We start from the raw sequence: 72,089 nt of genomic DNA, 5'->3' as shown, positions 1-72,089 counted from the left end.
GGCCGTTATTGGGCTGGCCCACTAGTACCTGATTAAGTACTACGGGCCTTTGACTGGGTCGGCCTTTTTAACCTATATTGGCCTCTGTTGGGCCCCGCCACGTGTCGATGTATCATAGGCATGTCTCCTCTAATGGACGGGCGACATCTGGCCCACTAACGAGCTGACAGGTGTTCCCTTCGGCCAATCAGAATTTTACACGTGGAAAATCCCCATTGGTCGGGGCTGTTAACGGGTTATCGGATCCAAAACCCGACCCGATAGCTTAACGGCGTTCCGTTACGGTGGATGCCACGTGTCGGTCACCCTTGACGAAAGCACTTGTGTGACGCACGATTTATCGTCATGGAAGTGGACACTTCCATGGTGATAATTTTGGTAATGTCATGGAACACTTCTCCAACAGCACAGGTATGACTATCTTGATTCTGTCATAAATTTGTCATGGATGTACATGCATGACAAAAAACACGACCTACTATGACAAACACGTATCATCACGGAAGTGTATTTTTTTGTAGTGACCGTCTCTTCTCAGTAACATGTTAAGCAGCCTCTTGGTTTTACTAGCCCAGATTGAAGAAAACAAGCGGTCTGCTGCTAGAGCCAGTGCCCTTACGGCTTTAAGCCGGGCTAAGGCGTGGCAGTCGGAATTAGACTCAGCCGAGCTAGCCACTGGCTGCCCCAGTTTCAAAGAGGTCGGTTCTCCTTTTGCTAAGAAAGATTTTGTTGCCTGTGTAAAAGCCTTGCATCCTCTGGCGAGTCTACTTGTGGAAGAAACCGATCTGTCCAAGTACTCAGCGGCTTACACCGCAAAAAATCAGAAGATGCCCACGCCGGCTTATAAAGTTGCAGATCTGATTCCTCCAATCCGTAAGCATACTTTTGCCCCAGACATTGATCGGTCTAAGATTATCGATGACGATGCTGAATTTCAAGCCTTGACTGGTATCAATTGGTCATCACCTAACTTCCAGACGGTGGAGGAAGAAGAAGAACCAGCACAGGATGATCCGGAAGCTTCAAACCGCCAAGGCCGGGAGAACTGATCCACTAGGCGGTTCTTGATTTCCACCACCAGGAACTGTTCGAAAACAATTTATCCATTTGGGCTCGCGGAGCCATGTAATAGGCTCGTTAAGTACTAATCTATCGTGCCATCGTGCACGTTTTGTTTGCATAGCATTGCTTGATCCTTCATTGGGAAACTCGTCCCTTATGCTTTGTGGTATGATCAATTATGCAGATCTGATTTGTTGTTTTTTCCCTGTATATAAACAGACAACAAGTGCCCTGGCGGTTTACCCCAGGGCGGGTCATGATACCCCATATATAAAAAACCACTGAGGACTGATCAGCCCTAATCAGGGCCGGTTTATAAAAACCTTATACAATGAAATAAATATCATACCTGTGATATTTGTTCATCCTACCGACTTATCATAAGTCGTGTGTATAGGCAATAGCCCATAGACAGAAGCATAATGCTCTGTTCAATATATTTACACTGCCGGTTTATAACACTGCACGCAGCAAGGGGTAACATCCCAAAACTTGAGCGGAAAGCTCTAAGCATATGATCATTGTATCATGGCGACTTATAGTCCAAAGCCAAGCCGGTTTGATAATACCCCGAATAAGGATATACATGAACCATAAGGCAACATGGCCCTAATTGGTTCTATAACCATGTATTGATATGTTACAAAACAAAACTCCAAGAAATGTTCAAACGAAAGACAAACCAGAAAATGAGGCTTTCATAGGCCGCCAAGCCTAAAACCCAAGTGCTTTCATGGGCCGCACAGCCGCTGAGTTAAACCTTAATTGAAAACCTTGTAAGCCAGGCCACACATGACCAATCATCGTTTTAACTTTGACAAGTTCAGTTTCTTTATAAGAATAACTGTCAAGAGTACAGCGGGTCATTCTAGGATTACCTGGGCGGAGTGGCCAACTTACAAAGGTAGGATAACCCAGATTTTTTGGTGAATACACCTAGGCTCCAAGCCTAAAGGGTCATAGCTATGCTAGTGAGCCCCCAAGTTTTACTTCGGGTCTATAAACCGGAATCAGAGCTATGCTCCATGAGGAAGCCCCCAAGTATCTTTCAATCATGGCGTATAAGCCAGATCAAGAGGGTAATCTTTAGCTATGCCCAATGAGCAGGAAGCCCCCAAGTGATCATATGAAGTGACAATAAACATTCATAATCTTAGAAATGAAACAATAGAGGCCCTGAATTATCAGGATGCCGGCTTTATTATATTCATGATAATATATACATAGATAACGTATGTACATCACAAGAGCCGGTGGCTCAAGTGTAATAGGGCCGAAGATGAGCAATATTCCACGGCCGGCGGGTCTCCTCCTCCGACGTGCGTGAGTCCTTATGGTCTCAAACACCGATAAGGTGGTATGATCCGTTGTTCAGATTCTTGCTGACCACAAAGGGCCCTTCCCAAGGTGGGGATAGCTTGTGCATGTTAGTTTGATCCTGGATGAGCCGGAGCACTAAGTCGCCTTCTTGAAAGGTTCTGGTTTTAACCCGGCGGCTGTGATAACGCCGCAGATCTTGCTGGTAAATCGCTGAATGAGCCGCCGCAAGGTCACGCTCCTCATCTAACAGGTCAATAACATCCTGATGTGCCTTCTCATTTTCAACTTCAACATAAGCCGCCAAACGAGGCAAATTGTGATGTATGTCACTGGGGAGAACCGCCTCAGCTCCATAAACCATGAAAAAAGGAGTGTAACCCGTAGATCTGTTGGGGGTGGTATTTGTTAGGGAACGTTGCAGAAAATAAAAAAATTCTATGCTTTCACCAAGATCAATCTATGAGTTCATCTAGCAACGAGAGAGAGGAGTGCATCTACATACCCTTGTAGATCGAGAGCGGAAGCGTTCAAGAGAACGGGGTTGAGGGAGTCGTACTCGTCGTGATCCAAATCACTGATGATCCTAGTGCTGAACGGATAGCACCTCCGCGTTCAACACACGTACGGTTGGGGAAGACGTCTCCTCCTTCTTGATCCAGCAAGGGGGAAGGAGAGGTTGATGGAGATCCAGCAGCACGATGGTGTGGTGGTGGATGCAGCAACGATCTCGGCAGGGCTTCGCCAAGCTCTACGAGAGGGAGAGGTGTAGCAGAGGGAGAGGGAGGCGCCAAGAGCATGGATGCGGCTGCCCTCCCTCCCCCCTCTTTATATAGGCCCCTAGGGAGGGCGCTGGCCCTAGGAGATGCAATCTCCAAGGGGGGGCGGCGGCCAAGGGGGTGGCTTGGCCCCCAAGCCAAGTGGAGGCGCCCCCACCCCTAGGGTTTCCAACCCTAGGCGCAGGAGGGGCCCAAGGGGGGTGCACCAGCCCACCAGGGGCTGGTTCCCCTCCCACTTCAGCCCATGGGGCCCTCCGGGATAGGTGACCCCACCCGGTGGACCCCCGGGACCTTTCCGGTGGTCCCGGTACAATACCGGTGACCCCCGAAACTTTCCCGATGGCCGAAACTTGACTTCCTATATATAATTCTTTACCTCCGGACCATTCCGGAACTCCTCGTGATGTCCGGGATCTCATCCGGGACTTCGAACAACTTTCGGGGTACTGCATACTAATATCTCTACAACCCTATCGTCACCGAACCTTAAGTGTGTAGACCCTACGGGTTCGGGAGACATGCAGACATGACCGAGACGCCTCTCCGGTCAATAACCAACAGCGGGATCTGGATACCCATGTTGGCTTCCACATGCTCCTCGATGATCTCATCGGATGAACAACAATGTCGAGGATTCAATCAATCCCGTATACAATTCCCTTTGTCAATCGGTACGTTACTTGCCCGAGATTCGATCGTCGGTATCCCAATACCTCGTTTAATCTCGTTACCGGAAAGTCACTTTACTCGTACCGTAATGCATGATCCCGTGACCAGACACTTGGTCACATTGAGATCATTATGATGATGCATTACCGAGTGGGCCCAGAGATACCTCTCCGTCATACGGAGTGACAAATCCTAGTCTCGATTCGTGCCAACCCAACAAACACTTTCGGAGATACCCGTAGTGCACCTTTATAGTCACCCAGTTACATTGTGATGTTTGACACACCCAAAGCACTCCTACGGTATCCGGGAGTTGCACAATCTCATGGTCTAAGGAAATGATACTTGACATTTGGAAAAGCTCTAGCTAAACGAACTACACGATCTTTGAGCTATGCTTAGGATTGGGTCTTGTCCATCACATCATTCTCCTAATGATGTGATCCCGTTATCAATGACATCCAATGCCCATAGTCAGGAAACCATGACTATCTGTTGATCAACGAGCTAGTCAACTAGAGGCTTACTAGGGACATGTTGTGGTCTATGTATTAACACGTGTATTACGATTTCTGGATAACACAATTATAGCATGAATAACAGACAATTATCATGAACAAAGAAATATAATAATGACCATTTTATTATTGCATCTAGGGCATATTTCCAACAGTCTCCCACTTGCACTAGAGTCAATGATCTAGTTACATTGTGATGAATCGAACACCCATAGAGTTCTGGTGTTGATCATGTTTTGCCCTAGGGAGAGGTTTAGTCAACGGATCTGCTACATTCAGGTCCGTATGTACTTTAAAAATATCTATGTCTCCATCTTGAACATTTTCACGAATGGAGTTGAAGCGACGCTTGATGTGCCTGGTCTTCTTGTGAAACCTGGGCTCCTTGGCAAGTGCAATAGCTCCAGTGTTGTCACAGAAGAGTGTGATCGGCCCCGACGCATTGGGTATGACTCCTAGGTCGGTGATGAACTCCTTCACCCAGATTGCTTCATGCGCTGCCTTCGAGGCTGCCATGTACTCTGCTTCACATGTAGATCCCTCCACAACGCTTTGCTTGCAACTACACCAGCTTACTGCCCCACCATTCAGAATATACACGTTTCCGGTTTGTGACTTAGAGTCATCCAGATCTGTGTCGAAGCTAGCGTCGACGTAACCCTTTACGACGAGCTCTTCGTCACCTCCATAAATGAGAAACATATCCTTAGTCCTTTTCGGGTACTTCAGGATGTTCTTGACCGTTGTCCAGTGTTCCATGCCGGGATTACTTTGGTACCTCCCTACCAAACTTATGGCAAGGTTTACATCAGGTCTGGTACATAGCATGGCATACATAATAGACCCTATAGCTGAGGCATAGGGGATGACACTCATCTTTTCTCTATCTTCTGTTGTGGTCGGGCATTGAGCTGAGCTCAATTTCACACCTTGCAACACTGGCAAGAACCCCTTCTTAGACTGATCCATATTGAACTTCTTCAATATCTTATCAAGGTATGTGCTTTGTGAAAGACCTATGAGGCGTCTCGATCTATCCCTATAGATCTTGATGCCTAGTATGTAAGCAGCTTCTCCAAGGTCCTTCATTGAAAAACACTTATTCAAGTAGGCCTTAATGTTGTCCAAAAGTTCTATATCATTTCCCATCAAAAGTATGTCATCTACATATAATATGAGAAACGCTACAGAGCTCTCACTCACTTTCTTATAAACGCAGGCTTCTCTGTAAGTCTGCATAAACCCAAACGCTTTGATCATCTCATCAAAGTGAATGTTCCAACTCCGAGATGCTTGCACCAGCCCATAAATGGATCACTAGAGCTTGCATACCTTGTTAGCATTCTCAGGGTCGACAAAACCTTCTGGCTGCATCATATATAGTTCTTCCTTAAGATGGCCGTTAAGGAATGCCGTTTTGATGTCCATTTGCCATATCTCATAATCATAGTATGCGGCAATTGCTAACATGATTCGGACGGACTTTAGCTTCGCTACGGGAGAGAATGTCTCATCGTAGTCAACCCCTTGAACTTGTCGATAACCCTTAGTGACAAGTCGAGCTTTATAGATGGTAACATTACCATTTGCGTCCGCCTTCTTCTTAAAGATCCATTTGTTTTCTATCACTCGCCGATCATCGGGCAAGTCTGTCAAAGTCCATACTTTGTTTTCATACATGGATCCTATCTCGGATTGCATGGCTTTAAGCCATTTGTTGGAATCTGGGCCCGCCATCGCTTCTTCATAGTTCGAAGGTTCACCGTTGTCTAACAACATGATTTCCAGGACAGGGTTGCCATACCACTTTGGTGTGGAACGTGTCCTCGTGGACCTACGAAGTTCAGTAGTAACTTGATCTGAAGTACCTTGATCATCATCATTAACTTCCTCTTCAGTTGGTGCTGGCACCACAGGAACATCTTCCTGAGCTGCGCTACTCACCGGTTCAAGAGGTAGTACTTCATCAAGTTCCACTTTCCTCCCACTTACTTCTCTCGAGAGAAACTCTTTCTCCAGAAAGGACCCGTGGGGGATCTGTAGCCCGTGGTTGAACCGGTTCTCCTGCCGCTGGCACCTCAGTGGTCCAATTCACACTAGGCGGGTTACTGGGTCCTGCCCCAAGCGTGTTGAAAAGATTCCTCGCATTGTAAGTCGGGGGTAGCCAGCTCACATGCCTTCTATTGAAAACAACGTTTGACACATCCATGTCCAAGCTTAAGCAAAAGCTCTCCGCCTGAAGCCATTGCGCCTCCCTTTGTAAGGCGGCTCGCTCCGTTGCCATCCGGGTGTTCTCCGCATTCAACTCCTCTTTGGCTTGTGCTATCTCGTCACGCAATTTTGTAACCTCCGTGTTATGCTGAGCTTGATTCGCCGGGTTAACCTCTACCGTTAACAACATTGTCAAAGTATCCAATAGATCAGACAAAACTTGAGAGCCGGCGGGCGCACAAGGCCTCCTGCCCCAGAAGCCATCGTTGTTGCTGACCCGGAGATCATTGCCGCTGCAGTCGTAGAGTCATGCGTTGGCTGTGTACCGGCCATGAAGACTGTGACCTGGTGTGGCGGCTCGTAGGGGTCCAGAATACTGTCACCATCGAAACAACCCCCAAGCCCGCCGTCCTGAACCTGGTAGATGGAGTTGGTCTCACCAGCAGAAGACTCATCGCCTGAGTAAATAACCGTCTCACCACCAGATTCAGATCCTCCTTCTAGCTCCGCTCCATGAACGAAAACGACAAAAACATGCCTCGGGGCGGCCTTAGCCTTGGCGGGTCGCGCGCCCTGAGCCGGCTCGATGATGTTGGTGCAGATGTTCGACTCAGCTTTCGACTCTCCGATCTTGCCTATGAAGACGTGAATTCCGCCAAAGGGGACCCGATATCCATACTCGATTGAGTCGGCCTCGGGGCCCCAGCCCTCGTCGTCGATGTAGAGCTTGCCACGACGACTCTTGGTCATCCGGCCCACAGTGTACCTCTTGAGCCCTGCGAAGCTGCCCTTCAAGAACTCGAAACCACCTTGTGCTGGCCCCACGGTGGGCGCCAACTGTCGTGGAATTATCACATCAGATGTCCTAGCATAAGGACTTAGGTGTGGAGCCATCGCAATGTAGTTAGCTTGAAGGGGTTAAACGGGACAAGGGACACAGAGAGTTTATACTAGTTCGGCCCCTCACGGTGGAGGTAACATCCTAATCCAGTGTAGGATGGTATTGCTTGGACTTCGATTACCAGGGAGCGAATACGCTTCACCTTGTTCTCGATCTCTTTCTTTCCTGCCCTAACTCGCCGCCGGGTCGTCCTTTTATATACACAGGTTAACGCCCGGCGGCTTACAGAGTCCCGGTCGGCTCATAAACAACGTGTCCGGCTCGGTGACTAACTAAGCCTGCCTTACAATTCAAGTTTATCCTCATGGCGGTTCATCCTTCTGGGCCCTAAGTCGCCTCTGGGTCTTGGGCCGTTAGCGGGCTTATTATGACCCGCCCCCTTCATGGGTTATCGCTAGTGGTATGACCCGGCCCCTCCTGGGCGGTTCATACCCAGTAGTTATATCCCCAACACGTAGGGTCCGCACGCTTAACTTTCGATGACGATATGTATTATGAGTTATGTGTTTATGATGACCGGTGTTTGTTTGGAGTCCCGGATGAGATCAAGGATGTGACGAGGAGTCTCGAAATGGTCGAGACATAAAGACTGCTATATTGGAAGGCTACATTAGGACACCAGAATGCTTCGGGTCGTTTTGGATAAGTTTCTGAGTACCGGGGGTTACTGGAACCACCTCCGGGAAGTTATTGGGCCTCATGGGCCTTAGTGGAGAAGAGAGAGGGCCGGCCATGAGGTGGCACGCGCCCCCCTTGCCCCAATCCAAATTGGACAAGGGAAGGGGCGGCGCCCCCCTCCTTCCTTCTCTCCTCCTCCTCCTCCTTCCCTCCTTCTCCTACTAGGAATAGGAAAGAGGAGGGGAATCCTACTTGGACTGGGGAGACCTAGTAGGATTCCCCACACCTGGCGCGCCCCCCTCGGGACGGCCACCTTTTCCCTCCCCTCCTTTATATACGTGGCCAAGGCACCCCATAGACACAGAAGTTGATCTTTTAGCCGTGTGCGGTGCCCCCCTCCAGAGTTACACACCTCGATCATACCATCGTAGTGCTTAGATGAAGCCCTGCGCCGGTAGCATCATCATCACCGTCTCCACGCCGTCGTGCTGACGGAACTCACCCTCGTCCTCAACTGGATCAAGAGCACGAGGGACGTCATCGAACTAAACATGTGCTGAACGCGGAGGTGTCGTACGTTCGGTACTTGATCGGTTGGATCGCGAAGAAGTTCGACTACATCAACCGCGTTATTGAAACGCTTCCGCTTTCGGTCTACGAGGGTACGTGGACACACTCTCCCCTCTCCTTGCTATGCATCACCTAGATAGATCTTGTGTGATCGTAGGAAATTTCTTGAAATTACCGCGTTCCCCAACAGTTGCGCCTACAATGAGTCCCGCAAACACATGAGTGCGGAACCTGCCAACCCTCCGACCACACCATTGCGAGCGAATTCACTAGATCCAGCCTGAAGCGACCTTTTCTTTTGGAAGGAGGTTAAACCCCATCCACTACATCATGGTGAAGTATCCAATCATTCTTATGAAAACCAACCACGAGCGAACAACTACAAGATATAAAATTAACATCTACTCCCTTCGTCCTTAAAAAATTGTACTTCCAACTTTGTTGGAAAGTCAAACTTTTTTATGCTTGACCGTATTTATACAATAATAGACCAACATTTGTGCCATCAAATTAGTAGCATTAGATTCATGATAAATATATTTCCATCATATACCTATTTGATTTCACAAGCATTGATATATTTCTGCACAAACTCGATCAAACTTTAAGATAGTTTGACACTCCAACAAAGTTGGAAGTACACTGTTTCACGGACAGAGGGAGTACCACTAAGTCAAAAAAAAAATCTGCATCAGAAGCTTTCAAAAAGGGATAAGCGTGAATGGTCTCCCGGCACGATGTGTTGTTGACGTACTCCACCGGAGTAGGAAGCATGGTTGCTGGTCTCGTGCGCTGATCCTATGGGGCCTAGCACGACGACTTTTCGACTGTCTACTATAACAAGGTTTGCCCAGCTCCAACGAGGGAGAAACGATGACGGCGGTGCGCTTTCGGCTTGCTCCAGTGGTTGTAGTCGTGCTAGATGGTCAATGGACCTGGTTGTAATTTTTATCACCACTAATGTTTATTGTACTTTCATGATTGGAAGCGCGTACGAATGGAAGGGAAGCATGATATAGATCCGGTATGACTTTTCGTACCGATGAGTTAATGATCAACGGTCGGGGAGCTTGATCCAACATTACGTAAACAACTTGTTGGAGGAGAGGTTGTCACCTCCAAAACTAATCAAGTGGTCCATTTCTTGGAGGTCAATTAATTCCTGCAACTGCAACGACATTTCCGGGAGGCCAGAGTAGGTCGGACTGAGACAAAATCACCAGTATGCGTAGGGACACCACGTACTAGCAGGAGAGAATTCCTTATTCGGCCCTTTCTTAAAATTTGGTTTCTTATTTGGCTCAAAATAAATTTTCTTCTCTATTTGACATCTAAAGTAATTTTTGTTCCTTATATGACACTTCCGTCCATTTTCGACACTAACGGTGTTAAGTGTGAGGCGAAAAGACTGTTTTGCCCCTAATGTATTGTGTAACTATTCTGGATTTAGTAAAAAGGCAATCAACTCATTCATGTTGTAGGGATGTTCAACGAATACCGTGCATGTATATACATGCTCCAATATTCTGGTTAGTACATCATGTGCGAGTGTGGCTGCAGAGTGGATGACCCACGGCGCTGAGGCGCGCTCGGCCTTGGGCGTTCACGTAGACATGACACTGCTGGCACGTCTACCCATACCACAGTGGTGCCATGAGTTGCGGACGGCGCAGTCATTGCCTGCAATTCGTGACAGCCGCAATTAAAGATGCGCCTTCGGTAGTCGGACATAGCACAGCTATGCCCGAGCTCATGAGTGAGGCCCTGGATGGAGCGATGGAGCGGCCCTGGGCGTCGTCATCTGCAGGTATGTAACTCGGTTTCGTCGAGCAGCCGTGGGCGTCGTCATCTGCAGGTCGCCGGAGTTGAGGTGCACATGCACACCAAGCACGCAGACAACCAGGTGGATTGGTTCCACGTGAACCTATTACATGCACGTATACACGATCTGCACATACACAAGTACTAGCTACGTACGAAGCCGCCGGCTAACACACACCTGAGAACACGAGGCACACAACAAGCGAGATTCGTTGGCCATAGCCACATGCCTGTCGTTTCTTTCTTCGGATTGATGATGATGATCTGGGTGCAAAAATATTACAGGGGTACACGATAGCCTACAAAGCTAACCTCCCATAACACGACTCGAATGATTGTTCCAGTCCAGGCCGGACAGACTCTCTATCGTGCTTAATTCCAACAGAGGAGGCTCAGGCTACAGGCGTCGTTGTGCACCGTCAGAGAGGAGTCAGCGGTAGTTGTGAGGGCATGACGCCGCCGCGCGTGGTTTCCGGCTACGCGCAGGTGATTGCGGGAGTTCCCGTTGTCCTCCGTTGTGAGTTGTGACTAGGTGTAATAATATACTTTGGAACGTGATGAACTAACCAAAATATGGTATGTATCGATCATGGATGTTTTGTATGGCAACCTAAGGAATAAAATATTGGACCATACCTATACATGCACAACATCCGTTGAACATCCATAAAACATGAGTGAACTGTTTGCTTTTTATTACATCCAGGATAGTTACACATTGCACTAGGGGCAACATGGTCTTTTCACCTCACACTTAACACCGTTAGTGACTAAAATGGACAGAAGTGCCATATAAGGAACAAAAATTATTTTAGGTGTCAAATAGGGTAGAAAATTTTATTTTGGGCCAAATAGGGAACCAAATTTTAAGAAATGGCCAAATAAGGAATTCTCTCTACTAGCAGTGCGTGCATACGCACGTGAGATCGAGTCTACTGACGATGACGTAATTTATCTTTTGATCTGACAACGTGTTGCTGCAGCTTCTGCACCCTCAAAAGTGCACTTCTTCTTGCTTGCTTTTTTATTAAGAGAATTCTTTTTTTTAGCATCAGTACATACACAAACGCTCATATACACGCGCATACACTCACTCCTATAAACGCACACATGCACACTCTACCCTTATGAGCACCTCCGAGAGACTAAGCCGGCATATCATCTAAAGATTTACGAAGCCATCGTAGGCGCCTCGTCGTCGACGATTTGAATCCTGGTAGATTGGAAATGTCACTGTCCACCTAACCATCTCAACCACAGGTTGGTTCATTTTTATTACTAGTATAAGCTTGCACGTGCAATGCACGTCTAAAATGTTGATGAAGTTAGTTTACATGTTACAAATTTAAAATAACTTTTGCAGAAAAATAGAAATGAAATAGATACAAAATAGCATGTCACTCAAATTGCATTTTTGAAAGTGAGTCACCATTGTGATCCAACAACCAAGTGAAGAATTTGTCTGGCCAAGATCACCAAGCTTTTTGAACAAGCTGATTTTCAAGATGAATTTACACATGGTGAGCAGGTTAGTCCTGAGCACATGCAATCAAAAAATTGAATTTATGCAACACTTGCTCAATCCTACGAATGACTATTAAATAGTTGATCAATTTCTCCTCTCCACAAGTATGGTAGTATCTTCTTTTTTTAACTGGAACACCTTGCATTCCAAACTTACGATGGACAAACACAATTGGCGGTCACAACCCAGGTTACATCCAGCGGGAGGTCTGGAGGCCAGAAGACCTGGCTCCCAATGCACTCCGGCTACCAAGGTTCGCCAACACATGTGTTGGTTTATTACAAGCTCTCGGACAGTACATGACTTTGGCCTCTGTGAAACCTAACTGGAGTAGATATTCGGCTTGACGGAAGAGTACCCCCAACGGAGACCGGTCTGGTGATGTAGAGGTAACTTACTGTTGCAGACCCATGGAATCGGTTTCAAAAATCGCACGCCCCACACCTTGTATTTCATCAAATTGGATTGCCTGCAGAAGGGTTGTAGCCTCAGCTTGCAAAGCGCTGGACTGAGCTGTTAGACGTCCGACAGTAGCACAATCTCCGTCAGCATCCCTAGCAATCAGGCCCCACCCACCCTCCTTTGATTCATCTCGGAACGCTGCATCCACGTTTAGTTTGATAAAATCAGTGGGGGGTTTCAACCAGGAAGAAACATGTTTCTGCACACCAGGAGGTTTAGCCTCGAGGAACTCTTTCCATTGAGCACACCTAGCGATGTTAAATTAAAATTCCATCTCAGACATGTGCTTTTGGTTGTGATTCACTTTCTTTCTCTCACTCCACCAGGACGATAGAAGAGCAATAGCTCACGTCTTCACTTCATTTGACATTTTCAACAGGGCTAGAAGAACCTCCTTCGGGGTTTGGCAGTCCAACAGTTGGCTACAGACATGTTCCAAGTTGCAAGCTCTCCACATTTTCCCGACTTCCTTATAGCATAGAAACAAGTGTGCACCATCCTCAGGAAGCCTATGACATAGCACACAATCTGTGTTAAGCACCACCCCAATCCTTTCAACATCTCTCGGAAGGTGGTGAATATTGTGTGCAAAACGCCACAAAAAATGATGGATCTTTGGCAGGCAGTACACTTTCCAGAGATCACGACATAAATTGTCTTGCCCCATGTTACACGATGAGCACTCTCCCGGTGGCTTGGTCTTCTGGTTCTGTAGCAGATCAAGGTGAACTCTTTAGGATAACGTCACCAAAAACATGCCCTTGCTGTCAGGTTGCCATCTATCAAATCCTCATAGTGTTCGCAGATTGGGATGCGAAGGATCACATGAGTGTCTTCCGGGATAAAAGTTTGCCTCACCAGCTGGTCATCCCACTGATTTGAGAGTTGATCGGTCAGCTCAACGACCTTGGCACCTTGTCAAGACGGATTGAGTTTGCCCATAAATTTAACATTGTCTTCTTATATCTACTTGCAACCAATGAAGATGGCTCCCCTGCATGTATTAAGGTTTTGGTTGATGTTTCTTACATAAAAAAAATCTATGGGTCTCTTTTCAAACATGCATTTCGTATTAGTAGATGGCAAAGAAGGCGACTCAACTTACAAATCATGATCCGAAAACCAAAATAACAGTAAGAACACAAGCAAAATAGAGAAATTAAGCAAAGTATTTTCCGTGTAATCCTCTATAGCACATTTAAATAAAGCAAGACATCTATCATAGCAAAGGATACCATAGCTCTCTTACAATTTTTTTTACAACTTCCATATTGTACATAACTGAACTCTATGCTTATTAATTACTTGTGCCATAACTAATTCAGTCATGGTACAATCTTAATGCATGCAGAGTTCAGTTATGTACAAATGATTCAGAACAAACTTGTGGAGAATAAATTACAAAAATAAGGTTTTTGTTGATGTTCCTTACATAAAACAATTTATGGGTCTCTTTTCAAACATGCATTTTATTTTTGTAGACGGCAAAGAAGGTGACTCAACTTACAAAAACGTGATCCGAAGACCAAAATAACAGAAGAACACAAGCAAAATAGAGAAATTAAGCAAAATATTTTTCGTGTAATCCTCTATAGCATATTTAAATACAACAAGCCATCTATCATAGCAAAGGATGCCATAGCTCTCTTTCAATTTTTTTTACAACTTCCATATTACAAGCATACTGCAACTCTATCTCCAAATTGCTGAAAAGGGGCTAAATAGTTATTTGCTCTAATTCGAAACTCGAGGTCAGCTTTAGTATTGTGGTTGTATCTCGCAAATCATAAATTCGATTCAAACAAAACTGCACCTGTTGGCTTACAACGAACGACATAACTTTCACGACTGGCTTAATTTGGTACTAAGCACTGTTTGATTCCAGTTTGACCAGTAAGTTCGCTGATTCAGACATGCAAAGGCCAAATCATTCCTTAGCATTAATTTTTCAAATCCATCTACTTTCCATATAAGGCTAATTGGGGTTTGCTTTTGCTGCATCGAATCACTCATTCATGCCAAATTCACAAGTGTTCATAATGAGGAAAAAAGTGTTCGTAATGAGGAAAAAATGTTCATAATTTCCGTTACATAAGAACGCATGAAGAAGCAAAATTGAGGAGCAGAAGCCATAGCTGCAACATAGGGAGGCTACTGTTGGAGGTGAGAGGCGATGAATGTCGTGGTGGAGTGGCTCAGCATGGTAGAGACATCGGCCGTGTCGGAGGGATAACAGAGTTGAGGAAGACAACTGAGATAGTAGCTGTTGAGCGGAACATGTCACGTGCTGCTGAAGTAAGCCTTTGGTGATACTTACCAGTTCTAGTGATACTTGTCAGCCTAAAACTTTTTGGTCACATTTGGTGATGAAGCCAAACTCATTGTCCATGATCTAAATAGTTCAACATTTTTTCACTGCAAATAATATGCATATCTTACTGTGTAAAAATAGTTCACTGATGACCTTGTGTTCCTGTTTTACTTTCTGAACTGTGCATGACCAAAGCCACCAAAGCCAAAGTGAAAAAGGAAAAAGGATCAATGCAGTGAGTTTGAGTGGTACTGACAACAGTCTGGGACATCAGATTCACAATGTTTTTTTGGCACAATATTTAGTGTGTTGATATAACCACAAAGTACAGAATTTGCAAATACAGATATACTTTGTCATGATCTCAGAAAAGAAATACCTGATTGGGTGCAGGATCTTTGTCTGATAGATTAAGATATATTTCGCGACAAAGTCCAAGAAGCTCTGCACTAACAACGGCATTCAACTCAACAGATAAGCCCTATGTTATAGAGGAAAATAGATCCTTTCTAACAAACTGTCTCAGCTCAGCCCCGTTTGTTGAAACAGCAAGGTGAATCAATGGACCACAAAAGGGTATTACTTTAGTCATTGCTTCACTATCTGTCCAACTGAATATTCTCAAAGTAGTTAGGGCAGTGCCAACATTAAGCATAAGAAATCTGCAAATAATTAGTACCAGTCAGTCTGTGTTCATTTGTTAAGGTGTTTCTGGATGAACTTTAAGAACCAAGGTAAACACACAAATGTGGCAAGAATTTTTTTCTATTACCCAGTAAGAGAGCTGGAAGCAAATGATTCCAGACTTTTAAGAGAAGAATCAATCCGGGTGACATTTCCAAGTTGTTCCAAAGATGTAAGTCCACTGTTCAAACCAGGTAATGCTAAAACCCGAAGCACAGAACAAACTTCACGAACATCTTTCCATCTTTGAGTTTTCCAATGTCCCTGACCAGATTGGTCTGAAGAATTGTTTTGTGACTTGGTAACAAAAGTAGAAAAAGAAGTGCTACCTGGCTCAACGGTGGATCGCGGGCTGGACGCCGCCGAGGGAGGTCGTGCTGGCCGGGGGCGCCGCTGATGGAGGGCGCGCTAGGGCGCTGCAGGAGGCACGGGGGCGGGGGAGCCACCGAGGGACACCGCCCTGGGACGCGGTGGGTGGCGGGCGTATGAGCCAGGGCCCGGCGGCCGGCGGTTGGGCGGTGGACGGGGGTCGAGGTGGGAGATGCGTGAGCATAGGTGGTTTCTGATTGCGCAGATGCGAGGGCGTCGTGGCGGTGGCGGAGCGCGGACAGGCGCGCCTGCCCTGCCGATGATTCCTTTTTGCGTGTCTCGCTTGCGTGATTGTAGAGGAGTCGCGGACTTGGGGCATCAGCCGATTACGCTTTGAGGGAAACGTACTTCGCGGACGATTTTCTGGCAGAGTACGTTCGCAAGTTCGATTGTTTAATACTTCCTCCGTTCTAAAATAGATGACTCAACTTTGTACTAAACTTAGTACAAGGCTGAGTCATCTATTTTAGAACGGAGGGAGTAGTACAGTACATTAGTATCAAAAAACGTCTTACATTATAGAACGGAGGGAGTAGTATAGAAGAGAATTCTTCTTCTGTTTTCAGAGGAGGAATGTGCATTGGGTCTCTCTATATATAGATCGTGGCCCAGAAAAGCTTGACTCGCATTTAGGGCTTTGAAAGCTACGCTGGGCCAGGCCACACACAGCTGAGTCCATCATAATAGCCCAGTGCCCCAGTCGGCTTCACTGAGCGCGACCACTGTCTGACTCTGTACTGAGTCTACTGACCAGGGCAGCCCCTCCTCCCTCCCCTCCCCTCCGTCCGCTCGCCGCCACGTCCCCGGCCGACCCCTCGCCGCCGGACCGCATCTCCTCCCCTCACCTCCCACCTCCAGATCCGCGCGCTCCCCGCCCGCCGCCGCCGGGAACTTTCCTCCGAGCTTGATCCATCCAGTGGCCGGCGACAGCGACCGACCGCCGCGCGGATCGATCCAGCGACCAACCTGGAGCACGGCTGCTAGCCGTCCCCTCCCAGTCAACCCAAGTCGCACCACGTGCCACCATTTTGACCAGCTCCGCCGCTGCTATTTTTCTCCCTAAATTCCTCCCCCGGCCTTCCCTCACACCGACGGCGCCCCGGCCGCTCCTCTCCGTCCGTCGTGCCTCCGGTGAGCGTCCGTATCCGGCCTGGTCCAAAGTCCGTATTTTTATGCCGACTCGTCCGATCTCCATCTAACCTGCTTCCGGCTTTGTCCAGCTCCGCGTCCATCTCCCGCCCCAGAAACCCTAGCCAGAGGGAGGAGGACACCATGAGGGGGAAGAAGCCGCTCAAGGAGCTCACCCTCTCCGTGCCTGCGCAGGAGACGCCCGTCGATAAGTTTCTGTATGTCTCCCCCATTCCTTGGCCTAAATTTCATGTTTTTCCCTCTCTTTTCCCCCTACTAAAGCTATCACAGGTTTGGGCTTTATGTCTAATAAATGAGAGATTTTTTGGGTGCCTGGGTAGATTTTTGTGGTTTATTTGTGGATTCTGATGGGGCTGGGTAGCCGGTACTGGGTTGCTAAAGCATAGATTTACTTTGAAGGCATTAAGTGTAGTGCTTGATTTGAAATTGGTACGGCCTGACCTGCTGAGCTGACTCAGCAATCTGTATGTCAACGAAAGTATTTAAGTCCAATGATTAGTTTGAACTTAATATGTGTTGAGTTGCTGAGCTGCATGTGGTATTTCAGGACTGCGAGCGGTACATTCAAGGATGGTGAACTGCGGCTTAATCAAAGAGGTTTGCAGCTTATCTCCGAGGAAAATGGAGATGAACATGTGAGTTCTCGGTTCAATACTTTTTAATGACTACTTTTGTTGTCTCTCAATTTGTCCAATTGTGTTTGTGTTGTATTGTACTTCGATCGTTCATGTTTGATGCGTGGGCGCGCATGCGTGTTGCACTGTTGCATGCGTCAGAGTCAGTGCACTCAGATTGAACCGTATATACGCCACTATAAAAAAAGCGTACATGTCGCCACATGAAGTGCAATACAACACAAACACTAAATTACCGAACCAGGAACTTGCATATTCATCCCTGTCAAAGACAACCATTTAATTTGCACATTACTTTGTGTTCTGAAGAAACAAGAAGTGTCTCAAAAACATTTCTAGACACAAAAAAGTAGTGCAGTAAAAGATCAAGCCTTCAATAGCTTCAACAGGAAAAAGGAGAAGGAAAAGGAAAACATATTATATAAAATAGGCAGTTTAGGCCAAGGAATCAAGGAAACCTACATGAGTTTATTGAGAGGCGTCTCCTACGCTGGCAGAATGAGCTGGAGTTCCTTGAGCGGCCTCTTCCCCCTCATGGTTGTAACACCCCGGCCACAACCATCGGTTCCTGGCCGTTATGCCTGACGGGATCTAGACTAGCCCCATAGACCAACACTAGTCTTTCCTGTGCACTTTGTCCTCACTCGTGCGCACCTCAGAAGGACTTCTCGGTCAGTCACCCATCCTCAAATTACCCCATGCGAAGCAACCTGGAGGTTCTTTGGAGATGAGCTTCTGAAAAAGAAGGCGCACCTTGTTGAAATGAGTAGTCTATCATTCCTATTAAGCCATGATGTCACAATGGTAGGTATCTTCCTATGGTTAGTGTTTCTTCGCTAGGAGATGAATATGGAACTGGCCAAAGCCTTAAACTAGTTGGGGAGTAGGTAGGAGACCAGGTGAACTGCTATGGAGATATGGAGTTTGGATCTGCCCAGCTGAGGCACGCTGAGAGAGCGGAGCAACCTTGAGGAAGGCCTGGGCCACGATAGGGTAGATGGAAGTGAAGATGGGGCATGTTGTACTTCCATCGACCAAAGTTGCTAATTTATGGACCGCGGGGGCCAGAGGAACCCTTTCAGTTTAAACTTGGTAGCCATTTCATCCATAATCATAACATATTTGCAGAAATTTCCATTATGTTTCGTGATTATCTTGAGTAGATGTTAGTTTTTAATGCCTAGGATTGAAATTATGTACTCTGCTGCTCGCTATTGGTTATTAGATGCCACCAACAGAAACCACAACAAGAATATATTGTTCTTCAGTTTGTGTTTATTAGTATTTGGATAATGATCAAGTTGTTTCCGAATTCTGTTTGCATCTTGATTTGTTTCTTTTCCTCAGCAATCAACAAAAATGAAGGTGGAAGATGTGCAGTTATCAATGGATGACCTCGAAATGATTCAGGTCATTGGTAAGGGAAGTGGTGGCGTCGTCCAACTAGTGCGGCACAAGTGGGTGGGCACATTTTATGCCTTGAAGGTAACAGTACACTAAATTCACCTAGTGGGCCGCACAAATGCCTATGATGGATTTTTTTGTTGATGTTAGAGCATTGGGGTAGACTGCTTGTTTTTTTATCGTACCTGTTTATATATTTTCATGTTTGTTAACATGGAAGTTAATATGTTTATCTGTTTGAACAGATTTGCATTCTATGCATTGTTATGACAATCTGATTATTCTACATCTGAAGACTTATTTGTTTTGTTTTGTCACTTTGTGATGGCATGGCAATATATTCAATTAGATCCACATTTATGCACACCATTAAAATGAGTTGTAGCAAAAACATCTAGTACTGGCTGATCTTTGCCTGCAAAATCTCCACAGAACACCAATTTTAACGGAAACTGACACTAATGTATGAGAATACATCAGGTAACGATATACAGCCGATTAAACATTTTCAAGCATTATTCCTGGTCTTTGTACTGCTGTGGCATTTCGTTGTCCATATGATCTATCAGTCAATTGATTATTTTCAATTTCTTCACAGGGAATTCAAATGAACATTCAGGAGTCAGTACGCAAACAAATAGTACAGGAGCTCAAAATAAATCAAGCAACACAGAGCCCCCATATCGTCCTTTGCCATCAATCTTTTTACCACAATGGTGTAATATATCTTGTTCTGGAATATATGGATCGTGGATCTCTTGCAGACATAATTAAACAAGTTAAAACCATTCTGGAGCCATACCTTGCAGTACTTTGCAAGCAGGTATGTATCCGTTTGGCCTATGGTTTGACTGCATCCGGAATATTCAAATTTGGTCACATCCGATGGAAGTTGTAGCTAGAGTCTGGCACATCTAACATTAATAATGTCTTAACAAATCAGGTTTTGGAGGGTCTGTTATATCTTCATCATGAAAGACATGTGATTCACAGGGACATAAAGCCATCTAACTTGTTAGTTAACCATAAAGGTGAAGTAAAGATTACTGATTTTGGGGTGAGTGCAGTGCTAGCAAGTTCAATCGGTCAGCGTGATACATTTGTTGGAACCTACAACTATATGGCGGTATGTAAAAAGATCTGCTTTGTCTTCTGACTGCGGCTTATGCTCATAATGGTTATCTGGGGTGCTCAAAATTTGCTGTAATAGTTTTCTCCCTTTCCTTTTTGTGCAGCCTGAGCGGATTAGTGGCAGCTCCTATGACTACAAGAGTGATATATGGAGTTTGGGCTTGGTAATACTTGAATGCGCCATTGGCCGCTTCCCCTATACTCCTCCGGAAGGAGAAGGTTGGCTAAGCTTCTATGAACTATTAGAAGCAATTGTTGACCAGCCACCACCTTCTGCACCAGCAGATCAGTTCTCTCCAGAATTCTGCTCATTTATCTCTTCCTGGTACGCTAAACATTATTCCGAGGAACTACATATGAAATTAGCTCAGTCACTGCATTTCTGTTTTGTCTTCTTGCTTAGTATGTTTGAATGAACTTCTTGCCCTGTTTTCTAAAGTTCTGATTTTCTTTTGCGTGTCTTTCACGTAAATATTTTAAATTGTTTGTAAAGTTAACTTGTTTTAATAGTTATCTGCTTTCTCGTCCACAGCTCATGGACTTTGTCCACTCAAGTATTATTTCCCCCTTTGAGAAAATGTGTTTTTGTCTATTCAAGTATACTTTCCCCTTTGAACAAGTGTGGTCTTAATAGAATTGTTTTAGTGTGATAATTTGGACTTCATTAATTCTGGAGAATAAATGTTTAAACTGCGCGGTGTTCTTCAGATTAGAATTAGTGAAATCTTCAGATGTCCAGAGTTTATAATGGTGACAGCAAACGGCCGAATCAATGTTCTTATTATAAAAATTACATTTCAGTACAGCCCAAGAAATTGCAGCCATCCCAAAAGGATCGACTTGCGTCTCCAGACAACAGCTACTCAGGGCAACTTGCCATGTAACTATCTGTTTATCAAACCCTGTTTAAGTAGCTTATTGGCCTTTGAAACTTCAAGCAGTTTAGCTAATCTGGAGTTTGAGTTATCAATCATGTAACAACCCTGATTTTCAGTTTAATGTCAAAACATACTTATTGATTTAAGTTAGCTATGTTAATATCTGATCTAATTGTTGTGTTGATTGACAAAACCATGACTGTGAGGTTATAGTATAAACCAGTTAACAATCTGGCATCTTATCTTACTGATGGATTAAGGCATGCCAAAAAAACACGGAAAATAACCCTCCTACTATGCAGGGTGTATGAACCTGACCAAATCATGTTGTGTGACCCAAAAGGAAGAGGAAGGAGTACCAAAGAACAATAGGCATATGAGGCATCACAAAAACTCAAACCAAAGACTCCGATGAGGAACGAGGGCTTTAGCCTTCCATCACGTTCCCATGCCCACTGCTCTTAGGTCTTCTTCCTCTTCATGTCTCACAATGGACATCTTATACCAGCTGAATATATCCACATAAATGTTCAGTTTTTCTAAAGATTTGGCAAACAAAAAGGAAGAGGAAGGAGCGCTTAAGAACGATAGGAATGAGAGGCACTGGGAAATACCAAATGGCATTTCCACCTCAACACAAGATGTGAAGAACCGATAACTTAGGCTTTCCTCTATGTTCTCATACCCATTGCTCTTAGGCCCTCTGTTTCTTCCTCTTCCTAGCTCGTTTTTGAGATTTCACATCGAATATGTGCAAAAATATAGTTGGTTTGTAAGCTAAAGCAACCAAGCAAGCCAAAAAAGGAAGAGGAAGGAGTGCTTTAGAACAATGGGAATGGGAGGCATTGGGAAACACCAAACTAAATTCTCACCTCCAACACTAGAGGTGAAAACCGAGCAGGTTAGGCTTTCCTCCATGTTCCCATTCCCACTACTCTAAGGCCCTCTATTCTTCCTCTTCCGGGCTCGCCTTTGAGGTCTCATGTTATCTAAACATGTGGGCACATGTCTATGGTTTCTCCATCAGAGCTATCACGTAAGCGAAAAGGAAGAGGAAGGAGTGCGCAAGAATGGTAGGAATGGGAGGCATCAGGAAAGGATCCATGCCAAATATTTGCACCTCCAACACTTGAGGTGCAAACAAACATGCAGGGCTTTCCTCCATGTTCCCATTCCCAATGCTCTTGAGTTCTCTCTTTCTTCCTCTTCCCGGCTTACTTTCAGTGCCTACAAATCTAATGAAACAAAAACTCTCAAAGAACAAGCTTGAATTGTTGGACAAAGCGATTCAGCTTTGAGGTATAAGTAATGGGTGGTGCAACATATGCAGAACCTTAGAGGAGAAACTAATGAAGACACCTGATGCATGTGGGCACCATTCTACAGTCAATGATAATGGGGCCACATAATTTCCGGCCCTGTCCTATTGTCCTCTACTCTTAATTTAGGGCACATGTGTAAAGATCTCTTCTCCTTACCTTTATTACCCATATCAGAAACTGGTACATAATATCCATACCAGCCTTTTTTAGAACAATATCCGTATCAGCCTGTGCATTTATGGTGTCAAAATATGTAGCAATAAGGAGTTAGAGCTAAAAGTAATATGAAATTGGACAAATTAAACCCTGTAAGTAAACTTGGAAAAATTACACAACAGTGGGGCAAAGATTGGAACATAATGTACTTCGGACCGCTGCAGTATTAGAGATGACATAATGTGATCAAAACATGATAAGAGAGATCTCATATCTGCAAAACCAAAATATCTATAGGCTATTTTATCAAGAAAAAATGTGTATAGTCGTATTGCTCTTGAAGTGTTTAGTATCCAAATTCTGCAGGCTGTACACAACTACATGGCATGTGAAAAATATAGGAAAAAACATCTCTCCAAAGAAACCATCACCCTCGATCCCTAGCAGTGGCGGAGCCAGCCTGTGAATGCAGCTCGGGCAATACTTAACTGTGATAGTGTGAGCTGGCACCTGCCGAAAGAAATAATCCTTCTAACCATAGATTATCACTAGTGCTTAGGAGTAATTTTCTGGACTAGCCCAGGCAGCCGCCCGGGGTTGCCGGGAGGTGGCCCCGTCACTGATCCCTAGGAGGAAAAACCTTGAAGAATAAGGTCACATATTCCGTCTAAACTCACTATACACAGTATTTTAAGAACAAGGTTGGGACACAAAGGAAGAATAAGATCCCGAAGAGAGTATGGTACTTCTTCCATCCATCAAAGTACTTCCCAGTTCAACCTTGTAGCTCAGCCACCATTCCCCAAGGATTAAAACAGCTAGGTTGAGATGCAAACAGCCAGCAAGGTTCAAGAGTGGGGAAATAAGCCTAATCCCGCACATCTAAACAATGTATAAAAAGACAACCATTTATGAATTATGATCAAGTGCACAATTCCATTGGAGTTTACAATTTTTTCGACGCTGCAGATATATCTTGTTGCAGTCATTGCTGTTTCTTGCTAGCCTGCATATCTATCCATTAGTTTGCTATCCCATGTGTGAACTCTAGGAATTGATGGTAAAAATAATCTGCAATGCACATATCTTTACATGTTCTGTGTGCAAATTGCCATATTTCACTCTGATGGTAAAAATAATCTGCAATGCACATAAGGACTAAATCACATCAATGACACACCACCTATTGTTCCCATGCCCACTGCTCTTGGGCCCTCTTTCCTTCCTCTTCCTGTCTTACTATGGGCATCTCATATCATCTGAATATATGCATATGTATGTTTTTTTTTCTAAAGCGATTTAGCAAACAAAAAGGAAGAGGAAGGAGCGCCTAACAACGATAGGAATGAGAGGCATCGGAAAATGCCAAACTGAATTGCCACCTCAAGACAAGAGGTGAAGAATCATCAATTTTAGGCTTTCCTCTATGTTCTCATTCCCACTGCTCTTACGCCCTCTCTTTCTTCCTCTTCCTAGCTCGCTTTTGAGATCCCACATCGAATATGTGCACACATGTATTTGGTTTCTAAGCTAAAGGAACCAAGCAAGCCAAAAAAGGAAGAGGAAGGAGTGCTTTAGAACAATAGGAATGGGAGGCATCGGGAAACACCAAAGCAAGTTCTCACCTCCAACACTAGAGGTGAAAACAAAGCAACTTAGGCTTTCCTCCATGTTCCCATTCCCACTGCTCTTATGCCCTCTTTTCTTCCACTTCCCGGCTTGCCTTCAAGCTCTCAAGTTATCTAAATATGTGGACACATGTCTATCGTTTCTCCATCAAAGCTACTGTGCAATCCAAAAGGTAGAGGAAGGAGTGCACAACAACGGTAGGAATGGGAGGCATTGGGAAAGGATCCATGCCAAATATGAAATGTTTGCACCTCCAACACTAGAGGTGCAAACAGAAAAGCAGGGCTTTCCTCCATGTTCCCATTCCCAGTGCTCTTGAGCTCTCTCTTTCTTCCTCTTCCTGGCTTACATTCAGTGCCTAGAAATTTAGCGAAACAAAGGTCTCGAAGGACAAGTTTGAATTGTTGGACCAAGTGTTTCAGCTTTGAGGTATAAATAATGGGTGGTGCGCCATATGCAGAACCTTAGAGGAGAAAGCAATGAAGACACCCGGTGCATGGGGGCACCATTCTACAGTCAATGATAATGGGGCCACATAATCACTGGCCCTGTCCTATTGTCCTCTACTCTTAATTTATGACATGTGCGTAAAGATCTCTTCTGCTTACCTTTATTAACCATATCCGAAACTGGTACATAATATCCGTACCAGCCTTTTTTTAGAACAATATCTGTATCAGTCTGTGCATTTAGTGTCAAAACATGTAGCAGTAAGAAGTTATGACCTAAAAATAATATGAATTTGGATAAATTAAACCCTCTAAGTAAACTTCGAAAAATTACAAAACTGTGGGCAAAGAACCACCAAAGTGACAGTTAATTGGTACACATGGTACTTTGGACATGAGCTGCATTATTTCAGATAACAGAATGTGATTACAACATGATGAGAGGGATCTCATATCTGCGAAACCAAAATGTCTATAGGCAATTTTATCAAGAAAAAATGTGTATAGTCTTAAGTAATTTAGTATCCAAATTCTGCAGGCTGTACACAACTACATGACACGAGAGAAATATAGGAATATATCTCCAAAGAAACCATCACCCTCAATTCCTAGAGAACACATGAAGGTATAGTGATCACATATTCAGTCTAAACTCATTATACACATAGTATTTTAAGAACAAGGTTCGCACAGAAAGGAAGAACAAGATCCCGAAGAGAGTATGGTAGCTCGTCCACCCATCCCTCCAAGAATTTAATCACCCAGGTTGAGATGCAAACAGCCAGAAGGTTCCGGAGTGGGGAAATAAGCCTTATCCCGCACATCTAAACAACATATAAAAAACAACACCGTTTTATGATCAAGGGTACAAATACCATTGGAGTTCACAATTTTCGAAGCTGCAGATATATCTTTGTTGCAGTCATGGTTGTTTCTTGCCATCCTGCTTATTTATCCATTAGTTTGCTATCCCATGTGTGAACTCTTTAGGAACTGATGATAAAAATAATCTGGATGCACAGATTGCTACATGTTTTGTGTGCTAATTACCATTTTTTGCGCTCTGATTTCTGCTCGTACTCTTAACTACAGTGGACAGAGTGGTGTGTCATCGATGTGATTAACTAAAACAGTAAGACACTAAAACGCATTTACCATGCGACTCTGTCTAAACTCCACAGTCCTCACATCATTCTTGACCTGCAGCAATTGGCTCATATCTACCATTCAAATACTTTCTTTTTTCGAGCAACCGGCAAGAACTCCTCAGTCCTCACATCATTCTTGACCTGCAGCAATTTAGCAATTGGCTCATATCTCATATCATCTGAACATATGCATATGCATGTTTTTTTTCCTAAGCTGATTTAGCAAACAATAAGAGGAATGAGCGCCTAAGAACGATAGGAATGAGAGGCATCGGGAAATGCCCAACTGAATTGCCACCTCAAGACAAGAGGTGGAGAACCAGCAATTTAGGCTTTCCTCTATGTTCTCATTCCCACTGCTCTTATGCCCTCTCTTTCTTCCTCTTCCTAGCTCGCTTTTCAGATCCCACATCGAATATGTGCACACATATATTTGGTTTCTAAGCTAAAGTAACCAAGCAAGCCATAAAAGGAAGAGGAAGGAGTGCTCGAGAACAATAGGAATGGGAGGCATCGGGAAACACCAAAGCAAGTTCTCACCTTCAACACTAGAGGTGAAAACAAAGCAAGTTGGCTTTCCTCCATGTTCCCACTCCCACTGCTCTTATGCCCTCTTTTCTTCCACTTCCCGGCTTGCCTTCAAACTCTCAAGTTACATGTCTACTGTTTCTCCATCAAAGCTACTATGCAATCCAAAAGGAAGAGGAAGGAGTGCACAACAACGGTAGGAATGGGAGGCATTGGGAAAGGATCCATGCCAAATCTTTGCACCTCCAACGCTAGAGGTGCAAACGAAAAAGCAGGGCTTTCCTCCATGTTCCCATTCCCAGTGTTCTTGAGCTCTCTCTTTCTTCCTCTTCCCGGCTTACTTTCAGTGCCTAGAAATCTAGCGAAACAAAAGCTCTCGAAGGACAAGCTTGAATTGTTGGACCAAGTGTATCAGCTTTGAGGTATAAATAATGGGTGGTGCACCATGCAGAACCTTAGAGGAGAAAGCAATGAAGACATCTGGTGCATGGGGGCACCATTCTACAGTCAATGACAGTGGGGCCACATAATCACTGGCCCTGTCCTATTGTCCTCTACTCTTAATTTATGGCATGCACGTTAAGATCTCTTCTCCTTACCTTCATTATCCATATCCGAAACTGGTACATAATATCCACACCAGCCTTTTTTAGAACAATATCCGTATCAGCCTGTGCATTTATGGTGTCAAAATATCTAGCAATAAGAAGTTATGAGCTAAAAGTAATATGAAATTGGGCAAATTAAGCCCTGTAAGTATTAAGCCCTGTAAGTAAACTTGGAAAAATTAAAAAACAGTGGGGCAAAGAACCACCGAAGTGACAACTAATTGGAACACAAGGTACTTAGGACATCCGCTGCAGTATTAGAGATGACAGAATGTGATTAAAACATGATAAGAGAGATCTCATATATGCAAAACCAAAATGTCTAGAGGCTATTTTATCAAGAAAAAAAAGTGTATAGTGCTATTGTTTTTTAAGTATTTAGTATACAAATTCTGCAGGCTGTACACAACTACATGGCATGTGAGAAATATAGAAAAAAATATATCTCCAAAGTAACCATCACCCTCGATCCCTAGCAGTGGCGGAGCCAGCCTGTGAATGTAGCCCGGGCAAGACTTAACTGTGAGAGTGTGAGCTACCACCTGCCCAAAGAAATAATCCTTCTAACCAAACCATAGATTATCACTAGTGCTTGGGAGTAACTTTCTGGACTAGCCCAGGCAGCCACCTGGGGTTGCCGGGAGGTGAGCCCGTCACTGATCCCTAGAGGAAAACACTTGAAGGTATAGTGATCACATATTCACTATTCAATCTAAACTCAATAAACACATAGTATTTTAAGAACAAGGTTGGGACACAAAGGAAGAACACGATCCCGAAGAGTGTATGGTACTTCCTCCACCCATTGAAGCACTTCCCAGTTCAACCTTGTAGCTCGGCCACCATCCTCCAAGGATTAAAACAGAGGTTGAGATGCAAACATCCAGCAAGGTTCAAGAGTGGGGAAATAAGCCTTATCCCACACATCTAAACAATATATAAAAAGACAACCATTTAAGATCAAGTGTACAATTTCCATTGGAGTTTACAACTTCTTTGATGCTACAGATATATCTTGTTGCAGCCATGGTTGTTTTTTGCTAGCCTGCATATCTATCCATTAGTTTGCTATCCCATGTGTGAACTCTAGGAATTGATGATAAAAATAACCTGCAATGCACATATCGTTACATGTTCTGTGTGCAAATTACCATATTTCACACTCTGATTTCTGCTTGTACTCTTAGCTACAGTGGTGTCATTGATGTGATTTAGTCTCTAGCATGAGTTCAACATAGGGAACTACTGAAAATTTGTACCATTCTATGTGTTAAAGTTGTGTGTCTCATCTTGTTAAGTCTCACGGTGTGCTTGTTTATATTTCTAAGAAGGCCCCTTTTCAGATATAGATATGTATACTTCATATATATAATACCTGAAAGGTAAATTAAATGTTTTGGCATCAGGATTCGTGTGCAGAATAATCTTTAACACAGAAATTTGCAGTCCAACTATGTAGTGTGAATGAACTTGAATAAAATCGTATTATACTACTATGAATCCTCTTCATGTTGTGCAACACAAAAAGACGAGCAAGGGGCTCCAAAGAATAATAGGCATGGGAGGCATCAGGAAAACTCAACCATAGCCTCTTTCAGCGTTGCACGAGGAACTGAGAGAGCTTTAGCCTTCCATCATGTTCCCATGCCCACTGCTCTTGGGCCATCTTTCCTTCCTCATCCTGTCTCACAATGGGCATCTCATATCATCTGAACATATGCATATGTATGTTTTTTTCCTAAAGTGATTTAGCAAACAATAAGGAAGAGGAAGGAGCGCCTAAGAACGATAGGAATGAGAGGCATCGGGAAATGCCAAACTGAATTGCCACCTCAAGACAAGAGGTGAAGAACCATTAAGTTAGGCTTTCCTCTATGTTCTCATTCCCACTGCTCTTACGCCCTCTCTTTCTTCCTCTTCCTTGCTCCTTTTGAGATCCCACATGGAATATGTGCACACATATTTTGTTTCTAAGCTAAAACAACCCAAAAAAGGAAGAGGAAGGAGTGCTTGAGAACTGTAGGAATGGGAGGCACCGGGAAACACCAAAGCAAGCTCTCACCTCCAACACTAGAGGTGAAAACAAAGCAAGTTAGGCTTTCCTCCGTGTTCCCACTCCCACTGCTCTTATGCCCTCTTCTCTTCCACTTCCCGGCTTGCCTTCAAACTCTCAAGTTATCTAAATATGTGGACACATGTCTACCGTTTCTCCATCAAAGCTACTATGCAATCCAAAAGGAAGAGGAAGGAGTGCACAACAACGGTAGGAATGGGAGGCATCAGGAAAGGACCCATGCCTAATATTTGCACCTCCAACACTAGAGGCGCAAACAAACAAGCAGGGCTTTCCTCCATGTTCCCATTCCCAGTGCTCTTGAGCTCTCTCATTCTTCCTCTTCCCGGCTTACTTTCAGTGCCTACAAATCTAGAGAAACAAAAGCTCTCTGAAGGACAAGCTTGAATTGTTGGACAAAGTGTTTCAGCTTTGAGGTATAAATAATGGGTGGTGCGCCATATGCAGAACCTTAGAGGAGAAAGCAATGAAGACACCCGGTGCATGAGGGCACCATTTTAAGTCAATGATAATGGGGCCACATAAGGACCGGCGGTGTCCTATTGTCCTCTACTCTTAATTTAGGGTATGTGCATAAAGATCTCTTGTGATTACCTTTATTACCCATATCTGAAACTGGTACATAATATCCATACCAGCCTTTTTTCTAGAACATTATCTGTGTCTGCCTGTGCATTTATGGTGTCAAAATATGTAGCGATAAAAAGTTATGAGCTAAAAGAATATGAAATTGGATAAATCAAACCCTGTAAGTAAACTTGGAAAAAAGTACAAAATAGTGGGGCAAAAAACCACCAAAGTGACAACTAATTGGAACACAAGGTACTTTGGGCATGAGCTGCGCATTATTATAGATGACAGAATGTGATTACAACATGATTAGAGAGATCTCATATCTGCAAAACGAAAATGTCTATAGGCCATTTTATTAATAAAAGTGTGTATAGTCCTATTGTTTTTTTTAAGTAATTTAGTATCCAAATTCTGCAGGCTGTACACAACTACATGGCATGAGAAATTATAGGAAACATATCTCCAAAGAAAACATCAAACACATGAAGGTATCACATATTCAGTCTAAACTCATTATACACACAGTATTTTAAGAACATGGTTCGGACACAACGGAAGAACAAGATCCCGAAGAGAGTATGGTAGTTCTTCTACCCATCAAAGTACTTTCCAGTTCAACCGTAGGTCGGCCACCATCCCTCCAAGATTAAATATCCCAGGTTGGGATGCAAATAGCCAGCAGGGTTCCAGAGTGGGGAAATAAGCCTTATCCCACACATCTAAACAATATGTAAAAGACAACTCCAATTTATGATCAAGTGTACAAATTCCATTGTAGTTCACAATTCTCGAAGTTGCAGATATATCTTGTTGCAGTCATGGTTGTTTCTTGCTAGCCTGCATATTTATCCATTAGTTTGCTATCCCATGTGTGAACTCTTTAGGAACTGATGGTAAAAACAATCTGAATGCACATATTATTACATGTTTTGTATGCCAATTACCATTTTTCGCACTCCGATTTCTGCTGGTAGTCTTAGCTACGGTGGTCAGAGTGGTGTGTCATTGATGTGATTAACTAATACAGTAATGCACTTACATGCATTTACCATGTGACATTGTCTAAACTCCTCAGTCCTCACATCATGCTTGACCTGCAGCGATTGGCTCATATCTACCATTCAAATTCTACTTTTTTTCGAGCAACTGGCAAAAGCCCTGCCTTTCCATATAGAAGAGAATTGACCAATTTATTAGGAAACCTGGCCGAAAACAGACCATTTGAATACTTTAGAACTTACAGTCAACTCCATTTATTGGATATATGTTTTATTGGTCTATATTTTAGTTAGCGATTATTCATAATGAAATTTGCACATCTTGAAGGCAACCGATGGTTCCTGCTAGCTTTTGCTTTGTAGATTTGTGCAGTCTGTGTAGTATATACATGCAGGAGCATATCATATTGCAGTGTTATTTCATATTACTATCTTGCTTTGCAGCATACAGAAGGACCCCGCCGAACGGATGTCTGCTTCAGAACTCTTGGTGAGCATTCCCTTCCACTTTACAAGTTGTTGTAGCGTGTCCAACTAACTGTGGTACCGTTGATTCTGTCGACTAGTGTGTGTGCTGAATCGTCGTTCGTTCGATGTTGTTGTCGCAGAACCATGCCTTCATCAAGAAGTTCGAGGACAAGGATCTAGACCTGAGGATCCTCGTCGAGAGCCTCGAGCAGCCCATGAATGTGCCCGAGTGAGGCCGTCGCTCGGGGAGGTGAGGCTTTGCAGCGAGTTTCTTCCAGGGCCGCCCTCCTGACGGCAATTGTGTATTGCTGTGAACCTGATGAATGAGTGACCAGCCCCCCACCCCTGTATGTGATGATGTTATGTTGGAAAATTCCCAGAGGATTCGAATGGATTATTAATGTATGGTAATGAATCAAGGCCCTTTTGATGTGTGTCTTGTTATGAATGAATGGATCTGCTGTGGCTAGTTGCTTGTAGTGCATGAGAATGCAAGGAACCGTGATGCATCGTGCAGCGTCGTGTGGCGGTCCGGTTTATGTGGTTTGTACTTGGAGTGCAACCTTGGTTGTCCCCTGGGAATGACCCTATGTTTTTGCTAGTGATATACCCTGACTGCTGTTGCCATGGTTACTACGTAGGCAGCAAACGGAATTAAGCTGGCTGAGAAGTTTAGGATGAGGCGGTTGGATTTACTTTTTGTTTTGCACTAAAGCAACGAAGGGTCCACGCCACAAAGGAATCCCTAAAGCACCAGTCCAGTAGCAGTATGTTTTACTGTTTGGACAGCAAGTGCAGTTAGTCGTACCGTGATGTCAAGAACTAGAATCCTTGCTTAAATCTGCTTCTTACTATGACAGTCCTTGATTGAATATTTTCCTTATTATGTTTCGAGGTTGCTTCGTATAATCATGATGTACCGAACGTCAGTTTTTTAGACATGGCAAAGCAAATCGAACTTTTTTTCATGGCAAACTATGTTGGTTGAAAGATGTAAGGCCCCGTTTGATAGCAAAGTATTTTTTAAGTATTTGGGGAATACTACAGGTTTTTGAGATTATCATAGTTTTATTTATAATGAGCTGTTTGGTTGCCCCTAAAAACTGTGCTTTTAATTCTGTAGTATTAGGCAAACTGCAGTTTTTTCTCCGCGTAAAAAAAGAACCCCAAACCTCTTTTTAAAAAATAGAGCTGCTGAGTGCTTGAACGCAACGGCTAAACAGCAAAATTTACAGCGTTATGCGGCAACAGCCAAACAGGTTCTATGTATTGTGAATACTCCAAAATACTCTATTTTGATAAAACTATGATATCTCACACCTACATGCTATCAAACACAACCTAAGTTTTCCTCGCAAAAAGAAAGAAAGAAGGTTGGAAGTTTAGTGGGCGAGCATGGCAAATCCGGTTAGCTCATGTATTTTTGTCACGGAATTGTTGTGTTTTATAAACTAAATAAATTTGCCATCATTGAGAAAATGTGTTTTTGTCTATTCGAGTACTCCCTTCGTCCTAAAATTCTTTGTCTTAGATTTATCTAGATACGGATGTATCTAACACTAAAATTTTGAAACGGAGGATGTATCACTTTCCCCTTTGAACAAGTGTGGTCTTAATACAACTGTTTTAGTGTGATAATTTGGACTTCATTAATTCTGGAGAATAAATATTTAAACTGCGCGGTGTTCTTCAGATTAGAATTAGTGAAATCTTCAGATGTCCAGATTTTATAATCGTGTTTTTTGTAACAGCAAATGGCCGAATCAATGTTTTTATTATAAAAATTACATTTCAGTACAGCCCAAGAAATTGCAGCCATCCCAAAAGGATCGACTTGCGTCTCCAGACAACAGCTACTCAGGGCAACTTGCCATGAAACTATCTGTTTATCAAACCTTGTTTAAGTAGCTTATTGGCCCTTGAAATTTCAAGCAGTTTAGCTAATCTGGAGTTTGAGTTATCAATCATGTAACAACCCTGATTTTCAGTTTAATGTCAAAACGTACTTATTGATTTAAGTTAGCTATGTTAATATCTGATCTAATTGCTGTGTTGATTGACAAAACCATGACTCTGAGGTTGTAGTATAAACCAATTAACAATCTGGCATCTTATCTTACTGATGGATTAAGGCATGCCAAAAAAACACGGAAAATAACCCTCCTACTATGCAGGGTGTATGAACCTGACCAAACCATGTTGTGTGACCCAAAAGTAAGAGGAAGGAGTACCAAAGAATAATAAGCATAGGATGCATCACAAAAAGTCAAACCAAAGACTCCAACGAGGAACGAGGGCTTTAGCCTTCCATCACGTTCCCATCCCCACTGCTCTTAGGTCTTCTTCCTCTTCATGTCTCACAATGGACATCTTATACCAGCTGAATATATCCACATAAATGTTCAGTTTTTCTGCTAAAAGATTTGGCAAACAAAAATGAAGATGAAGGAGCGCTTAAGAACGATAGGCATGAGAGGCACTGGGAAATACCAAATGGCATTTCCACCTCAACACAAGATGTGAAGAACCGATAACTTAGGCTTTCCTCTATGTTCTCATATCCATTGCTCTTAGGCCCTTTGTTTCTTCCTCTTCCTAGCTCACTTTTGAGATTTCACATCGAATATGTGCAAACATATAGTTGGTCTACAAGCTAAAGCAACCAAGCAAGCCAAAAAAGGAAGAGGAAGGAGTGCTTTAGAACAATAGGAATGGGAGTCATTGGGAAACACCAAACTAAATTCTCACCTCCAACACTAGAGGTGAAAACCGAGCAGGTTAGGCTTTCCTCCATGTTCCCATTCCCACTACTCTAAGGCCCTCTATTCTTCCTCTTCCGGGCACGCCTTTGAGGTCTCATGTTTCCTAAACATGTGGACACATGTCTAAGGTTTCTCCATCAGAGCTATCACGTAAGCGAAAAGGAAGAGGAAGGAGTGCACAAGAACGGTAGGAATGGGAGGCATCAGGAAAGGATCCATGCCAAATATTTGCACCTCCAACACTTGAGGTGCAAACAAACATGCATGGCTTTCCTCCATGTTCCCATTCCCAGTGCTCTTGAGTTCTCTCTTTCTTCCTCTTCCCGGCTTACTTTTAGTGCCTACAAATCTAATGAAACAAAAACTCACAAAGAAGAAGCTTGAATTGTTGGACAAAGTGATTCAGCTTTGAGGTATAAATAATGGGTGGTGCAACATATGCAGGACCTTAGAGGAGAAACTAATGAAGACACCTGATGCATGTGGGCACCATTCTACAGTCAATGATAATGGGGCCACATAATCACCGTCCATGTCCTATTGTCCTCTACTCTTAAATTAGGGCACATGTGTAAAGATCTCTTCTACTTACCTTTATTACCCATATCAGAAACTGGTACATAATATCTATACCCGCCTTTTTTAGAACAATATCTGTATCAGCCTGTGCATTTATGGTGTCAAAATATGTAGCAATAAGGAGTTAGAGCTAAAACTAATATGAAATTGGACAAATTAAACCCTGTAAGTGAAATTGGAAAAATTACACAACAGTGGGGCAAAGAACCACCGAAGTGATAACTAATTGGAACATAATGTACTTCGGACTGCTGCAGTATTAGAGATGACATAATGTGATCAAAGCACGATAAGGCAGATCTCATATCTGCAAAACCAAAATATCTATAGGCTATTTTATCAAGAAAAAAATGTGTATAGTTGTATTGCTCTTGAAGTGTTTAGTATCCAAATTCTGCAGGCTGTACACAACTACATGGCATGTGAGAAATATAGGAAAAAACATATCTCCAAAGAAACCATCACCCTCGATCCCTAGCAGTGGCGAAACCAGCTTGCGAATGCAGCTCGGGCAATACTTAACTGTGATAGTGTGAGTTGGCACCTGCCGAAAGAAATAATCCTTCTAACCATAGATTATCACTAGTGCTTAGGAGTAATTTTCTGGACTAGCCCAGGCAGCCGCCCGGGGTTGCCGGGAGGTGGCTCCGTCACTGATCCCTAGGAGGAAAAAACTTGAAGAATAAGGTCACATATTCTATCTAAACTCACTATACACAGTATTTTAAGAACAAGGTTAGGACACAAAGGAAGAATAAGATCGCAAAGAGAGTATGGTACTTCTTCCATCCATCAAAGTACATCCTAGTTCAACCTTGTAGCTCAGCCACCAACCCTGAAGGATTAAAACAACTAGGTTGAGATGCAAACAACCAGCAAGGTTCAAGAGTGGGGAAATAAGCTTATCCCGCACATCTAAACAATGTATAAAAAGACAACCATTTATGATCAAGTGTACAATTCCATTGGAGTTTACAATTTTTTTGACGTCGCAGATATATCTTTGCAGTCATGGCTGTTTCTTGCTAGCCTGCATATCTATCCATTACTTTGCTATCCTGTGTGTGAACTCGAGGAATTGATGGTAAAAATAATCTGCAATGCACACATCTTTACATGTTCTGTGTGCAAATTGCCATATTTCACACTCTGAATTCTGCTTGTACTCTTAGCTACAACATAAGGACTAAATCACATCAATGACACACCACCTTTTGTTCCCATGCCCACTGCTCTTGGGCCGTCTTTCCTTCATCTTCCTGTCTTACTATGGGCATTTCATATCATCTGAATATATGCATATGTATGTTTTTTTAAAGCGATTTAGCAAACAAAAAGGAAGAGGAAGGAGCACCTAAGAACGATAGGAATGATAGGCATCAGAAAATGCCAAACTGAATTGCCCCCTCAAGAATAGAGGTGAAGAACCATTAAGTTAGGCTTTCCTCTATGTTCTCATTCCCACTGCTCTTATGCCCTCTCTTTCTTCCTCTTCCTTGCTCGCTTTTGAGATCCCACATCGAATATGTGCACACATGTATTTGGTTTCTAAGCTAAAGGAAGAGGAAGGAGTGCTTTAGAACAATAGGAATGAGAGGCATCGGGAAACACCAAAGCAAGTTCTCACCTCCAACACTAGAGGTGAAAACAAAGCAACTTAGGCTTTCCTCCATGTTCCCATTCCCACTGCTCTTATGCCCTCTTTTCTTCCACTTCCCGGCTCGCTTTCAAGCTCTCAAGTTACCTCAAATTGTGGACACATGTCTATCATTTTTCCATCAAAGCTACTATGCAATCCAAAAGGATGAGGAAGGAGTGCACAACAACGGTAGGAATGGGAGGCATTGGGAAAGGATCCATGCCAAATATTTGCACATCCAATACTAGAGGTGCAAACAGAAAAGCAGGGCTTTCCTCCAAGTTCCCATTCCCAGTGCTCTTGAGCTCTCTCTTTCTTCCTCTTCCTGGCTTACTTTCAGTGCCTAGAAATTTAGCAAAACGAAGGTCTCGAAGGACAAGTTTGAATTGTTGGACCAAGTGCTTCAGCTTTGAGGTATAAATAATGGGTAGTACACAATATGCAGAACCTTTGAGGAGAAATCAATGAAGACACTTGGTGCATGGGGGCACCATTCTACAGTCAATGATAATGGAGCCACATAATCTCTGGCCCTGTCCTATTGTCTCTCTTAATTTATGACATGTGCGTAAAGATCTCTTCTGCTTACCTTTATTAACCATATCCGAAACGGGTACATAATATCAATACCAGCCTTTTTTTAGAACAATATCTGTATCAGCCTGTGCATTTAGTGTCAAAACATGTAGCAGTAAGAAGTTATGACCTAAAAATAATATGAATTTGGATAAATTAAACCCTCTAAGTAAACTTCGAAAAATTACAAAACTTTGGGCAAAGAACCACCAAAGTGACAATTAATTGGAACACATTGTACTTTGGACATGAGCTGCATTATTTCAGATGACAGAATGTGATTACAACATGATGAGAGGGATCTCATATCTGCAAAACTAAAATGTCTATAGGCCATTTTATCAAGAATAAATGTGTATTGTCTTAAGTAATTTAGTACCCAAATTTTGCAGGCGGTACACAACTACATGGCACGAGAGAAATATAGGAATATATCTCCAAAGTAACAATCACCCTCAATTCCTAGAGAACACATGAAGGTATAGTGATCACATATTCAGTCTAAACTCATTATACACATAGTATTTTAAGAACAAGGTTTGCGCACAAAGGAAGAAAAAGATCCCGAAGAGAGTATGGTAGCTCATCCACCCATCCCCCCAAGAAATTAATCACCCAGGTTGAGATGCAAACATCGAGAAGGTTCCAGAGTGGGGAAATAAGCCTTATCCCGCACATCTAGACAACATATAAAAAACAACACCATTTTATAATCAAGGGTACAAATACCATTGGAGTTCACAATTTTCGAAGCTGCGGATATATCTTTGTTGCAGTCATGGTTGTTTCTTGCTATGCTCTGTATTTATCCATTAGTTTGCTATCCCATGTGTGAACTCTTTAGGAACTGATGATAAAAATAATCTGAATGCACAGATTGTTACATGTTTTGTGTGCCAATTACCATTTTTCGCGCTTTGATTTCTTCTCGTACTCTTAACTACAGTGGACATAGTGTCATCGATGTGATTAACTAAAACAGTAAGACACTAAAACGCATTTACCATGCGACTCTGTCTAAACTCCACAGTCCTCACATCATTCTTGACCTGCAACAATTGGCTCATATTTACCATTCAAATACTTTTCTTCGAGCAACCGGCAAGAACTCTTCAGTCCTCACATCATTCTTGACCTGCAACAATTTAGCAATTGGCTCATATCTCATATCATCTGAACATATGCATATGTATGTTTTATTTTCCTAAACTGATTTAGCAAACAATAAGGAAGAGGAAGGAGCGCCTAAGAATGATAGGAATGAGAGGCATCGGGAAATGCCCAACTGAATTGCCACCTCAAGACAAGAGGTGAAGAACCAACAATTTAGGCTTTCCTCTATGTTCTCATTCCCACTGCTCTTATGCCCTCTCTTTCTTCCTCTTCCTAGCTCGCTTTTGAGATCCCACATCGAATATGTGCACACATATATTTGGTTTCTAAGCTAAAGTAACCAAGCAAGCCATAAAAGGAAGAGGAAGGAGTGCTCAAGAACAATAGGAATGGGAGGCATCGGGAAACACCAAAGCAAGTTCTCACCTTCAACACTAGAGGTGAAAACAAATTAAGTTGGCTTTCCTCCATGTTCCCACTCCCACTGCTCTTGTGCCCTCTTTTCTTCTACTTCTCGGCTTGCTTTCAAACTCTCAAGTTATCTAAATATGTGGGCACATGTCTACTGTTTCTCCATCAAAGCTACTATGCAATCCAAAAGGAAGAGGAAGGAGTGCACAACAACGGTAGGAATGGGAGGCATCAGGAAAGGACCCATGCCTAATATTTGCACCTCCAACACTAGATGTGCAAACAAACAAGCAGGGCTTTCCTCCATGTTCCCATTCCCAGTGCTCTTGAGCTCTCTCATTCTTCCTCTTCCTGGCTCACTTCCAGTGCCTACAAATCTAGAGAAACAAAAGCTCTCAGAAGGAAAAGCTTGAATTTTTGAACAAAGTGTTTCAGCTTTGAGGTATAAATAATGGGTGGTGCGCCATATGCAGAACCTTAGAGGAGAAAGCAATGAAGACACCCGGTGCATGAGGGCACCATTTTACAGTGAGTGATAATGGGGCCACATGATCGTCGGTGGTATCCTATTGTCCTATACTCTTAATTTAGGGCATGTGTGTAAAGATCTCTTCTGCTTACCTTTATTACCTATATCCAAAACTGGTACATAATATCTGTACCAGCCTTTTATCTAGAACAATATATGTGTCGGCCTGTGCATTTATGGTGTCAAAATATGTAGCAATAAGAAGTTATGAGCTAAAAGAATATGAAATTGGATAAATCAAACCTTGTAAGTAAACTTGGAAAAAAAATACAAAATAGTGGGGCAAAGAACCACCAAAGTGACAATTAATTGGAACACAAGGTACTTTGGACATGAGTTGCATTATTATAGATGAAAAAAAAGTGATTACAACATGATTAGAGAGAACTCGTATATGCAAAACTAAAATGTATATAGTCCATTTTATTAAGAAAAGTGTTTATAGTCCTATTGTTTTTTAAGTAATTTAGTATCCAAATTCTGCAGGTTGTACACAACTACATGGCATGAGAAATTATAGGGAAGAACATATCTATAAAGAAAACATCAAACACATGAAGGTATCACATATTCAGTCTAAACTCATTAATACACATAGTATTTTAAGAACATGGTTTGGACACAATGGAATAACATGATCCCGGAGAGAGTATGGTAGTTCTTCCACCCATCAAAGTACTTCCCAGTTCAACCGTAGCTCGGCCACCATCCCTCCAAGATTAAATCACCCAGGTTGGGATGCAAATAGCCAGCAAGGTTCCAGAGTGGGGAAGTAATCCTTATCCCACACATCTAAACAATCTGTGAGAAACAACACCAATTTATGATCAAGTGTACAAATTCCATTGAAGTTCATAATTCTCGAAGTTGCAGATATATCTTGTTGCAGTCATGGTTGTTTCTTGCTAGCCTGCGTATTTATCCATTAGTTTGCTATCCCATGTGTGAACTCTTTATGAACTGATGACAAAAACAATCTAGACACACATATTATTACTGGTTTTGTGTGTCAATTACCATTTTTCGCACTCTGATTTCTGTTGGTAGTCTTAGCTACGGTGGTTAGAGTGGTGTGCCATTGATGTGATTAACTAACACAATAATACACTTACATGCATTTACCATGTGACTCTGTCTAAACTCCTTAGTCCTCACATCATGCTTGACCTGCAGCGATTGGCTCATATCTACCATTCAAATTTTACTTTTTTAGAGCAACTGGCAAGAGCCCTGCCTTTCCATATAGAAGAGAATTGACCAATTTATAAGGAATCTCGACAGAAAACAGACCATTCAAATACTATTTACTTTAGAACTTACAGTCAACTCCATTTATTGGATACATGTTTTATTGGTCTATATTTTAGTTGGTGATTATTCATAATGAAATTTGCACATCTTGAAGGCAACCGATGGTTGCTGCTAGCTTTGCTTTGTAGATTTGTGCAGTCTATGTAGTATATACATGCGGGAGCATATCATATTGCAGTGTTATCTCATATTACTATCTTGCTTTGCAGCATAAAGAAGGACCACGCCGAACGAATGTCTGCTTCAGAACTCTTGGTGAGCATTCCCTTCCACTTAACAACTTGTTGTGTGTGTTCAACTAACCATGGTACAGTTGATTCTGTCGACTAGTGTGTGTGCTGAATCGTTGTTCATTCTATGATGTTGTTGTCGCAGAACCATGCCTTCATCAAGAAGTTCGAGGACAAGGATCTAGACCTGAGGATCCTCATCGAGAGCCTTGAGCAGCCCATGAACGTGCCTGAGTGAGGCCGTCGCTCGGAGAGGTGGGGCTTTGCGGCGAGTTTCTTCCAGGGCTGCCCTCATGACGACAATTGTGTATTGTTGTGAACCTGATGAATGAGTGACCGACCCCCCACCCTTGTATGTGATGATGTTATGTTGGAAAATTCCCAGAGGATCCGAATGGATTATTAATGTATGGTAACGAATCAAGGCCCTTTCGATGTGTGCCTTGTTATGAATGAATGGATTGATCTGCTGTGGCCAGTTGCTTGTGGTGCATGACAATGCAAGAAACCGTGATGTTGCTGCCATCGTGCAGCGTCGTGTCACAGTCCGGTTTATGTGGTTTATACTTGGGTGTGCAACCTTGGTTGTCCCCTAGGAATGACCCTATGTTTTTGCTAGTGATATACCCTGACTGCTGCTGCCATAGTTACGGCCTTACGGGCGATTTGATTATTTGCCATCACTTACTTTGAACTTTGACATTTTGCCACTCACTACATTGAAATTGATCTGGTGACACTTCTTAGTTTGCGCTTTGATTTTTTGCCACATTTCAACACAAAAACAATCTTTGTAAATAACAGACAAAAAAATGCACAAAATAGAGGACAGAACTACCCTATTACCTGTTTGACTGAAACATGGCACGACCATCTTCCAAATCGGAATTAATCCTAACTCATAAGTCATAACACATCCACCGCCGCCACCACCCCTACTATCCCGCCGATGTCGCCCTGATGCCCTGCCGTTGTCTCTGCTGCTGCTCCCCGACGACCCCTGGGAATGAGAGGCACTGTGAAATACCAAATGGCATTTCCACCTCAACACAAGATGTGAAGAACCGATAATTTAGGCTTTCCTCTATGTTATCATACCCATTGCTCTTAGGCCCTCTGTTTCTTCCTCTTCCTAGCTCGCTTTTGAGATTTCACATCGAATATGTGCAAACATATAGTTGGTCTACAAGCTAAAGCAACCAAGCAAGCCAAAAAAGGAAGAGGAAGGAGTGCTTTAGAACAATAGGAATGGGAGTCATTGGGAAACACCAAACTAAATTCTCGCCTCCAACACTAGAGGTGAAAACCGAGCAGGTTAGGCTTTCCTCCATGTTCCCATTCCCACTGCTCTTATGCCCTCTTTTCTTCCACTTCCCGACTCACCTTCAAGCTATCAAGTTATCTAAATATGTGGACACATGTCTATCATTTCTCCATCAGAGCTATCACGTAAGCGAAAAGGGAGAGGAAGGATTGCACAAGAACGGTAGGAATGAGAGGCATCAGGAAAGGATCCATGGCAAATATTTGCACCTCCAACACTTGAGGTGCAAACATGCATGTAGGGCTTTCCTCCATGTTCCCATTCCCAATGCTTTTGAGTTCTCTCTTTCTTCCTCTTCCTAGCTTACTTTCAGTTCCTACAAATATAATGAAACAAAAACTCCCAAAGAACAAGCCTGAATTGTTGGACAAAGTGATTCAAATTTGAGGTATAAATAATGGGTGGTGCGACATATGCAGAACCTTAGAGGAGAAACTATTGAAGACACCCGATTCATGTGGGCACCATTCTACAGTCAATGATAATGGGGCCACATAATCACCGGGACTGTCCTATTGTCCTCTACTCTTAATTTAGAGCACATGTGTAAAGATCTCTTCTCCTTACCTTTATTACCATATCAGAAACTGGTACATAATATCCATACCAGCCTTTTTAGGACAATATCTGTATCAGCCTGTGCATTTATGGTGTCAAAATATGTAGCAATAAGGAGTTAGAGCTAAAAGTAATATGAAATTGGACAAATTAAACCCTGTAAGTAAAACTTGGAAAAATTACACAACAGTGGGGCAAAGAACCACCGAAGTGACAACTAATTGGAACATAATGTACTTCAGACCGCTGCAGTATTAGAGATGACATAATGTGATCAAAACATGATAAGAGAGATCTCATATCTGCAAAACCAAAATATCTATAGGCTATTTTATCAAGAAACAATGTGTATAGTGATATTGCTCTTGAAGTGTAGTATCCAAATTCTACAGGCTGTACACAACTACATGGCATGTGAGAAATATAGGAAATAACATATCTCCAAAGAAACCATCACCGTCAATCCCTAGGAGTGGCGGAGAGAGCCTGTGAATGCAGCTCGGGCAATACTTATTTGTGATAGTATGAGCTGGCACCTGCCGAAAAAAATAATCCTTCTAACCATAGATTATCACTAGTGCTTAGGAGTAATTTTCCGGACTAGCCCAGGCAGCCGCCCGGGGTTGCTGGGAGGTGGCTCCATAACTGATCCCTAGGAGGAAAACACTTGAAGAATAAGGTCATATATTCCGTCTAAACTCACTATACACAGTTGAGGGAGTCCTGGATTAGGGGGTATCCGAAGAGCTAGACTATATACATCGTCCAGACTATTGAAGCGTGGAGATGCAAGACTCAAGACTCCGGCCCGTGTCCGAATGGGACTCTCCTTTGCGTGGAAGACAAGCTTGGCGATCCAGATATTATATTTCCTTCCTTGTAACCGACTCCATGTAAACCCTAGCTCTCTCCGGTGTCTATATAAACCGGAGAGGATGGTCCTTAGAAGGCCGATCACAATTACAATCATACCATCATAGGCTAGCTCTTAGGGTTTAGCCTCTACGATCTGGTGGTAGATCTACTCTTGTACTACTCATATCTTCAATATTAATCAAGCAGGAAGTAGGGTTTTACCTCCATCGAGAGTGCCCAAACCTGGGTAAACATTGTGTCCCTTGCTTCCTGTTACCATCAGCCTAAGACGCACAGATCGGGACCCCCTACCCGAGATCCGCTAGTTTTGACACCGACATTGGTGCTTTGATTGAGAGTTCCTCTGTGTCGTCGCTGCAAGGCTCGATGGCTCGTCTCGTTGTCAAGGACGACATCATCTCTGGAGGAGCGCTGGCTGTAGGCCAAATTCTCCGACTTGGTGGCTTCATTATGGCCGCCCCATCAGCTGTCGCGCCAACGATGGCCTCTCGGGTCATCACGCATAACCTTCGTATCAATTCGGAGCTTGCCGAACAGATGGATCCGATAGAGCTATCCTCTCTTAATGAGCTCTTGGATCACATCGCCGCTTTGGGAGTCGCTACGGACTATGACCGGATTGGGCTTAAACCCGACCAAAGGGACATCACATCCCTGCCGGCCACCCATGAGATAGCGGTACTGGAGGAACCACACACGGGTTGCCCCTCATCTCTGAGGACGAATTATGTCTGGATCGCCGGACTCTGTGGATCGAAAACCGGCTCAGAGGAAGACATGACCCGGGTCCCAGACTTAGAATCGGGCATTGGGTCGAAGAGATTGGGCAACACTCCGGATCCCGAGCTGTCGGGCTCGGAACCTCCCATGCCCTCGGGTGTTAGACCGGATCAAAATCCGGATTCGGCCTATGACACTCGCTCGGACTTAAACCGTCTCTCACGCATCAGGCAAGAGCCCCAGGAGACGGTACACCATTACTGGGTCAGATTCCTCCTTGCGCTTAACAAGGTCAAGGACTACCACAAGGAGGACGTAGTCTCACTTTTCTGCAAAAACTGCACGAACAAAGGACTCCTTAATGCTATAAGTCGCCGTGACATAGTACACTTTGCAGACTTGGCAACCATAGTACATAAGTACTGTGCGATGGAAAGCGCCTGGAAGACCCAAACATATTTTTGGGATAGTACGACCCTCACCAGAACCTTTGTCCGAACTAAACGGCCGAACTCTCGTACGTCGACCAATTCAATTCCCAAGAAGTCGAAACCCGCCCCAGGGCGTGGAACCGTATTGGAAGAATGGCTCAATGGGCCATGTAAGCTTCACAGTACGCCGGACGCAACACCAACCCATAGCCTTAGGGCATGTTGGATACTCTGGCAGGTAGTAAAAAGTGGCGAGGATCTCCTCGAGAGCCATAAAGCAGAACAACATCCCGCCAAGGAACACAATACGGTACTAACAGTCTTCGAGACCTTCGCCTCAAACAATAGGCGCAAGCGAGCTCATCGAAGCTCCGCTGAAATCTGCCATGTGGCAAAAATAAATCCGTGGAACGACACTGCTATAACTTTCAATGCCAGTGACGAACCCCAATTCCAGACCATCCGGGCACCAACCGCTCTGGTCCTTAGCCCAATGGTGGACGGCTTTCGGCTCACTAAAGTACTCATGGACGGCGGAAGCGGATTAAACTTAATCTACGAAGAAACACTCAAGAAGATGGAAATTGACAAAAGCCGCATTGAACAAAGCGGCACAACCTTCAGGGGAATTATCCCTAGTTGGGAAGCACGGTGTGCGGGGAAAATCACACTCGATGTGGTATTCGGCACCCCAAAGAATTATAGGTCCAAAGAAATCACATTCCAAGTGGCTCCTTTCAGCAGCGGATACCACGCCCTTCTAGGGCGGGACGCGTTTGCAAGCTTTCAAGCTATACCCCATTACGGGTACATGAAGCTTAAAATGCCTGGACCCAATGGAATCATCACTCTAGCTAGTGATCCGGACGTCGCACTCCGCGCCGAAAACAAAACCGCAGCACTAGCCTTGGAAGCATTATCCGAAGCCCTGGCAGAAGAAGAATTAACAACACTGCGCGCCACCGTGGACAGGGACGACGTGATACTCGACAAGCAACCCAAGTCCACCTCATTTAAACCTGTAGATAGGATAGTCAAATTCCAAGTCCACCCAACGGACCCCACGAAGACAGCTTCCATCGGGACACAGTTGAGCCCCGCTATGGACGCCGCACTACGAGACTTCTTACATGAGAATTGGGACATTTTCGCCTGGCACCCATCGGACATGCCGGGCACCCCGCGCGGATTGGCCGAACATAGCCTCAACATACTAGAGGGATACAAACCCGTTAAACAGACCCTAAGGCAATTTTCAGAGCCCAAACAGCAAGCCATGGGGGAAGAGCTAGCCAAGCTACTTGAGGCCGGATTCATCAGAGATATCAAACATCCGGATTGGCTGGCAAACTTGGAATGGTACCAAAGAAGGACAAATCCTAGCGCCTATGCGTCGACTTCAAAGACCTCAACAAGGCTTGCCCCAAGGACCCCTTTCCCCTCCCTCGCATCGATCAAATCATCAACGCCACAACAGGACACAACTTGCTGTGTTTCCTTGACACATACTCTGGATACCATCAAATAAAGATGGCAGAGTCCGACCAAGCTGCAACAGCTTTCATAACGCCATATGGCCCTTTCTGCTTCAACACTATGCCTTTCAGGCTTAAGAATGCCGGCGCAACCTACCAACGCATGATTCAAACATGCCTGGAAAAGCAAATCGGCAAAACAGTGGAGGCATACGTGGACGATGTAGTCATAAAAATAAGACACGTAGAAACCCTAATAGATGACTTGAGGCTCATGTTCGACAACCTCCGAACATACGACATCAAGCTAAATCTAGAGAAATGCGTTTTCGGCGTCCCCTCTGGAAAACTGCTGGGCTTTATCGTTTCTAATAGAGGAATTGAAGCTAATCTGACAAAAATCTGAGCTTTGTTGCAGTTGGCTATACCAATAGACCTCAAACACATCCAGAAACTAGCTGGATGCATGGCTGCTTTGAGCCTCTTTATCTCCAGGTTAGGAGAAAAGGCATTACCTCTTTACCGCCTTCTTCGGTGCACCGAACACTTCGTGTGGACAGATGCAGCCGCGGCCGGACTCGATGAAATAAAGACCTTATTGGCCAATAATCCAGTCCTAACAACGCCAAATATCGGCGAACCTATGCTGCTGTACATAGCTGCAACACATCAAGTTGTAAGCGCAGTACTCGTCGTCGAACGAGAGGTTGACGGATACAAATTCCCGCTACAGAAGCCGGTTTATTACGTATCCACAGTACTCACACCATGCAAATCCCGATACCCACATTATCAAAAAATAGCATACACGGTCTTCATGGCATCCCGAAAGCTACGACACTACCTTCAAGAGTGTTCAATTACGGTGGCCTCCGAAGTACCACTAAACGATATAATAAATAACCACGATGCCACGGGCCGGATCGCTAAATGGGCCATCGAGCTCCTTCCGTTCGACATAACATACAAGCCTCGGCGGGCTATCAAGTCGCAAGTATTAGCTGACTTTGTCGTCGAATGGACGGAAGCCGAACTCCCTAAAGAGTACAGCGCATACTCTAACTGGATCATGCACTTCGACGGCTCTAAAATGCTGGCCGGATTGGGAGCAGGCGTAGTCCTGACGTCTCCCACCGGAGACACGGTCCAATACGTCCTCCAAATATTATACACAGACTCCAACAATGCAGCCGAATATGAGGCTCTGTTGCACGGTCTTCGGATGGCAGTCTCTATGGGCATTCAACGCCTAGAGGTACGCGGGGATTCAAACCTCGCCATATCACAAATAAGCGGAGACTTTGATGCCAAGGATCCGAAAATGGCGGCCTACCGTGACGCCATTCTTAAAATATCAGATCGGTTCGAGGGGCTCGAATTCCACCATGTGGCTCGAGAAAACAATCAAGCGACAGCTGTCCTTGCCCGCATCGGCGCTAAACGCGACCCTGTCCCACCTACCATATTCCTGGAAAGGCTGTTCAAGCCATCTGTGGTATGGGAAGGGGAGTCCGGCAATACCAGCACGGATCCGAATACATCCCCAGATTCCGAACTATCAAACATAATCGGAGGCTTTACCACCGAAATAACATCGTCAGCCCACAAAATAATGGCTGTCATCGCCCCGTGGACTGAGCCTTTCTTGGCCTACCTAAATAGGCAAGAGCTCCCCGAAGATCAAAATGAAGCACGCTGCATCGTCCGGCATCCTAAAGCTTACAAAGTCCATGAAGGGGAACTCTATAAGAAAAGTGCAACCGGAGTGCTCCAAAGGTGCATCTCCGAAGAGGAAGGGAGGCAGCTCTTGGCTGAAATCCATGCCGGACTGGGCGGGCACCATGCTGCGGCTCGAGCACTAGTCAGCAAGGCCTTTCGTACAGGTTTCTATTGGCCGGCGGCCCAAGCAGACGCACAGGACCTTATCCAACACTGCGTCGGTTGCCAGCTCTTTGCCAATTAGAGTCATATGCCCCCTACCGCTCTCCAAACAATCCCCATAACCTGGCCCTTCACGGTCTGGGGGCTGGATATGGTTGGACCCCTTAAAGGGGGAAGCCACAAGAAAAAATACTTATTGGTCATGGTAGATAAGTTCACCAAATGGATAGAAGCCAAACCAGTGAAAACGGCTGAATCCGGACCAGTAATAGACTTTATATCCGGGGTCGTACACCGATACGGTGTCCCCCACAGCATCATCACCGATAATGGCTCAAATTTCACAGCCGATGAAGTGAAAGCTTGGTGCGGTAAAATGGGCATTAAGCTCGACTCTGCTTCCGTCTACCATCCTCAAACAAATGGCCAGGTCGAACGGACAAACGGTCTGATCATGATTCGCCACGCATACGCATGTACGAAGAGAAGGAAGCCGAGTTAGATCGGCAGGATAACTTGGACGACCTGGAGGAGGAGCGCGACGTCGCGAAGGCCCTTTCTACATTCTATCAGCAACAGGCTCGACGATACCAAAGCAAAGAAGTGCGGGCCAAAACTTATAATATTGGCGAGCTTGTTCTACGCTTACCGGAGAAGAAGAAGGACAAGCTCAAACCCAAGTGGGAAGGTCCCTTCGTCATCGACAAAGTCATCACCGGAGGAGCATACCGCTTACGTAATGCGTCCGATAACAGACTCGAGCTGAACCCATGGAACGCGGCCAGACTCCGGAGATTCTACGCCTAGCGTCGAACTCAGTGTTCGTCTCCTTACCTCCTCCTTTTTAATTATGCTCCCTCCCTCTTCCTTTCTCGATCTTTTTCTCTTCACACAAAGTATTTAATACAGTACAGACTCCCGGATTATTCCGGCTGCACTATGTGTGTAAGCAATACCTGGGGGCTTCCTATACGAAAGCTAAACATAACTTACTCTAAAGGGCTTTTTGCCCATCACACATGCGTTTTCCATGTGTGCCTTCTCTTCACCATTATATGCATCGATATGACTTAAGATGTGGCCAAGCTGGGTTGCCTGGCTCCTGTGTTTATGCCCTACGTTCCCGTTAATTCGGCTAGGGCATAAGGGGAGCACCTCTGCGATTGTTACTGCCGGTTCAGCCGGATGTGTACCTCAGACTGGGTGAAGCCGAAAGCTAGTTTCCTTAAGAGAATAGTCGGTCGGTGAACAAAAGATGTCTTCGTTTATCATAACATTAATCCCCAGAAGTTTTGTATCCTGCGCCATGATTCGCAGTCCGGACATGTGCCTTGTCGCATGCTTACCTAGGGAAAGGAACCCTTAACAGAACTATTCTCCTTGGAAGATGTTTCTTACTATACATGTAATATAACATAACTAGTTGGGTACTTGTCTGTTCAAGCACTTATGACCCCTACGCCTGGTTTCCATGCATACTCCGGTTTTGTATAACTGAGCGGGTATTCAGACACACCCCAGACAATAGGATCTGGGGACTGAAGCGAAAAGGTCCGCCATGACAAATGATTTTAATCCAGCTAGGGGCTACTTATGTCCATCGAATTACAGTCACTTGGACTGACTATATTCCTCCTCTATACCATCCAACAGACTATCTAGCTTACAATCCCGTTGAGAATACTTTGCGGCTAACGCCACCTGGTCATATACCAGACTCACGGGAATTTCTTGCCCATCTGGCCCTGCCGGTCTGACTTTGGCCATATGGTTCGGGTCCAGCTTGGTGTAGCGCGTCTTCACCATAGCCCATGCTTCTCGTGCACCTTGCTGGTAGGCTGACATCTTCCACAAACGGAAGCGCCGCCGTGCTCCTTGAAGCATGCCCACAACCTCCCCCATGCCATTCGGCAGGAAGCTTGATGGCCACAAAGCCTGCGCAATGCCCTGCATCGCATGTCGAGCTCGCTCGTGCAATTGTGAGAGGTCTTGCAGTAAATCGCCTGCAGAGGCGGGCATCTCCTCCTCAGGGCGACCCGTTAGCATTCCTACAAGCACAACTCTTTCAATATACTTCCTCGCCGAACTATGCTATGGTTCATTTAGGCACTTATGATAAATTCCGCGGCGAAGCCTTTTGTTCTCCTTCACGGAGTCTGCCAGCTGCGTGCGGACGTCTTTCAATTCCACGTCTAGCCGAACATTGGCATCTTGGAGAGTATTCTTCTCCTGCCTAACTTGCGTAAGAATGCGCTCGCCAGCCTTTAGTTGCCTCTGGATATGCGACTCGTCATCTCTCCCGCCCTCCGGATTTACTCCGGGGTTATCTGTAGAATTTTCTATTAAACTCGTCATATCAGCCAGTTGCTAACTGGTACATTTTCATACAATCGAGATAAATGTTACCAGATGAGGCCTTCTGGGATTCCTCTAGCTTGGCAACCGTGGCCCTCAGTTGGGTCTTGCACTCCTCTAGCTCCCGAGACAATTGCTCATTCTTATCTACAAGAACCTGCGCATAAATTGATACTTAAAACTGTTGTGCCAACCATTTCAAGTCTCAGGGGCTACTGCTATACATGCTTATCAAACTTTCTTACCCGTATATCTTTGGTATACTTGTCCGTCGCCTGGGGGAGCCCGCCTTGAGCAGCTCGGATGCATGCATCTCCCGAATTGAAAGCATTAAATGCTTCTTCGGAAAAGACGTTGTTGCGAAGCACGACCCATCGGCGCCGGTGATTCATGATGCTCTCTACTCCGGAATTCGTGGCAGAGAGCATATCTGCGTCCTCTGTCGGAGGACTATACGGCATCGACCCTACGTCCGCCTCCTCTCTCGAAGTCGGTTCTGGAGCCCGACTGGTGGAGGCGTGGTTGGTAGGATCCCCAGATATAGTCCGGATACTCCTCTTCCTGCCAGGATGTAAAGGGCGCTGTTATACTTCAAATAACAATGATTACATGACAGGTTGTTTCCTTACCTCTGTAGAGGCGTGTCGGCCCTAACCGCCTTCCTCTTGAGCCTACCCAATCCAGACGCCTGTGGCCGATGGGTCCCTAGGGGCTCGTCTCTGCGCCCCGACCGTCGTCTCTGCCAAAACACGACGCGTCAAGGATAAGGCATGACATCAGGAAAGAGTCCTCTTCGGAGGATCGAGTCTTCGGCCTGGCTTACACTCGATGTAGGTAGCAATCCAGGATAACCGGCAGTAATAGCCACTGAGGTGCCGTCACGGCTCGCCCGATAAAATATCCCGTTGACAAACTCCACAGTCGTATCCGGATCTTCTTCAAGTCCTGGATCCAGGGCCCTTTTGGGGTCCTCTGGCTACAGGGAAGGGCTGGAGATTCCTTCTACGACCTTCCTCAGTTCCTGCTCGGAAATATCGAGGCAGGTAATCTTAGCGAAAAACACCATAATAAGTGAAGCGGGAAAATAAACAACGACTTACCCAGTTTGGGGGATTGTACATGGAGAATCCGTCCCACGGTTTGATGTGAAGGAAGTCTTCCTCTTCTCCTTTGTATAAGTCGGACAGTATCCTTGCCAAAGCAGTGGCGGAGTCCGGACCCTTACAGCCACAACGGGTGGCATTGTCTTCCCCGTTGAAATGCCACATGGGATTGCCCCGATATTGGAGCGGTTGCACTCCCCGCATTATGCATATTGCCATGACCTCGACTATCATGAGTCTGGATCTGGCTAGTAACTTTATCCTGCTCATTAGGAAATATATTTCCCTGGTATCCTCTTCTTGGGGGCCTCGGGGGCGCCAGCTTAGACGTGCCCTCGGCGGGGCGTTACTGAACTCGGGGAGTCCTGTCCGGACTGGATCCGGAAGGGGGACGCCGTCAATATAAAACCACTCTGAAGCCCAGTTCTCGGGTGCCTTCTTGGGAGTGCCGGATAGGTATCCGGTCTCGGCGATGCGCCATACTTCGGCCCCTCCCACTTGACTTAGGGACTCTCCCTGGTTGCGGGGGACAAGGCAGAACAGCTTCTTCCATAAACCGAAATGAGCCTCGCAGCCTAGAAATAGCTCACAAAGGGTGACATACCCTACTATATGTAGTACGGAGGCTGGGGTAAAGTTGTGCAACTTGAGGCCGTAGAACTCCAGGAGCCCACAAAGGAACGGATGAATAGGAAACCCGACGCCCCTTAACAGATGCGGAATGAGGCATATTCGCTCCTCTGGAGACGGATTAGGGGATCTCTCCGCTTGTTCTCCGCCGTTATAGGTGGCTATTCCGGCTCGTACGGGGACCATGAACGCCGCTGGGAGAAGCCCTTGGTTTTGTAACTTTATCAAACGACTATGAGGAACTGAACACGCTCCCCAGTCCCCCGGCTTGGGGCAAGGGGAGCGAGCAGAAGAGCTGCGACGGCCGGCCATGTTGGAATGGTTTTTTCGGGGCGCTCTGTTGGATGCTTGCTCGAGGGGGAAGAGTGAGGTTCGGATCTGGGAATCCCCGTCTCTTCAAATAGACGGCTAGCCCGAAGGATCAGGGGTGGCAAATGCAAAATACCTTGGCTCCACGCATTCGCTCGACACGTGGAAATGGTCATTATTAAGGCACTGAAGCCGAGGAGTACAACATTGATGAGAAGTCGGATACTGTTCGTTGTAATAGGTACATTGGAGTATTCGGAGATGGAACCCGCCTTGCAATGCTGAAGACAAGACTGCGCGCCGGACTCATCGTCATTGAAGCCTGGTTCAGGGGCTACTGAGGGAGTCCTGGATTAGGGGGTATCCGGAGAGCCGGACTATATACATCTTCCGAACTATTGAAGCGTGGAGATGCAAGACTCAAGACTCCAGCCCGTGTCCGGATGGGACTCTTCTTTGCGTGGAAGACAAGCTTGGCGATCCGGATATTATATTTCCTTCCTTGTAAGCGACTCCATGTAAACCCTAGCTCTCTCCGGTGTCTATATAAACCAGAGAGGATGGTTCTTAGAAGGCCGATCACAATTACAATCATACCATCATAGGCTAGCTCTTAGGGTTTAGCCTCTACGATCTCGTGGTAGATCTACTCTTGTACTACTCATATCTTCAATATTAATCAAGAAGGAAGTAGGGTTTTACCTCCATGGAGAGGGCCCGAACCTGGGTAAACATTGTGTCCCTTGCTTCCTGTTACCATCAGCCTAAGACGCATAGATCAGGACCCCCTACCCGAGATCCACCGGTTTTGACACCGAAAACAGTATTTTAAGAACAAGGTTGGGACACAAAGGAAGAATAAGACCCCAAAGAGAGTATGGTACTTCTTCCATCCATCAAATTACTTCCCAGTTCAACCTTGTAGCTCAGCCACCATCCCCAAGGATTAAAACAGCTAGGTTGAGATGCAAACAGCCAGCAAGGTTCAAGAGTGGGGAAATAAGCCTTATACCGCACATCTAAACAATGTATAAAAAGACAACAATTTATTATCAAGTGTACAATTACATTGGAGTTTACAATTTTTTCGACGCTGCAGATATATTTGTTGCAATCATGGCCGTTTCTTGTTAGCCTGCATATCTATCCATTAACTTGCTATCCCATGTGTGAACTCTTGGTAAAAAAAATCTGCAATGCACATATCTTTACATGTTCTGTGTGCAAATTGCCATATTTCACACTCTGATTTCTGCTTGTACTCTTAGCTACAACAATAAGGACTAAATCACATCAATGACACACCACCTATTATTCCCATGCCCACTGCTCTTGGGCCCCCTTTCCTTCCTCTTCCTGTCTTACTATGGGCATCCCATATCATCTGAATATATGCATATGTATATTTTTTGTAAAGGGATTTAGCAAACAAAAAGGAAGATGAAGGAGTGCCTAAGAACGATAGGAATGAGAGGCATCGGAAAATGCCAAACTGAATTGCCACCTCAAGACAAGAAGTGAAGAACCATCAATTTAGGCTTTCCTCTATGTTCTCATTCCCACTGCTCTTACGCCCTCTCTTTCTTCCTCTTCCTAGCTCGCTTTTGAGATCCCACATCGAATATGTGCACACATATATTTGGTTTCTAAGCTAAAGGAACTAAGCAAGCCAAAAAAGGAAGAGGAAGGAGTGCTTTAGAACAATAGGAATGGGAGGCATCGGGAAACACCAAAGCAAGTTCTCACCTCCAACACTAGAGGTGAAAACAAAGCAAGTTAGGCTTTCCTCCATGTTCCCATTCCCACTGCTCTTATGCCCTCTTTTCTTCCACTTCCCGGCTTGCCTTCAAGCTCTCAAGTTATCTAAATATGTGGACACATGTCTATCATTTCTCCACCAAAATATTGTGCAATCTAAAAGGAAGAGGAAAGAGCTGACAACAACAGTAGGAATGGGAGGCATTGGGAAAGGATCCATGCCAAATATGAAATATTTGCACCTCCAACACTAGAGGTGCAAACAAAAAAGCAGGGCTTTCCTCCAAGTTCCCATTCCCAGTGCTCTTGAGCTCTTTCTTTCTTCCTCTTCCTGGCTTACTTTCAGTGCCTAGAAATTTAGCGAAACAAAGGTCTCGAAGGACAAGTTTGAATTGTTGGACCAAGTGTTTCATCTTTGAGGTATAAATAATGGGTGGTGCACCATATGGGGAACCTTATAGGAGAAAGCAATGAAGACACCCGGTGCATAGGGGCACCATTCTACAGTCAATGTTAATGGGGCCACATAATCATTGGCCCTGTCCTATTGTCCTCTACTCTTAATTTATGACATTTGCGTAAAGATCTCTTCTGCTTACCTTTATTAACCATATCCGAAACTGGTACATAGTATCCGTACCAGCCTTTTTTAGAACGATATCTGTATCAGCCTGTGCATTTTGTGTCAAAACATGTAGTAGTAAGAAGTTATGAGCTAAAAATAATATGAATTTGGATAAATTAAACCATCTTAAGTAAACTTCAAAAAATTACAAAACTGTGGGCAAAGAACCACCAAAGTGACAATTAATTGGAACACATGGTACTTTGGACATGAGCTGCATTATTTCAGATAACAGAATGTGATTACAACATGATGAGAGGGATCTCATATCTGCAAAACCAAAATGTCTATTTGCCATTTTATCAAGAAAAATGTGAATAGTCTTAAGTAATTTAGTATCCAAATTCTGCAGGCTGTACACAACTACATGGCATGAGAGAAATATAGGAATATATCTCCAAAGAAACCATCACCCTCAATTCCTAGAGAACACATGAAGGTATAGTGATCACATATTTAGTCTAAACTCATTATACACATAGTATTTTAAGGACAAGGTTCGCACACAAAGGAAAAACAAGATGCTGAAGAGAGTATGGTAGCTTGTCCACCCATCCCTCCAAGAATTTAATCACCCATGTTGAGATGCAAACAACCAGAAGGTTCCGGAGTGGGGAAATAAGCCTTATCCCTCACATTTGAATAACATATGAAAAACAACACCATTTTATGATCAAGGGTACAAATACCATTGGAGTTCACAATTTTTGAAGCTGTACATATATCTTTGTTGCAGTCATGGTTGTTTTGGCCATCCTGCGTATTTATCCATTAGTTTGCTATCCCATGTGTGAACTCTTTAGGAACTGATGATTAAAATAATCTGAATGCATAGATTGCTACATGTTTTGTGTGCTAATTACCATTTTTCGCGCTCTAATTTCTGCTCGTACTCTTACATATAGTGGACAGAGTGGTGTGTCATCGATGTGATTTAACTACAATAGTAAGACACTAAAACACATTTACCATGCGACTCTGTCTAAACTCCACAGTCCTCACATCATTCTTGACCTACAACAATTGGCTCATGTCTACCATTCAAATACTTTTTTCGAGCAACCGGCAAGAACTCCTTAGTCCTCACATCATTCTTGACCTGCAGCAATTTAGCAATTGGCTCATATCTCATATCATTTGAACATATGCATATGTATGTTTTTTTCTCCTAAACTTATTTAGCAAACAATAAGGAAGAGGAAGGAGCGCCTAAGAACGATAGGAATGAGAGGCATCAGGAAATACCTAATTGAATTGCCACCTCAAGACAAGAGGTGGAGAACCAGCAATTTAGGCTTTCCTCTATGTTCTCATTCCCACTGCTCTTACGCCCTCTCTTGCTTCCTCTTCCTAGCTCGCTTTTGAGATCCCACATCGAATATGTGAACACATATATTTGGTTTCTAAGCTAAAGTAACCAAGCAAGCCATAAAAGGAAGAGGAAGGAGTGCTCAAGAACAATAGGAACAGGAGGCATCGGGAAACACCAAAGCACGTTCGCACCTTCAACATTAGAGTTGAAAAGAAAGCAAGTTGGCTTTCCTCTATGCTCCCACTCCCACTGCTATTATGCCCTCTTTTCTTCCACTTCCCGGCTTGCCTTCAAACTCTCAAGTTATCTAAATATGTGGGCACATGTCTATTGTTTCTCCATCAAAGCTACTATGCAATCCAAAAGGAAGAGGAAGGAGTGCACAACAACTATAGGAATGGGAGGCATCAGGAAAGGACCCATGCCTAATATTTGCACCTCCAACACTAGAGGTGCAAACAAACAAGTAGGGCTTTCCTCCATGTTCCCATTCCCAGTGCTCTTGAGCTCTCTCATTCTTCCTCTTCCTGGCTTACTTTTAGTGCCTAGAAATCTAGAGAAACAAAAGCTCTCGGAAGGACAAGCTTGAATTGTTGGACAAAGTGTTTTAGCTTTGAGGTATAAATAATGGGTGGTGCACCATATGCAGAACCTTAGAGGAGAAAGCAATGAAGACACCCGGTGCATGAGGGCACCATTTTAGAGTGAGTGATAATGGGGCCACATAATCACTGCCCGTGTCCTATTGTCCTATACTCTTAATTTAGGGCACATGCGTAAAGATCTCTTCTGCTTACCTTTATTACCTATATACGAAACTGGTACATAGTATCTGTACCAGCCTTTTTTCTAGAACAATATCTATGTCGGCCTTTGCATTTATGGTGTCAAAATATGTAGCAATAAGAAGTTATGAGCTAAAAGAATATGCAATTGGATAAATCAAACCCTGCAAGTAAACTTGGAAAAAATACAAAATAGTGGGGGCAAAGAACCACCAAAGTGACAAGTAATTGGACACAAGGTACTTTGGACATGAGCTGCATTATTTCAGATGACAGAATGTGATTACAACATGATAAGAGAGATCTCATATCTGCAAAACCAAAATGTCTATAGTCCATTTTATTAAGAAAAGTGTGTATAGTCCTACTATGTTTTAAGTAATTTGTATCCAAATTCAGCAGGCTGTACACAACTACATGGCATGAGAAATTATAGGGAAAAACATATCTCCAAAGAAAACATCAAACACATGAAGGTGTCACATATTCAGTCTATACTCATTAATACACATAGTATTTTAAGAACATGGTTCAGACACAACGGAAGAACATGATCCCGAAGAGAGTATGGTAGTTCTTTCACCCATCAAAGTACTTCCCAGTTCAACCGTAGCTTGGCTACCATCCCTCCAAGATTAAATCACCCAGGTTGGGATGTAAATAGCCAGCAGGGTTCCAGAGTGGGGAAATAAGCCTTATCCTGCACATCTAAACAATATGTGAAAAACAACACCAATTTATGATCAAGTGTACAAATTCCATTGAAGTTCACAATTCTCAAAGTTGCATATATATCTCGTTGTAGTCATGGTTGTTTCTTGCTAGCCTGTGTATTTATCCATTAGTTTGCTATCCCCTGTGCGAACTCTTTAGGAACTGATGATAAAAACAATTTGAACACAAATTACATGTTTTGTGTGTCAAGTACCATTTTTCGCACTCTGATTTCTACTGTAGCCTTATCTATGGTGGTTAGAGTGTTGTGCCATTTATGTGATTAATTAACACAGTAATACACTTACATGCATTTACCATGTGACTCTGTCAAAACTCCTCCGTCCTCACATCATGCTTGACCCGCAGCGGTTGGCTCATATCTACCATTCAAATTCTAATTTTTTTTCTGAGCAACTGGCAAGAGCCCTGCCTTTCCATATAGAAGAGAATTGACCAATTTATAAGGAAGCCCGGCCGAAGATAGACCATTCAAATACTATTTACTTTAGAACTTACAGTCAACTTTGTTTATTGGATATATGTTTTATAGGTCTATATTTTAGTTAGTGATTATTCATAATGAATTTTGCACATCTTTAAGGCAACCGATGGTTCGTGCTAGCTTTGCTTTGTAGATTTGTGTAGTCTGCGTAGTATATACACTACAAAAAAAGACTTCCGTGATGATACATGTTTGTCATAGTAGGTCACGTTTTCTGTCATGCATGGACATGCATGACGATTTTAGGACAGAATCAAGATAGTCATACCTGTGCTGGCGTAGAAGTGTTCCATGACATTACCAAAATTATCATCACGGAAGTGTCCACTTCAATGACGATAAATTGCGCGTCACAGAAGTGCTTTCATCAAGGGTGACCGACACGTGGCATCCACCGTAATGGAACACCGTAAAGCTATTGGGTCCGGTTTTTTATCCGATAACCCGTTAACAGCCGTGACCAATGGGCATTTTCCACGTGTAAAATCATCATTGGTTGGAGGAAACACGTGTTGGCTCACCGTTGGGACAGATGTCATCCACTCATTGGATAGAAGGCGCCTATGATACGTCGACACATGGCACGACCCAACAAAGGCTTATTCCTGTGAAAAGGCCGGCCCGTTTTACTTGGTCAAAAGGTGGCGGGCCGGCCCATGGGAAGCCTGTTAATGGCCTGTTCGCATATAGCCCATTTATAGCCCGCTAACCGAGGGCCCATTATGACCTATCCGAATTAGGCCCAGTAGCATCATCAGGGCCGTCCAATATGATTCCGGCCCATTTTAACTTCTGGCCCATGTATGTCCCATGACGTCTTTCGGCCCATATGAGGCCCTTTGTAACTCTTGGCCCATTAACGACCCGTGGTGAAACTGGCCCATAATGAACAGTTTATCACTTTATACCCATTAACGACCCATGGTGAAACTGGCCCGTAATGAACAGTGTATCACTTTATACCCATTAACGGCCCGTGGTGAAACTGGCCCGTAATGAACAGTGTATCACTTTATACCCATTAACGGCCCATGGTGAAACTGGCCCGTAATGAACAGTGTATCACTTTATACCCATTAACGGCCCGTGGTGAAATTGGCCCGTAATGAACAGTGTATCACTTTATACCCATTAACAACCCGTTATTCCATTGGACTGTTTCCAGCCCATGTTATCTTTCGGCCTTCTCAGGGCCCATTCATTCTTGGGTTCATTTCCAGCATTCTTTTACTTACGTGCCGTTACTGTCATTTTCTGCTTATGGGCCAAATTCTGCCCGAGGTTACAGTCGGCCTGTTTGTGGCCTGTTAATATGTTGGGCCATTTTCATAGCGTCATCAAATACGGCCGATTAACGACGACCCGTTATGGTCGGCCCATGAACGAACGATTCCAACTCTAGCCCGTTTACGGCCATAATGTGGTGTGTTATTGGCCCATGTTTGGCCAACCGATCATACGGCCCGTAGAAGGCCCATTGTGTCTACGACCCGTATAAGGCCCATTGTTTCTATGACCCGTAGAAGGCCCATCGTTTCTACGGCCCGTAGGAGGGCCATGGTAACTACAGTAAATATGTAGCCCATGCTTATTGTGGCCTACTTTTTAAAAATAGGTTATTGCGGCCACTAGCAAACCGCGGAAAAAGAACTGCACTGACTACAAGCAAAGAAATAAACAAGACAATAATGAAATAAATAAGCAAGCAACTTACGCTAGGCTATCATGGCTATTACACATATTACATCCACTGGGCGTCAAAGTTCGCAACCAGTGCAAATATAGGGAACAAAGCAGCATATAAACGCCACATCAAAACAAGTCCAGAACTAAAACCACTTTAGAAGAGCTCAAGAAACAATATCTTGGGTACCCATAATGCTGGTAAGATGCTTAGCAAGCTTATTAACTTTCTCTTGTTTGGCGCTTAAATCCTCCAGCGCTTGTTGTTGCACAAGAAAGTACGCATCTGAATTCTGCAGGGATTTCCTTAGCCCTTCGGCTTCTTGCCGCATCACAGCTGACTGATGCCTTTCAGCTTGTAGCTGAGACTGAAGAGGCCGAAGTGATTCAGGCAACGAGTTCGAACAGCTTGTGCCAGCGGTACTGGCCAGTAACTCGAACACTACATCAACGCAGGACTGTGGGGTTTTCTCACTGTCTACAAGATCGTTTTTATCACCTTTCTTGGAGACCAACAGGGTTATCTCACTATCTTGAACCTTATCTGCATTACTTTCTCTACCATTGCATAGTGGGGGTGCTCTTCTCCAATACTCCCTCCGTTCCTTGATATAAGGTGTATAGTTTTTTGAGAAAAAATACGAAATATAAGGTGTATTGCGTTGCACCACTCGTTTAGATAACTTTTTAAGGGATTTGATTACATTTCCTTATATTAGGCAATCTCCTCTATTTTCTCATGTCAACTAGTCAGGAGTAATCATCTCGCCCAAAACTTGTGAAATTATCCCTCCATGTGCGTTCTTTAATATCTGTGCCAAAAACTATACACCCTACATCTAGGAACGGAGGGAGTATTTTGTTTGCATACTACAAGAGAAACAAGCAGACACATCACAGGTTTAGCATGTAGTATACGAAACTCATTTTGGTAAACCGGTTCAGTAGTAAGTTGGACAGGATAACAAGATGAAACAAACATATATCTATGTACTATGGTCACTGTATTGTCCATGTCATTCTAGTTTATGTTGCCTAATCAAGATAGAGACACAGTTCAACTCATATATTTTCAAGACACATCAGCATAGACAGAATATTAGTGTGAGAAACTACACACCATTGGCAACACTTGTAATGTGCATCACATGAGAACATAATTGTTTATACAACTTAAACTGAAATCAACATAGAGCAAGAAGTTAGAACAACAATCCAGTTAAAGAAATAGGTTTAAAACATACTTGTTGCGCCATTGGAGTTTCAATTGGATCCTTCAAATTCGAAAGTAGTTGGTATGAGTAAATACAGTGATGAAACAGCAAAGGAGTATGGACAATAACTACAGAATCTAACCTGAGAATAGTTGCTCTTCTGCTTTAAACGTGGAGTTTGGGTTAGCTGTGGTGGTCTTTGTGCTTTGGGCACTGCAGTTGCTTTACAAACTGCTCGTGTGGGGGTACTCTGTGGTGGTCATGGTGCTTTGTCAACTAGAAGTGGGTTACTATCCGCTGGGGTTGCGGTTAGATGGGTTGTAGCTGGTTCTCTGCCCAACGGTGTAAGTGTGCAATCTGGAAGAGTCTCGATTATGTGTGGTGGGGCTAGTTTGTGGGCCAGTACAACCATGGTTCTATCTGCATCAACGGGTAGCACTTTCTTTTGTGAAGAACGGGTTTTTGCTCCCTTAGATACTATCATCACCCCCTCCAATTCAAATGGCTGATAAACAAGAAAAGAAATTGAACGTACAGACATTGTATGATAGACAGATGTGGTAATTCACATATATGTTGTCTAACCAAACAGGACAGCACGACACAATTTCACATATATGATGCCTAACTAAACATGATAACATGACATAGTTTTAGATATATGATGGATAACTTAACAGGATATAATGGCATAATTCAACATATGGTGAGTATCTAAACATGATGACATGACAAAACTATATGATGTCTTTCTAAAATAGGCTGGGATGAAATAATTCACATACATGTTGTCTAAGTATACAGGATGGCATGATATAATTGACATAATTGATTCATATACTAAGCAGCTGGCACTCGCATGTATGGTCTCTAAACTAAGCATATGGAATTCAATATTGTGCATATGATGTCTAAACTGAGCAATGCAAGACATCATATGCATGATATGAGAAATATAAACATTGCAACTTAGAGCATACACCTCAGGTGGGATATAGGACTGGTCATGTGTCTCTGAATCCTCCTCTGAGGAGCTCCCTGTAACCATCGAGATATATGCTTCAACAGGTACCATTGCCTGCTCTGAAGACCTTGTTTTCACTCCAGATTTTTCCATAACCGGCTCAAATAGCCGATACACATGAAGAGTAGTTCAATATACACATATTGTCGACAAATGGAATATGTAATGAAAAAAAAGATGGCATGAGATAATTCACATATATGATGTCTGGCTACATGGCGGTGCATAATTCACATATATGATAACTGGCTGAAAAACATGTCATTGCATAATTCACATATCTGATATAGAAAGCTAACATGAGGCATTCACACAAAGCATGTCTAATCTAAGCAGATGGCATGGCAATGCAAGACACCATATGCATGATATGAGCAATATAACCCTGCCAAGTTAGAGCATGCACCTGAGGGGGGGGGATACGACTGGCCATTTGTCTCTAAATCCTCCTCTGAGGAGCTATCTGTAACCAGCAAGAAATCTGCATCGACAGGTAGCACTGACTGCTCAGAAGACCTTGTTTTCACTCCAGATTTTCCATGACCGACTCAAATGGCTGATGCACAGGAAGAGTATATGAATGTATAAACATTATTGACAAATGGAATACATTATGAAAAAAATATGGCACGATACAATTCACATATATGATGACCGGCTAAACAGGATGGCATTGCATGGTTCACGTATATGATGCCTGGCTAAAGAAGATGGCATTGCATAATTCCCATATACTCCCTCCATTCCTAAATATTTGTCTTTTCAGATATTTCAAATAGACTACCACATACGAATGTATATAGACATATTTTAGAGTGTAGATTCACTCATTTTGTTCTGTATGTAGTCACTTGTTGAAATCTCTAAAAAGGCAAATATTTAGGAATGGTGGGAGTATGATATAGAAACCAAGTAGGTGGCATTCACACAAAGAAAATCTAAACTAAGCTGATGACATATAAGATGTATAATCTGAACAATGTGAGGCGCCATATGCATGATATGACCAACATCAGCATGCCAGGTTCGAGCAAACACCTCAGGTGGTAAACAAGCGTGGTTGGCTCCTTCTGAATCCCCATCTGAACAGTTATCTTCCTCTGGAATACAATCTGGAAATGCAGGAGGGGGGGCACTTCGCCCACCATGGAGCGGTGTCTGCATGGCATTATATTCCCAAGCAATGGTCTTCTCTTTTTCTCTACATGTTCAGTACGATTGTGTACAATATCTGACATGCTTAATAATAAAAATAGTTAGATTTTGTAAGGTCTAAGGGGTCAATGCAAAAATCAAGACTGATGGTAGAAAACGAGTGGATGGATCCAAAACTAATGATAGCAGGTAGATTATAGCTTCAGTTTAAAAAGATAGACAATGGATCATCTATTGTTTGTTGCCCACCCAACATGAACCACATAGAAGACCCCAGATGAACCATATAGTAGACATATACTATTCGTTGCTACCTCAATATGAGACCCACGAGCATTTTAAAACTCAAGTTTGAACGATAAAGTAGCAGGTAATAATAACCGATGTATAACATAAGCAAACATGAAAGACTGCGTCCTCTCTTCCGGAACTGTGTAGTCCTCAGGTTCATCTGCTCAGTCGATGATGGTAATGCAGTTGGCGTGGCTGCCGGTAATAGGGAAGATGATCTGAGGCGGCGAAAGAAAGTCTGTAGGGGGGATCTCTGCTGTAGTGAACGCTTCTGTCGGTGGTGCACCTCAGGTGGGGTGGATGATGACACGGCAGGAGCAGGACATAACACACAATGTTTTATTTGACGCCTATCTGAAAATGAAGTAAATCTGTAAGGGCTCCTTAGAATTGGAGGATTCTATAAATGTAGGGACAAGAAAAACACAGGAATGGGATATGAATGCACGTGCAAAATAGAGCATTTGGAAACATAGGATTTTAGTCAACCTGGGTGTTTGGTTCACATGAATTGGAAGAACACAGGAATGGAGAAACATAGTCAAATTAAAGTCAAACCACGTGAAAATGAAAAAATAAGAATCTTATTATGCCAGTAGTGCAATTAGTTCTGTTCTTCACGCATATTAATTTGAAAAGGACGTCCAAGTGAATATTAAAATTCCTACGTTTTTTCTTTGAAAGAGACACCAAAGAAAAAAAAATCCTCCAGGTTTGCTTTGCCCCACTCCTTCTAACCAAATGCATGAATAGTAGAACCATAGTAGTTCCATAGCAAAGGATCCCTGATGGATCGACATGAATGCAGAGTAACAAAGTGATGCTATGAGTGTACAACCTCTTTTGCATAGCCTTGTGGACCTTAGCATCATTGGGTTGGACGTGGAGAATGGTGATGCTGGTGTGACTATTAGAGGCGAGGAAGAAGATCTGAGGCCTCTGGAAACGGCGTCGAGGGTACTGCTCCGCTGTGATGGACGGTTCCATCGTTGGAGCAGCTCCAGTGAGGTGTACGGCGGCGAGGCTGAAGCAGGACAAGACATACAACGTTAATCTGAAGTGGGACTCTAATATCATCTGCAATAGATGATGTAAAAAACATCACCAAAAAGTGCTAGATGTAAAACGCATTAGCCGCGCCACGACTGCTCCGACAGATGCTGGTAAGTACTGTTCACTCTGAGCTTAACTGAAGAAGCTGAACTTTACACTCGAAACTGAATTTTACTGTCGAAACTGATTGAACTGGTAGCAGAGCATTGCAATAGATGTTTAGGGCGTACGAGCACTAGTTGCAGAGAAGCAGTGATCTAAATCAGCAGACGCTCGAGCAGGGAACACACTAGCAGAGAGCAAGTCGTGCAGTAGCATCATGAGCGAGTGCTAAAGTAGCAACTCCTGTAGCTGCCGGAGGTCGTACAGCAGCAGCAGCAACACGAGCGAGAGCAAGAGTAGAGCAGCAGCACGAACTAGAGCAAGAGCGGAGCAGCAGCGTGACCGATAGTAATAGTAGAGTAGAGCAGCAGCACGAACGAAAGCAAGAGAAGTGCAGCAACGCGATCGACAGCAAGAACAGAGCCACAGCGCGAGCGAGAGCCAGAGCAGCTGCGACTAGTGCCGATGTGGAAGTCGCCGCCGAGGAAGCAACGACATGGGGGAGAGACGCCATGGATGATGTGGCCGGCAACGATGCCGTCGATGGAGATCCGCCATGGCTGCTCGGTATCGAGCACCGACAGCCCCGTGAGATCGAATAAAAGATAAAATGTAGCGGTGAGTGCAGAACCTCCTTGGTGGCGCCGAGTTGGCCTCAGCTTCATCGGAGGAATTGGTGAGGGTGCTACAGTTCTGGTGGGGCAGGTCAAGACGGTGCTATGGGGATTAACGTGGCGCGATAGACGAGTTGAACGTTGGGGTAGCTCCTTGGAGGTGGAGGGCGGGACGGCTGATCCGGTGGGACAACGAGATCGATGACGGATCCTCATCCGCTGTGGTGGATGAGGGACGGCGAGCTGTTGCGGTGGATGAAATAGTCGGGGAAGAGTCTCCGCCTAGGCGGCGGTCGGGAGGCCGACAGAGGAGCGTGGGGTTTTGCGGGTTTTGGCGGCCTTGGTGTATGAATGGGGGGGGGGGGACGAAGGGGAAGGGAGGAGGAGCCTTGGCTAGGGACGCGCTTGTCCGAAACGTAGGGTAGGTTACCAGCGTACCCCCACCGGTTTTGACACCGTGACATGGAGCTTCATTTCCGGCTGAGGGGTAGAAGGGGATTTCGCGTGTCTGGGCTGCGGGACCGATTTCATATGAGGAGGGAGATTTCGTGCGCGTCGAAATTTCGGGATAACAAGGTGCGGCGCGGGTTGAAGAGGCGGGAGTTTCAAAGCAGGTGAGATAAAAGATACTCGAGCTTAAAAATTTCGGGATAACAAGGTGCGGATTCCTTGTTCGGCAGAACAAACTTAACGTGTAAAAAAACAATTCATACAAGACACAAGAGAGTTATGTCCCCTTTTACTATATTGCTATAGATTCCATTGAAAAAACTACAAGAAAAATGTAAAAAAATCGGGAGAACAAATTACCCTGTATAGTACCAAATCGATTCGCACTTCCCTCAACAACAACAAAAAACAAATCAATTCCCACCAAAAGAAAGAGTAATGTCCCTTTTTATATGATTACAAATGCTAGGATCTCGAATTTCAATTTTTGAATCCATGTTATGTTGAGTTCGAATATATCGTTAGGTGAACTTGCGGTTTATAATTGATGTAGTCCTACATTTTGATCTTCCATCATATATGACCATTTTACTCCACCATGTGAACATAAATATTGTCGTCTACCATATGGACTAAATTTGAATCAATTTTCCTTATTTGAATACGATTGTTGTGAAGTTATACAATAATTTAAATATTATCTTGATAACAAAAAACATGCACATAGCAGTAATCGTATTTCACTATGAACTACATGTACCATACGATCTCCAATTCAAATATTTGTATCCATTTTATGTTGAATTCAAATCATAGTACATTATTGGTCTAGGTAGCGAGATGTTCGGGATAATCTAAACCCTGTTTTCATATGTATAATTTTTGGCTGCATTGGGACAAGTTTTGGTATAAGCTTCTTGCAAAACCGGAGATTCTCTCAACAAGCCTCATGGTTCCGAGAGGGAACGTGTCACCTTTGTGTGTGAAATGATATACGCTGCCTCCCCCCTGATTTTCTTTATAGAGGCAACATAGAACTATATGAGTGCCCTGTTAAATTTTGGAATTATTTCGGGTTCGTTTGGCCTTTTTATACATTAGTTGAGTTTCTGCACTTTTAATGCGCATAATCCAAATTTGAACTGGAGGCACATGCTCCGGTGCACCAAAGTTGGTTGAAAAATCACATTGATAAACTTGGTTTTAAAATTCTTGTAAATCCAAAACACGTCTAAAAATCATGAAACTTGGCATGGTGTCATGTCATGGTACTACCATGCTGTGGTAAAAAAATTGGTCGAATAGGAATAGATTTTGGTATAAGCTTCTTGCAAACCGAAGCTTCTCTCAAGAAGGCTCGTGGTTCTAAGAGGGAACGTGCCACCTTTGAGTGCGAAACGATATGCACTGTCCCCCCTTGAGTTTCTTTACAAAGGCAACATAGAACTACATGAGTGCCCTGTTAAATTTTGGAATTATTCCGGGTTCGTTTGGCCTTTTTTATACATTATTTGAGTTTCTGGTCATTTAATGTGCATAATTCAAATTTGAACTACAAGCACATGCTCGCGTGCACCAAAGTTGGTTGAAAAATCACATATGTTTCCTCGGGTGAATTTCTAGGTCCCATGCAAGAAATGGGAATAAAATTCAAACATCTGGGCATCGTGGCTCGACCGAGAACATTAAGAAACTTGGTTTTAAAATTCTTGTAAATCCAAAACACGCCTGAAAATCATGAAACTTGGCATGGTGTCATGTCATGGTAGTACCATGCTGTGGTAAAATTTTTTGCCGAATAGGAACAAATTTTGGTATAAGCTTCTTGCAAATCGGAGCTTCTCTCAAGAAGGCTCGTGGTTCTGAGAGCGAACGTGTCACCTTTGTGTGCATAATTCAAATTTGAAATACAAGCACATGCTCCAGTGCACCAAAGTTGGTTGAAAAATCACATGTGTGTCCTTGGGTAAATTTCTAGGTTCCATGCAAGAAAAGGGAATGGAATTCAAAATTCTGGGCGTCGTGGCTGGGCTGGAAACATTGAGAAACTTAGTTTTTTAATTCCTGTAAATCCAAAACACGCATGAAAATAATGAAACTTGGCTTGGTGCCATGACATGGCACCAACATGATGTGGTAATTTTGCAGTCTGATTTGCTAAGGTGCACACATTAACAATCCACAAAGTCATTTTGGAACAAGTGTTGTGACGTTACAATCGGAAACACAAGTATTATTGAAACAGTGGGCATTCTATTTACTACCATTTACGTGTCGCCACGCGTCCACTTTTTTTATTAGCTAGGAGGCGCCGTGCAAGGTAGCTATTTGAGCCAGACACATGTTGACGAGATTTTTGGTTGGATCTGAAAAACTAAATGTACTATGCAATGGAAGGTGTTCTTGTGGCTGCTGTTGGCGGACATGTTGAACACTAGAAATATGCTTAGGAGGAGGCATCTCAGAGTTCAAAATGATGACTATACATGCCTACTCTTTCACCACCCGCCCGAGGAAGACATTGGTCACCTCTTCTTCAACTGCCCCTTCAGTCAGAGATGTTGGAATGCTCTGGGAATACAGTGGCCAAATAGCACATACTGGATCAGAATGATGCATGAGGGCAAGGACAGATGGGCTAGGCCGATGTTTTTAGAGGTTTTTGCAGTTGCTGCTTGGGGGATTTGGAAGGAGAGGAATGATAAACACTTCAGAGGGATCCAACCTTCTTTTGATTCCTGGAGGAACAGGTTTAAACAGGACTTTGCCATGTTGGTTCATCGATCAAAGCAGGAGCAGGGGCCCTACATTCTCTCAATAGTTAACTTGCTTTGATTTAGACCTCTCTTTGCTTTGGCTACTTTTCCTAACCCCCCCTCCCCCATGTAATTTGTACAGTGCTGGACACTCTAACCCCCCCTAACTTTTATTATTTAATATAAAAGGCAGTGAGAGAATCTCACTATCATCAGTTCTAAAAAAAGTAGCTATTTGAGTACAAGAGGCGTGCGATCAGACCCCTGCGCGTGTGTCGGGTGGTAGGTGCGACATATGCCAACATATGGCTTATCATTGTGGGAGCCAGTAAGACATCGCCGGTGCCTGGCAACGGGATGAGGCGAAGACATGCACGCTAACGAATCTTACCCAGCTTCGGGGCTCTCCGTGGAGATAACACCCCTACTGCTGCTCTGCGGGGTCTCCGCATGATCACTAGATGAATAAGTCGCTACAAGCTGCTCCTAGAGCTGTTCGGTGAGAGGAAGAGGATGGGCACGACAAGCTCCTCTCTTCCCTCTACGTGGTGGCTAGAACTATCTGAGTCCAACCCTTTGCATGGGTGTCCTGGGGGTTTATATAGGCCTACCCCCCGGGGGTACAATGGTAATCCGGCCTGGGCGTGGGCCCAGGCTGTCAGCGTCTACGTCCGCGGGCTTCTGGGGCCCGCCGACTGGTGGGTCCCGCCGGCTACCGGCCCCACCGCTTGGGGGGTCTTGTCGGGGGCTGGTTACTGTCGCCTTGCCTCTGATGACGAGGGCTTTGTCGAGGTAAACATGGCTACAGTGCCGCCGTCTTGCGGGCGCTCACTGTAGCCTTACCTCGTCTTGTCTGTTTGATGGTGTGCGCGCCCCGAGGAGGGGGGAAAGCTGGCTTCAGGAACCCGGCCTGGCCTTAGGCCGGCTGGGGGAGGCCAGGCCGCCTTCGGATGTCTCTCTGACAGAAGGGGCTCGCCGCATCTAGGCCGTACCAGCGGCCCATCGTGGATGGCGTCAGGGTTTGCATGGCAATAGTGCCTCGCCGGACAGGGGATGTCCGCCCTGTACGGCGCACTGTAGCCATGCTTGTCCCGAGATTCGAGGGTGGCAGGGTCCACTTTAGCCACGCCCTATCTCGTCACTGTTATGGGGGGTTGACTATAGGGTGCAGCCCATGGCCTCCTGCCATGGGCCGGCTTTCTTGGAGTCGGCCCTGCATGGGCCGGCTTTCTTGGAGCCTGTCCTTGATGGGCCGGCTTTCTTGGAGTCGGCCCTGTTGTGGCATCCCCGAAAGATGGTTTACGGCCGGGCTGCCTTCCGCTAGTCGGCCTAGGCGACAGCCGGTCGGAAGAAGGCGACCCCGTGTCTTGGGCGCCTCAAGGCCCCGTCGGCCCATTGTTTTTTCTGAGGGCCAAAGGGAGCCGGTTAGGCTACCCGTGGTCATTTACTCCAACAGCATGCTTATCGGGAGGAGAGCCCTTTGACCTCCATCTGCCGTCCACCTCTCTCCCAAGGTCTCCATTAATGGCGTGGCTATATCTCACTAGACTGAGATTTAAGAGAGAAAAAAGAAAATCTGAAAGCACGGATCTTGATGTAAGATCCGACGGACCTATATAGCATCTCATGCGACTTACAGCAAGACTGCTGAATATATAAGGACGATGACAGTGGATAATAATTGTCTTACATAATTAGGAAGATAATTAAAAAAGCCACATGCGGCTACGCCCGAAATACACAAGGGCAAAATAAGAAGGAAGACAAGGATCTGGCTCGCTAATCTCTACTTTCTTGATGCGTTGCTGCAGGCCGCGGGAACTAGTCTCCGCAGCAAGCGGCGATGAGCTCTTTCGTGTCCTCAAGGCACTGCTTGAGAGCATCCATGGATTCCCCCACCAGCCTTTGGCACTTGATGCGGAGCATGCCATTCTCGTCCATAAGTTTCTTGACGATGACACCAGTCCTCTTTAACAAGGCACTGGTCTCCTCCTGTTGGTCTGCACTTCGGGCGATCTTCGCCCTCAGCAGGCCGCGCTCGGCCCGGAGCCTCTCATTTCCCTCCCTTAGTTGTCGGATGACACCAGTAGCTTGTTAAGACAAGGCTTTCATGTCGTCCTGCAACCTCGCCCAACCGGAGATCTGATCCATCTGGCTAACACGATCGCATGCATGCACCTATAGGAGTCGTCGCCTGCCCGCGAGACATTTTCCCAAGCCGCCGCGGCACAGCAGGACATCTCTGCTGCATTCACGGCGTGGCGGGACATCTCTGTTGCTTCCACGGCACGGTCGGACCAGTCTGCTGCATTGACGGCGCGACGGGACCTCCGTGCTGCTTCGGCGGCACGACAAGTGAGGGAGTCCTAGATTAGGGGGTACTCGGACAGCCAGACTATATCCTTTGGCCGGACTATTGGACTATGAAGATACAAGATTGAAGACTTCGTCCCGTGTCCGGATAGGACTCTCCTTGGCGTGGAAGGCAAGCTTGGTGAAGGAGTCCTGGATTAGGGGGTGTCCGGATGGCCGGACTATGACCTTTGGCCGAACTCCCGGACTACGAAGATACAAGATTGAAGACTTCGTCCCATGTCCGGATAGGACTTTCCTTGGCGTGGAAGGCAAGCTTGGCGATACGATATGTAGATCTCCTCCCATTGTAACCGACTCTGTGTAACCCTAGCCCTCTCCGGTGTCTATATAAACCGGAAAGGTTTAGTCCGTAGGACGGAACAACAATCATACCATAGGCTAGCTTCTAGGGTTTAGCCTCTCTGATCTCGTGGTAGATCAACTCTTGTATTACCCATATCATCAATATTAATCAAGCAGGAGTAGGGTTTTACCTCCATCGGGAGGGCCCGAACCTGGGTAAAAACATCGTGTCCCTTGTCTCCTGTTACCATCCGCCTAGACGCACAGTTCCGGACCCCCTACCTGAGATCCGCCGGTTTTGACACCGACATTGGTGCTTTCATGGAGAGTTCCTCTGTGTCGTCACCTTTAGGCCCGATGGCTTCTTCGATCATCAACCATGACGCGGTCCCGGGTGAGACATTTCTCCCCGGACAGATCTTCGTATTTGGCGGCTTTGCATTGCAGGCCAATTCACTTGGCCATCTGGAGCAGATCGGAAGCTACGCCCCTGGCCATCAGGTCAGATTTGGAAGTTTAAACTACATGGCTGACATCCGCGGAGACTTGATCTTCGACGGATTCGAGCCACAGCCAAGCGCGTCGCACTGTCACGATGGCCATGATCTAGCTCTGCCGCCGGACAGTGCCCAGAGCACCGCTTAGGTGTCCGCTCTGACCCTTAGCTCGGAGCCGACTGCGCCGGTCGAGGACGGGTGGCTAGACGCCGCCTCGGGGGCTGCAATCTCTACGATGATCGAGCCGAACACCAATCTTGTCTTTCGCGGAGCTCGTGACTCCCAGGTGCCGGATCCCTTTCCGGTCTCCGAATATTCTGCACCCCTCCCGATCAAACCCAATTGGGCTCCGATCAGGGAGTTCACCGCCGCGGACATCTTTCAACACTCGCCCTTTGACAACATCCTGAATTCACTAAAGTCTCTCTCTTTATCAGGAGAGCCCTGGCCGGACTATGGTCAGCAAGGTTGGGATGTGGACGACGAAGAAATTCGAAACCTACCAACCGCCCACTTCGTAGCCACTGTCGATGATTTAACCGACATGCTCGACTTCAACTCCGAAGACATCGACGGTATGGACGCCCATGAAGAAGACGAACAAGAACCAGCGCCTATAGGGCACTGGACAACCACCTCATCCCATGATGTATACATGGTGGACACACCTAAAAGAAACAACGACGAGGATCAAAAGGGCGCAATGAGGGATCATTCCCTCGAAAAGCAATCAAAGCGGCGGCAGAAGCGCCGCGCCAAACCCCACCTCGACAGAGACCCAACCATAGAGCAGGACGAACCGGCGGACGACGAACATGTCATCGAGCAACCGTCGGAACAGGGAAACTTGGATAGACAAACCGAACAACCCGTCCCCGACGAAGATAATAGTCTGGATGACCTCACGCCGGACAAGTTGCTGGAGAAGAAGAACCTCCACCAAAGGCTCGTTGCCACTGCACGTAGCCTGAAAAAGCAGAAGCGGAAGCTCAAAACAGCGGAAGATGCACTCAGAATCAGATGGGGCAAAGTACTCAACACCGCACACAAGTACGGCGACAGTCCCCACACAAAGAGCTATCCGAAGCAAAAATTACTACCGAAATTCGGTGAG

The 72,089-nt window shown here is 44.6% G+C and overlaps 1 protein-coding gene and 1 long non-coding RNA gene across 2 annotated transcripts; one reads left to right on the top strand and one right to left on the bottom strand.

Annotated features, from left to right (window-relative positions):
* Window positions 1-12,162: 12,162 nt before the first annotated feature.
* LOC123093523 (uncharacterized) lies at window positions 12,163-16,108 on the bottom strand. Its single transcript, XR_006445379.1, has 2 exons — window positions 15,144-16,108; window positions 12,163-13,447 (listed from the first exon to the last, which is right to left on the bottom strand). It is a non-coding gene; the product is annotated as an uncharacterized lncRNA (long non-coding RNA).
* Window positions 16,109-16,532: 424 nt separating this feature from the next.
* LOC123093521 (mitogen-activated protein kinase kinase 1) lies at window positions 16,533-31,397 on the top strand. Its single transcript, XM_044515506.1, has 9 exons — window positions 16,533-16,948; window positions 17,038-17,163; window positions 17,514-17,601; window positions 18,949-19,086; window positions 19,604-19,828; window positions 19,949-20,131; window positions 20,241-20,461; window positions 30,944-30,989; window positions 31,108-31,397. The coding sequence occupies exons 2-9, from the start codon at window positions 17,090-17,092 to the stop codon at window positions 31,198-31,200; spliced, it is 1,068 nt and encodes a 355-aa protein (XP_044371441.1). The 5' UTR covers window positions 16,533-16,948; window positions 17,038-17,089; the 3' UTR covers window positions 31,201-31,397.
* The last annotated feature ends 40,692 nt before the right edge of the window (window positions 31,398-72,089 follow it).

Source organism: Triticum aestivum, chromosome 4B (genome assembly GCF_018294505.1).
Source record: "Triticum aestivum cultivar Chinese Spring chromosome 4B, IWGSC CS RefSeq v2.1, whole genome shotgun sequence".
In the NCBI taxonomy this organism is placed as follows: Eukaryota; Viridiplantae; Streptophyta; class Magnoliopsida; order Poales; family Poaceae; genus Triticum; species Triticum aestivum.
This window is presented reverse-complemented; position numbering and strand designations above follow the sequence as displayed.

Excerpts from the sequence above, each read along its gene's own strand:
- LOC123093521 (XM_044515506.1), top strand. The coding sequence starts at position 17,090 with ATGAGGGGGAAGAAGCCGCTCAAGGAGCTCACCCTCTCCGTGCCTGCG. Across the intron at positions 19,087-19,603 it reads GCACATTTTATGCCTTGAAG|GGAATTCAAATGAACATTCA; the intron begins GTAACAGTACAC and ends ATTTCTTCACAG. Across the intron at positions 30,990-31,107 it reads TGTCTGCTTCAGAACTCTTG|AACCATGCCTTCATCAAGAA; the intron begins GTGAGCATTCCC and ends TTGTTGTCGCAG.